The 72,089-nt window shown below is 34.2% G+C and overlaps 1 protein-coding gene and 1 long non-coding RNA gene across 4 annotated transcripts; one reads left to right on the top strand and one right to left on the bottom strand.

Annotated features, from left to right (window-relative positions):
- Positions 1–17,481: 17,481 nt before the first annotated feature.
- On the bottom strand, positions 17,482–49,725 carry LOC149534522 (uncharacterized). Of its 3 annotated transcripts, none has more exons than XM_089805842.1 (5): positions 49,134–49,725; positions 19,086–19,320; positions 18,759–18,957; positions 18,325–18,594; positions 17,482–18,230 (listed from the first exon to the last, which is right to left on the bottom strand). In XM_089805842.1, exons 2-5 carry the CDS (start codon positions 19,273–19,275, stop codon positions 17,582–17,584), a joined length of 1,308 nt encoding a protein of 435 aa, XP_089661968.1. In that variant the 5' UTR covers positions 19,276–19,320; positions 49,134–49,725; the 3' UTR covers positions 17,482–17,581. The 3 variants fall into 3 exon arrangements, with proteins under 3 accessions (XP_089661968.1, XP_089661969.1, XP_089661970.1); XM_089805843.1 differs by having other exon boundaries at positions 49,129–49,410; XM_089805844.1 differs by lacking the exon at positions 49,134–49,725 and having other exon boundaries at positions 18,759–18,952; positions 19,086–19,221.
- LOC149534521 (uncharacterized) lies at positions 49,315–49,770 on the top strand. Its single transcript, XR_016357451.1, has 2 exons — positions 49,315–49,441; positions 49,536–49,770. It is a non-coding gene; the product is annotated as an uncharacterized LOC149534521 (long non-coding RNA).
- Positions 49,771–72,089: the final 22,319 nt, after the last annotated feature.

Raw genomic sequence — 72,089 nt, 5'->3', positions numbered from 1 at the left:
ATGGTATATATATGCAATGTATTGTATCATTCAAATGTAATGGTAATGAATGAAAATGTGAAAGTGTGAAAGAAATACATGTGTGCGAAAGTATGTGTGCTGAGTTGTGAAGGTATTCAGCAAGGTCAAGTTTTGGAGAAGAAAAGTTTTATCTATCACATCAAGGTGAATTAGAGCATAGCAGATCTTATCAGCAATCAGTTGTAATCAGATCCACTATTTCATTCTAACAGGTGAATCAGTTTTTGTAAATCCTTTAACAAGGTAGACTTAACAGTCTTTTGTAAATCTCCTAACAGAGTGCATACTTTATTGTATGTTTGTAAATCCTCTAACAAGGTGGATCTAGCAATCCTTTGTGCTCCTAACAGGGTAGATCACCAGAAGTGGTCATTGTAAGCCTTAACCAGCCAACTTCATACTGCAGTAACGAAGCTTTGTGGGTTTCATCCCCACCCCAGTTTTACTTTCTATTTGGAAGGTTTCTGGGTCACCAAATCTGTGTGTTCAAGTGTTGCAAATGATTTTGTTTCATGCTTACAGTAGGTTACTTGGATGAATGGTGAATATATCAGTATGCAGTTTTATTGTTTGAAATTTGAAAAGTTACTGATTCACCCCTCCCCTCTCAGTAACTTGTCATATCTTGAATATTTCCAACAAACATCATATTTTTGTTAGGAATTTCAAGATGATGTAAATTGATGAAATGTGTTAAACACTATGAAGATTATAAATATAATTTTTATTTTTTTTAAATTGAACAAGAATTGACATGCTTGTAAAAAAATCAAAGTTGATTTTACTATTGCTGAAAAATCCTAAAAATCAGGGGTTTTGCTTCCCGCCACAAAACTATATGCCAAAAATATTTTTTTTGGTTTGAATTTGAAATATATGTTAGAAGACATGTATAGCTAGTGCAGGAAAAAGAAAGATTCATTCTCAAGCTATATTTTGTGATTTGTAGCATTTCAAATTCAAACTTTTCAGAAATTGATAGTTTTCATCTTCCACCATCGTTCCCTTATGAAATCTATACCAAACTCAAAACAAATTATATATTCTTGAAGATGACTCTCACCTCTAGTGTAGCATATAAATTTTATTTTATTTTTGATACAATTTACTATTTTTCTTTTATTTTTATGTTAGAAGACATGCATAGCTAGTGCAGGAAAAAGAAAGATTCATTTTCAAGCTATATTTTGTGATTTATAGCATTTCAAAGTCAAACTTTTCAAAAATTGATAGTTTTCATCTTCCACCATCATTCCCCTATGAAATATATACCAAACTCAAAACAAATTCTATATTCTTGAAGATGACTCTCACCTCTAGTGCAACATATAAATTTTATATTTATTTTTATACAATTTACTATTTTTCTTTTATTTTTGAATCTACCTCTTTTAAAAACTTAACATACCTACTTTCATTATTTAATAAATTAAACATTTTTTTTTCTCCAAATTGCATAAAAATTACATGGTCGGATTCGTGATTGAGAGATCTATGAAACTATCTTTTTGGTTTTATATGTTTGTCAATATTTAATGGGTGAATTGGGCATTAAAGTCCATAATTTCAATTAACCACATATTTGGTTGATGTGGCTACCACATGGGAAGCCAGATCAGGGTACTCGATTGAGTACCTCTTAGCCAAGTTATACCCCTCATTTGAGCACCCCTCAGTCGAGCGCTAGGCCAATTGGCCTAGCTACACACAGTTACCTTGCTGCTAGCAGCTCATATAAAATAAAGATGAAAATTATCATTTTGAAAACAAATTAATTTAGTAATCCGCTTCTACTTAATTGGCACTTTGGGATGAGCTAGTGGAAAATTATTATTTTTATTGAGTATTGAAGCAATTTATTTGAATATTTAAAATGCAATGGGAAGTCAAAGAAAAAGAGAAAGCAAATACAATTGAAAGAGGGGTGAAAAAATGAAAGGACATAAAAAAATGTGCTCGACAAGTTGTTAAAGACAAAGAGGTACCTATTAATGTTGAAGAGAATACAAGTCAAGATCAGAAAGATGTTTGTCGAGTAATTGAAATATTTTTTTTGGCATGGAACATCTGATGGAATTGAATGAAGATTCTCCTTTTAATCAAGTTTCATCTAAAGACATGGTACCTAATAGCACAATCAAAATTCATCTTACAAAATTGTCAGAAGAATATTTTGAGAAAAAACCTTTGATAGGAAAAGGACAATTATTTTTTAGATTATTCAGAAAAAGAGAAATGACATCAGTTCTAGAGTTGTTGGGTGTCAACAATAAGAAAACCTTGGGAGGTCAAGTAAAAGAAATAGTACTTGAAAATCTGTTTGATTCTTTGAATGCTATCAAGAGTAAATGTCAAGGAGTTGATTCAGTTGATGCACGTAGAATATTGATGACTATGATTTCAAGCAAGAGGTTGACATGTAAAAGAAAAGTTCAAGCAATTTTTGGTTTACTAAATGTTTTGAGAAGAACCACTCAAAGGTATATTTGAAGTAGAAACATGTTAGGTGAAAATATTCAAAACAACTATGTCAATATTTGTAGACTCCCTCAAAAAGATAGAATTTACGAATGTTAAGTATAGATAAACAATTACAAAATAATGCTTGTAGATAAGTTCTAATTTTAATTATGCAATATATAAGTACTTGTCTCTAACTGTGACGTGCAACAAAACATTTGATTGTCTTCCTCCTTCAGTAGTAGTCAATGCATTGGATCACTATATAACAAAATAGATGAAGATGATAACAGTAATATTTCACAATACTGATGTTTCTTTGCAAGTACTCAGATGCCTTATATTGATCCTTTTCCCTGCAGTAGTGAGTAAGTATATATAGGCAGTGGAAAGACATGCCTCTTTGGAGGCATGTTAATTAAGATAACTACCAAAACAAATTCATAAGCCACCACTCGATAATAAATCAAGGGCCCGATAATAACCAACACTTGATAGAGGCAAAGCACAAGGGTATGAAACTCGATACAAGCAAGACATTAAAGTCGCTAATAATATGAAGCCTGACCATTATAAATTGGTCAATAATATGCTCTCTCACTGTCAATAATTCTGATGCATGACAGAGGTGTAAGTATACATATATGTATGCCTATGTCAATATGGATATATGTATGTATGCTTATATCTCTATGGTGCATAGCAAACAATGGTAACATAATTCTCATGCTTATATCTATGTGATGCATAGCAAACAGTAGTAACATAATTTTGATGTTTATATCTCTATGGTGCATAGCAAACAGTGGTAACATAAGAGATTCATATTTTGCTTCTTTTGACGCTAAACATTAACACTCCCTCTTTAGCTAGGGAGAAATAAAACATTAATTAAATCAAAATCATCATCTAAGAAACACAATATGAATAGTAAACGATCTCTACTTGCACTTAAGAAATGTCTAGAGATAGCATATAAAATCTCTACTTGCACTTAAGCAATGTCTAGAGATAGCACACATAGTCTCTACTTGCACTTAAGCAATGTCTAGAGATAGCACATATAATCTCTACTTGCACTTAAGCAATGTCTAGAGATAGCTCATATAATCTCTACTTGCACTAAAGCAATGTCTAGAGAAGCTCAAATAATCTCTACTTGCACTTAAGCAATGTCTAGAGATGCTTATACCATGTTTCGTTATTCATGACTTCTAATAACATAGTCATAATAACAGGCCTATCATTTGTAAGATCATCACCTTAAAAAGATTACCTTCTATTTGTTTGTTATCATGGTGTCTGGCAAATTTTGGCCCAAAGAACCATGATAACAGGCCTATCATATGTAAGATCGTCACCATACAATGATTACCTTCTGATTATATATACCAATGAAAGATCGTCACCTTTCATTACATATTTGAATCAATAATTATATAATCACATATAAATTGAAATTAAATACAATATTCAACAATACAATTTGATCATATCAAGTTTACCTGAAATATTCAATATAACATTGACAAGAGGTTCAATAAGAATATCTATTGTTTGCTCATTTGTAAATCAATCTTGATATACCATATCTCTTATTGAAAAATTGAATCAACATTGCATATGTCACTTATATATTTGGAAATGTATCATTCTCCCTCTAATTCCTCACTTTGGGATCTTATCTCTATTTAACAACTTAAAATGCATGATTTTCATCCTTTTCATACTCAACTTCAACTAGGGTTGCTTGTATTTTCTCTTGTTCTGGACAGAAGTTATGAATGTGACCAAATTTGTCACATTTGAAGCATTGTGCTTTGGACCAATCCCTTTTCTTGTATGATTTGTTGATTTCCTTGTTGTCTTGATGAATTCCCTTTCTTTTTCTTTTATTATTGGTACTAACTTGAAGAGCTTGAAATTCTCCCTCTTGATTTGAAATGATTCCTCTCGTTATTAATCTTGATTCTTCTTGAGTACATTCATTTTTAAGAGACTCAAATTTGGGTAACTCAGGTCGGAAGCTTAAACTTCGAATAAAAGTTTCCCATGAAAGAGGAAGACCTCTTATAGCGATCATGCTTAGCTCCTTGTCATCAACTTGATTTTTCATAGGTGCGAGTTGATCCTTTAGTTCAATAATCCTCAAGAAATATGAGGTTATGGATTCTCCATTTTTCATTTTTATGTAAAGTAGATCATGTTTTAAAGTTAATAATCTACTTATATTGTTAATTTCAAATGTATTTTGAATGGAGGAGAACATTTCAAAAGCAATTTTAAGATTAGCTATAGATAGAAGTATATGATCCTTTAGTAAGTCTATGATGATTTTCATTGCTTTATTATTATGCCTTTTCCATGTTACTATCTCGGATTCATTTTTAGGCATGGGTAAATTTGATTCAATGTAATTTTCTAATTCCATCTCTCTTAGTACTATTAATAATCTGATTTTCCAAGATGAGAAGTTTGATGCTTCATCTAGCCTATCTTCTATTCTTAAGTAATTCACCATTTAATACTTTGATTTAAAACTTTCTTCCTTTAACTTTTGAAATCATTTTAGACTGGATATTTTCTAAAAGTTTTCTTATCAGTGTAGCTCTGATACCATGTTAAGTATAGTGGATCTCTGATAGATAAACAATTACAAAATAATACTTGCAGATAAGTTCTAATTTGGATTATGTAGAATATAAGTACTTGTCTCTAATTGTGACTTGCAACAAAATATTTGATTGTCTTCCTCCTTCAGCAGTAGTCAATGCACTGGATCGTTCTATAACAAAATAGATGAAGATGATAATAGTAATATTTCACAATACTAATGTTTCTCTACAAGTACTCAGATGCCTTATATTGATCCTTTTCCCTGCGGTAGTAAGTATATATAGGCAATGGAAAGACATGACTCTAAAGAGTTATGTCTCTACATGGCCTAAGAGCCACATAGGGACATGCCTCTTCAGAGGCATGTTAGTTAAGAGAACTGCCAAAAAAAATTCATAAGCCATCGCCCGATAATGATCAACACTTGATAGAGGCAAAGCACAAGGGTATGAAACCCGATACAAGCAAGACATTAAAGTCACTAATAATATGAAGCCCAACTATTATAAATTGGTCAATAATATGCTCTCTTCACTGTCAATAATTATGATGCATGACAGAGGTGTAAGTATATGTATATGTATGCATATGTCAATATGAATATATGTGCATATGCTTATATCTTTGTGGTGCATAGTAGATAGTGGTAACATAATTCTGATGCTTATATCTTTGTGATGCATAGAAAACAGTAGTAGCATAATTCTGATGTTTATATCTCTGTGGTGCATAGCAAACAGTGGTAACATAAGAGATTCATGTTTTTCTTCTTTTGATGCTAAACATTAATAATGAAGATGTAAGAAGATGTGTCATTGAATATTGGACCAATCACTCTCATGTTCCATCTAATAAAAGAGACATTATACAAATAAGATATGAAGAGACATGTAGAAATATTTCACATCCAAAACATTTTTTTGATACATCACAAAATGATTTGTTCGATGCATTCAAACAAGAATTTTCAGATGTAAAAATAGGTCAAAGAATGTTTGAGATGTTGTGCCCTTCTCTCATACACATTAAAAAGGTTTGTGGAACTTGTTGTCTAAATAATGTTGATTTTTATCTATATTTGCAATCATATAAAAAAATTCATGGCATAAGTTAATAAAGATGTGGTTGTCCCTGGAAGTACAACACAATTTGTGAAGCCCATTCTATATGATAAATTAGATGATGTAGATGATTTCAACTTCTAGTGTATAAAAGTTGAATGCATTCATTGTGGAAATTTACAAAAATTTCCATTTCAAACTGAGAATATTGATGTTATGAAGTTAGTTGTGTGGAATAGATTTGAATACGAGACATACAAAATAAAGACTGGATAGGAATCAAAAAAAATTGTATTGAAGGAGAGTGGATTGCCCTACCTTGATTTTATGACTAGATTGTGTACTATGATTTATCCACATATTCAATATTGTCATGGTGCACAAGGGCAAGCCAAACAATTTCATGAATCTAAACATTCTTTCCCACCTGGTTGTATTCTTCAGTTGTAGATTTTTTTGAGAACTACATCGCAGTTTCAAGCACAATATTTTCATTATGGCCAAGTTGCAATATTTGTACAAGTGACTTACAGACATGCACAATTTGATTTGGATGGGGTAGAAAGTACTTTGGATGAGCACATTATATTTATCAAGGAGGTGCATTTCTATATTAGTGATGATAAGGTACATTATAGGACCTATGTGGCTCATTGTTTTCGAATGGTTTTTGATGATCTTGCACAATGCGAGATAAAAACTTCACAACATTGGATTTGGTATGACAGTTGTGCAGGTAAGTTACATATGTATGAGCTAACTTTTCAAAGTTAATTTTAAAATTGTATGTCATTTAAATTTTGAACTTATCTTGATGTTTATACATGTATATATGTACATATTATATCTTAACAAATGTGTAAATTGCAGGCCAATTTAAATCTACAAAAGTGTTTAACTAGTTAGCATAGTACTAGTCGCAATGTTAAGTTCATTTTGACCTTTTTTTAAGCTGGACATGGAAAAGGAGAGCATGATGGAGCAAGAGCCTGTGTAAAGTGTGCACTCTGACAACATAAACTTCAAGGTAGAAATACATTGGTTTTCATTTTTTTAATGTTTCATGTAGCTCATTTGTATTTTTTTTGGTACGTAACACAATAGAGAATTCAAATAAAGTTGTTGAATGGTGTCGATCTCATTTTGCTAGCCTGGACACAAAATACAACAAACATTATATTTGGGAAGTGAAAGGCAAAAAGTGTTGAATTCATTTAGATAATTTAAAGTAAAATTTCTTTTTTATAATTAAAAAAAATTAACTTTCTATATATATGTACTTCTTCCTCTCTATTGTTGATCTAGATAGTTTAATATCACATTTTTATTTACTTTTCTTGAAAAATATTGATTGATCTAATCCATATAATTGTCAACCCATTGTTGGAATAAGAAATATGCATCAAGTAATAACTAGAACACAACATAAGCCTCTGGTGATTCAAGTAAGAGATAAATCATGTCTTTGTGATGACTGTTTTGAAAATAATCCAACCAGTCAATGCAAGAACATTGCAAATACATATGTTTCAGGTTCAAATTTGAAAGATATAGTTAGATATTCTCATTTTGCATAAGATGATGGAAACCTATATATTCATCATCTTATATATGACGTTGATTACAAAGGTGTCCCTAAATTAGTTTTTACAGGTGTGTGTTATTGTGCACTCACATGTATTATATATTCTTATATACATGCATTTGTACATGTATTGGAATTTTCTATTGAAATATAAAGTGATTTATCATATAGATTAATGAAGTTAAATTAATTTATATATATCTAATCTAGATTCATGTGTGCACATACAGGTGATATTTTTGTTGTGCTTGTCGATCCTAATAATATATAAGGTGTGGACTACTATCTTCTTAGATGCACTAAATAAAAATTCAAGTTGCCAAAACCAACCATAGATGATGACAAACAATCTTATCCAATTGGTTCTTTTGTTATCGAAGGAACATATTATCAACAAGAAAAGATTGACAAAAATGGAGTTCAATTTATTGCATTACAGTCACTTGTTCATAGCGACAAAACTAGAATTTAATACAGTGTTAAGAAAAGGACATGGCAAGGAAAAGTGGAAGTTGCCTATTGAAGAGCATGACATTTTTTTGGAGATTATAAAAGTTTGGGAGGATCTAGACTATATGTATGAAGAACGTTAGCCTATCTAGATTTATTTTTGCAGATCTCTATATTACATTCAAATTTGAAGTTGAATTTGAAAGTGAATTCATGTGGCTCAGATGGTTCAACGACTATATTATTTCTTGATGAGTTATTTGAATTTTGAAACGACTTTACATTGTTTGAACTATATTTAAATAGGTAGAGATATATTGTCTACATGTATGTTTAATGAGTGATTCCACGTGGCTTTGTTGGTTCAATGAGTACATATTTTTTGTATCCTAATTACCCTATTTGTACCTATAAGTGTAACAAAAAGGGTCTGTATGTGGAAAGACCTAATATAAGATGCATTATTACCTAATGAAACCTATTGTGCCCTATTAAGACCCATTAGGACCCATTGTGTAAGCTATAACACACATAATGACCTAGTTGACTCACTAGGTCCCTTTAAGCCAAACATGTATCTTAATTACCTATAAGTGTACCAAAAGGGGGTCCCTATGTGAAAAAAACCTATTATAAGATGCATTATTACCTAATGAAACCTATTATACCCTTTTAAGACCCATTAGGACCTACTGTATAACCTATAACACACATAATGACCTAGTTGACTCACTAGGTCCCCTTAAGCCAAACATGTATCCTAATTACCTATAAATGTAGCGAAAGAAGTTCCTATGTTGAAAAACCTAATATAAGATGCATTATTACCTAATGAAACATATTACCTAAGTGGAACCTCATCCTTTATGGTCATATATGATGTGCCCCAACCATCTAGGATATATGAATGGGGAAACAAGGGAATCTTAACACTTTGTCACTCCATAGGCTCTCACTACATACATAGGCAAGTAATTAGGGAATAGATTTCTCTTAACCATCTGTGTCGAAACCTCTGCATCTACAAGCTATATATGGAAGATCCTAAAACTATGCAAGATAACATGCAGTGATATGTCTCAATGGATGGATCATCATAAGGGTTGTATGATTCAATCTTATGAATCATACTCATAAGCTCAGTTCTGATAGATTGTAATTGCTCCCTATTAGAGAGGCGTTCAACATTTTACAATGTACTCTCAAGCTTATCTAGAGCATTGTGTAATGCCATCATAACACCTTGTCTACGGGTCACCGTACTCCCTAGAGTACGGTCCTAAGATGAAGTCTGTGATGATCTACCACTGCGTGATGATCGACGACTACTAGCCCCTATAGTGGGCTTTGAACTAGTGGATGCCATAATATGTAGGTATATGATGAAATACATATGACAATGGAATATATAAACATTGCAAGTGTGCACATGTGATTAGATATAAAATTAGCATATGTAGTAAAATTAAACGAGTTTGATCTAATACATGCATGTGTGTGTGATATTATGTGCATGTATAAATAAATTTGTAAACTACATGTACATGCTTGAATAATCTTTAAAATTAAAACATAATTTCTAACTTAAAAACATTAGAAGTTATTGAATTTGACATGAAATTAATCTAAATGTACAAATATCCCCTTAAAATACATGAACATTTAGAATGATAATTTTTTATACATAAATGTAAAAGTTATAGTGGGTAAAACTTAAGATGATTATTATAATTACTACTAAAATAGAACAACAATTAGAGTTTAAATTTATATTTTTAGGATCAATATTGGCATTATAGGATAGTGTTTAAGTAATTAATATTTATTTTAACATAATTAATTTAAAAAATAAATTTTAACAATCATATTAATAAATTTAAACTAGAATAAAATTTAAAAAACAAGAACAATAAAAAAATCACCTACCTCTGCTCGGCTAAAGCACTTCCTTTAGACCTCTCCTCCTTTAGCCCCCTCATACAAAATGAGGGGCTATGAGGTACACCAATGGGTTTTATAACCCAAGGGGTACTCGGTCAAGTACCCCTTGGTTGAGGGGTACTTGATTGAGCACCCCTTGCCATGTAGGCCACTATGCAGACTCAATCGAGCTTTTCACAACTATTGTCCACATATGTGACAATCATTCGTGTAGTTACCCTAATGGTGTTGCTTGACACTTGTGTTGTCTATGTAGAAGTGACATGTCAATTAAGGCTTGGAAAGAGATACCTAACCTAAGACTAAACCTAATATGGTACCTAAGTTAATCTCATTTTTTAACAGATGTCATGTGGGGTTTCATCAAGATGAATTTCGATTTCAAACTTCTTAGAGACTTTTGAGGCCTAAAAAGTGACCCTAAGATGTCATTTTAGTGAAAATAACCAACCTAAATAGTAGTACTATGAGTTAGGAGCTTATTTTATCCATTAGAAGGTCTAGAACACTATTATGACCCTCCAAATAAGCCACTTTTGAAAAGTGGCAAAAATGGAGAAGTCATAATCACTTTTCCTTTTACCCCACTCTTAGTTGAACTTAATTTTTTTAGAAGGGGGGAAATAGTGGAAGAAAATGGAGACTTTCATCATGACCATTTTTAGCTAGGGTTTTGATAGTGGGTTGGGAGGCTTTTTTAGAGGTTTTTGGAAGAGTTAGTGAGTGTTCACTCACTCTCTCACTTTAGAGACACTTAGGGTTTTAGAATTGGAAAAAGATAAGGAAAAAGGAAAGGGGATCTTCTCAAACCTCATTTGTCATTCTTTGGAGTAAGGTTTGTGCTCTTGCCATGGAAGAGTTGTATTTTGTTGATGTAGGAATGAATATGTAGTTTTGTTTTGTTCCTCTTGTTATGTAGATTACATTGTTCACGTGTTTGTAAGTATTGGATAAGATGGATTTTTTGTTAGATAAATGAAAGTAGGGGGGAGGGTCAATTAGTTATAACTTGTTATCCTATAGGCCTTATAAACAATTTTCACCAACTTAAACACTTTAACCTTTCAGGCCATTAACTCAATAACCAGATCTAGCATCAAAATATAAACTAATATACAATTCACAATAAATTTTCAACTTAGTATACCTAGTATTAGAGTTATCTTCCATCTTATACCAAATTACAAAAATAAACTTGCAACATCATAAGCATTCACACAATTTGACACAAGTATTTAATGTGGAAACCCTATAAAGGGGAAAATCATTTGGGAATTGACAACCCAAAATTTTCACTCTTTTGAAATGAGATATGTTACAAGCCAACATTGTTAAAGGTTACATGAACATTATTAATGTAACCTTGTCAGAGGATTTTCATGAAAGATCACTGTGATGTCCCCCTCTTAGAATGCTAATTATAATGTTCTCCTCTAAGAGAAAGATTTAATAAACATTTTGGCTACATAAATGATATTAAATAATGTCAACATACATTAGCTAGTGAATCCAGAAGAAATCACGATAATATATTATTTACTAATATAATAGCATATAATAAAAAATAGACTATTAATATTACCAATAGTAATAATAAAAAACAAATAATGATAAAGTTATTACACCATCTATAGTATTAATGATGCAAAGGTAATTTTTAATAAATGAAACTAAAGATATAATGAATACATAGTAATCAAAATATGAAACTATAAAAAAAAAAAGTCTTATATATTCAAATATTATATAATCTATGAATATTTATATGAAATATATATTATAAAATATAAATTAATTATATTATTATAACTTAAATATAATGAACCAATTAATTTTTATCCAAGGGTCATGACCATTTCCTACCATTCCAATAACATATATCAAGTAAAGAGAGAAAACACGAAAAGGGATATAATATATGGGAATATTTATTTGAAAATCGGTGAAGATAAAATCTTTAATATGAGCACCTGATAAGGAACATTACATCTAGACCCGTTCATTTTTTGAAACTTCTAAATAATGCCCTAGTCTAAAGGACTTACAAAATACTCAATAGAATGTTACCATGTAGGATTTCAAAAGACTATTAGGTCCACTCAATTAAGAGATTTTTATGCTACAATAATTAGAGAGTAACAAAGAAATGACCTGGCGGGTTTAGCACTACCTTACTTGTCCAGATCTCTTTGTCACTCAATCTCTATCTTATGATCCCTTACTGGTCATAGCAATGTCCTTGCTTGATCTTCACAATACTATTATTCTCGATTCTCCTTCTGACTATCACTTTCTTCATCAATTCAATCAGCAACAATGAACATTATGTTCATCCTTTAAATAGAAAACTTTTGTCAATCCTCTAAAATCTTCAAGGTTTTGTTGCTTAATCACAATCATAAGATTCTCATTAGGTTCATGTACATTGAATCTAAATGCTCAGAAAATATACTTCCACCTTGAACTTTGTGCTCTATTTTCACTTGTTAAATATCCTTCATCAAATCTTCTTTGAATTTTTCCAGTCGTTGATCTCATAACAAACTTCATCCTTATCTTCGAAACTTCTCAAACAATCTTTATTTTGATCAAATGTCAACCTCAGATTTAATCTTTTCTTAAACTTTTTTTCCTTTTCATGCTCTATTATCATTACATCTTGCTCGGTCAACACTAGACTCTATTAACACTAAAATTGCTTGGTGACAACTACAGTAGCTCGCTTAATACAACAATTCTTTATTCACCGACCAAACTTTCTTGCTTAAATACATGATTTCATAACTTTTCTTATATGTTGAGATCATGTAAACAATCAAACCAACAGTTTATTGTTAGAATCTAACTCATTCAAATCCCTATTGAATACCATGCACTTCTCAAAACTTACATCATCATACTTTCTTCAAATCATTTTCATCAATCAAATGATATGACACTCTACTAAATTAGCATAATGTCTAACCAAGGCTTGACATCAATGACAACATAACAGATGATATGACTCTTTCACATATATCAACAACATTATCAGTTGGGGCTAACATTTTTGCATTATTTCTTTTCTCATTATTTTGAAATGTGTGTTGTTCTTGGGTGTACAAGGCATCACACACCCTTGGGAGAGAAGTAGTGACCTTGGGTGAAGGGGTTAGTTGGGCCTCTCATTGTAGTGCAGACCCTCTTATCTTTGAGAAGAAGGAATGCATGGTGTATGAGCCCATGCTTGCCATCTTGTTATTATTGTATTTTGGAGATGATAAGGGGAGATATTGTGTGGAAAAAAATGTGCATTTGAAGCCTTGAAGAGGCATACAATGATAATACTTTTAATGTAATATATAACTATAATATTTATTAAAGATGATTTCAATAAATATTGCAGTTAGTCAACTTTTAAAGGAAATTTAATTAATATAATGTTCCATAAATGGTTTTGTTTAATTCATTCAACCAAGTTCAAAAAGAACTCTACTATTTAAGTATAGTCTTAATAGTGTGTTATTTGCTAATTATGTAAATTCGTATTAGAAAAATTGAACCAATGCTAAACATGTTTAGTAAGGTTCATGGACTATTAATTGATAAAAGATGTAAACTCAATTAATACTAATTTTGATGATGAAGTAAGAATAGTGAAAGTGAATAAAGTTAATGTGTATGTTGTCCTTAGAGTGAATAGAGGATCTAGCATCTTAATTAGATAATTGTTATTTGAAAACTTGAACGAACCCTACACCATTGTCAAGACATTATCATCAAAAGGTATCAGCTACCTAGGAAACTTCAACAAGAACTTGAAACCTAACAAATAAACTTACACACTCATAATGTTTACCATAAACATCTAGTATGTTCATCAATAATAGTTGCAACTCAGATTAGTTTTGCATGCAGATAATCTAGTTTAAACTCTTTAAAAATATATTGTTGGTGTGTTTTTTCCCTAGATTTTGGGCATGACATCTAAAGCCCAATAGTAGCTTACAAGAGCTAGTTGTTGGAAGGGCTTCTTTTTGGCTATAGGCTGAGGGAAATGTTTTTGTGTTGCTAAGAGACAATGAAAGTAATGGTGGGTATGGTAATAGGAGAGGTGGAGCATGTGCTTCAAAGGAGCATCACTAGTGATACTATCCTTGTCTACTCTTCATGAAGAAACTCCCACTATGTTATATTGTCAACATAGTTAAATTCCAAATGCCAATAATCCAAACAATTGATTACTTGTGAATTGTTTAAAACCTTTCAAGACTAGAGAAAGTGTTAATTCATGTTTTAGATTTTTTGTGATTTAAGACATGGAGAAGCCAATTATTTAGAAAATAGTCAAGCAAATGAAAGAATCTCTACAATTTAAGATACAAATATATTCATAGAGGGATGGAAAAAAACTTTAGCCATATAGGGTGCAACAAAACATGAGAAATTTATGAATCTTTCCTTCCTAGAACTCAAATGAAATAAATTGAAATAATATAAAAAGTGTATTACCTCAAACATAGCCACCAGTTTATGAGATGAAGGAAAATGGACAAAGTTAGCACGACACCAAGGCCTCCTCTTCACAAATATTGCTTCCATCAATTCACAATAGATCAACTCTAGAGATCAAGAACATGAGAAGCCTTGCAGATGCCACCTGCCCAACACTATAGACTTCAGATATTGAATAAAAAGTTAGCAAAAAAAATGTTTTTGTTTTGCTTGCTATTTTCATGTGATCACCACACTTCCACTGATTGAATTTCCTCATTATATTTGAAATTGCATTCCAATCTTTTTTTTTTTGGATTCAACAATATTTCTTGCTGTGAAATTTTGAAAAGTTGCCTTTTTTTAGCATAATTTTTTATGTTAGCAAATGTCCCCTAGTGCTTGAAAACTGTAGATTTTAGAGCATGGCCTCTAAAACCTCTACTTTTGTAATGTACTACCAAAGATATTGTAAGACGTGCTTTCTCATAAGATGTGCATTCTCTAGCTTTGAAATTTGTGATTTTTATGCATGATCTTTGTTGCACCATTTTCAATCCAATCAAATGATAAATAAATCCTTTCTACACATGTTATGTTTAAAAAACTTTCACCTTTCTCAAGTGAAACATACTATTAAATTGAAAACAAACAAAAATTGAGTATGATTGGTTGGTAGGAATTGAGTTTAATCACTAATTAAATAATAAGCCCTCGCAATAGTTACTCCCATGGGAACTAATAAACTATATGAAATCACAAGAAAACAACATATTGTTGATTCTTCTTTAAACTCAACCTATCTATACATTTTCAGTCCAATCAAATGATAAATAAATCCTTTCTACACATGTTATGTTTAAAAAACTTGCACCTATCTTAAGTGAAACATACTATTAAATTGAAAACGAACAAAAATTGAGTATGATTGGTTGGTAGGAATTGAGTTTAATTACTGATTAAATAATAAGCCCTCGCAATAGTTACTCCCATGGGAACTAATAAAGTGTATGACATCACAAGAAAACAACATATTGTTGATTCTTCTTTAAACTCAACCAATCTATTGGAATTTTAAATATTGACTAGATGATTCTTCTAGAGTTTTTGCATTGGCCTCATGAATAGCTCTAACATAATTTACACTCTACTCATTTCATAGTTAAGATGATAGTGATTAGATTTTTTATTTTTGAAATTGCAAAAAAAAAAAAAAAAAAGTAAAAGTCATCTTATTAGAATATGTATTAATCTATTAAATCTAAACAATAGAAACAAAATAAAATATAAGAACAATTAATACAATTTCTCAACTTAAATATAAAATCAACTATTTTACTTGTTATAATATTACTTGCAATTAATTTTGTGGATTGTCTTCCTCATTAATACCTAAGTATAATGAGTACACTATCATATTTTAAAAGTAAAAGAAAGAGAGGGAACTTTTATAGCCTATGATACCATTCATCTATTTTTAGTCTATATATGATTGCAATAATAATATGAAACTATGCAGTATCCCTCACAAATGACACTTAAGTGTGCTACAAACTAAATCAAACAATAATCTAACACAAAAAATTGCTAAATCATAATATCACATACCTTCTTGATTAGATTTTTTATTCAAATAAATAGAGGAAGAGACCCAATAGTCGCCCACGTTCCAATGACCGCCACATCCACTGCTATAGATCCCCCAATTACCGCTCATAAAAAGCCCAAGAAACTGATAGCACATGTATTAATAGTAGATCACGCATGTACTAATAGTTGATCTTTCTAACTTTCTTAGTTGTTGATTGGTCCATTTGTGCAAAAAGTATTATTTTTTGGTGAATGGCTATTGCGAGGTGAACATAACAGGTTCCAAGTGAACATTTTAAAATGGGACTTTTAGACCACCTCGCACTCTACGAGTTCTTCAAAGAACTTTGCAAATGTGGAAAAGTAGAAAGATTAGCTTTAAGCTCTTCACCCGCCTACAGAAGTTCACCTAAAAAATCGGTAAATTTCAACATAATTAGATTGGACGACTACTAGATCTCTTCCCCTAAATCACTTATTCTACTCAACTACCCCAAGCCCAAATATCACATAGGGCAATATAATAGGCATGCCATTAAGCTCCATATAAAATTACTTATTTTAACCAAATTTGAAAAAGAGGAACCCAATTGGATTTTTATGAAATCTTCAGCATCTGTAGATCCTGTAGTATAAGTCTAAAAAATTGGAAAAAAAACTTGGGCTATTGTCAATCTGAAAAAACCTTAAGTTCATTTTATGTACACAATATAATCCTCAAGAAGCAATTTAAGGACTCATTACTGGGCATGCAAAGCTTTAGTCCCAGGTAACAGAATAAGCCTTTGTGGATCTGAAATTCCTCTTACAATTGAGTGTGATCCTTAAGCCACCATGGCCGGATGACATTTGATAAGCTCTGCAGATGCTCTAATAATATTTTCTCGCCACAGATTTGTACTGGCTATTAAGCAGTCCCTATCGTTACCAAGCAAGAATTAGAAGCATTGTCTGGTTATAGGGAATGATACAATTTTACACATTAGGCGTATACCAATAGTGAATCGTAAATTTATGTATTTTCTCTTCACTCCATTGTTCCTAATCGTTTTTCAGTACAGGGGTAACTAATCGAGTAGTACGAAAGGAATGAGTTTCAAATAGACACACATCAGGCAAGAGGACCATTCCGATTCAAAGAGGAATCAGTATCGCAAGAATCAAATAAAAATGCACCGAATCCTAAATTTACGAGGTAAATGTCTCAAGCATATCACATTAGCTATTACAGTTGAGCTGAACTAATCATAAAGTAAGAATATGTGATTAGCAAAGTAAAACGAATTGCTGAAGTTTATAGTTTAAACTTTAGATTAATAAAACACAGACTGTACTGTGCAACAATGCGAAGTCTTCACTAGTAGAGCACCTTATTCTTTTATGCTTACTTCTTCCGACCGTACATTGAAGAAAAGATTTTGAAAATACCCAAGCCACAAAACACAACAATTGTCCAACAAATAATTTCATCCTTTTGGTTGGTGAGGTCTTTGAGTTCCCTCAAAACCCTCTCTGTTTCATCAATTGCTGCTTCTTTTAATCTCAAGGCCTCGGCTAGTTGTCTGGCAATCTTTTCTTTTTCTCTGCAGGCTGCATCTTTTTGATAGAGAGCGTCATCTCTTTGTCTCTCTAGCTGATTGATTTTCTTCAGTTGTTCATATACTGACGCTTCGTTGTACTTAAGAGAACCCTCAATATTTGCTTTTGCAATTGCAAGGTCCAAAATTGTAACATCTTTTTGCTTCTCTGCATCTACCTTCAATCTCAAAGCTTCAGCCAATTGTCTGCTAATATTTGTCTTTTCTTGAAAAGCTTCGTCTCTTTGCTTTTTGAGATCATCGTTTTCTATCAATGTTTTAATTGAGACCGCCCTCAATTGATTTAATGAAGATTCCAACTCCGCTTTTGCAGTTTCCGCTGCCTTCCTGTTTCGCCTTTCTGTTTCAAGCTCCATCAAAATGGCTGCTTCAAGGCTCTCTGGATGACCTTCTGAAGAAAATTCAGTCGGCATACTTGATGTGGTCGTCGATTCCCTAGCGTCGAAATGCATTTAATCATTACTGGTCAAGATTACAAAACGAGATCTCAGCGTGGAAACAAAAATTGACCTAAACACACTGTATTTACCTTGGGATGAACATGTAAGTCTTACACTCCCCCGAAAAGAAAGTGTCACCAATGTTGGGTCCTGCTCCTCTTCGATTAACGTAACCAGGGTAATCTGCTTTATTAAAATCAACATATTCTTTTAAAATCAACCCACATTTTTGCGCTTGTTCCACCAGATTCCACTTGTCATAAGGATCTCCTTCTTTGTGCGTGACATGGATTTCTCCCCTTTTGTTAAGCATGGCCATTCCATTCTGAAAGAACATCTTCAACAAATGACGGTGCTTTCTGCCCAACACACACAGAACACAGCTATAAAATTTGTAAATAGAAATTTAGTTTCTTGTTGCAGGACAGCGTCCAGCAAAACTTCATTTTTATTTATCTAAAACTTATTTGGTAATAGCATAATTCCTTACGGTAGGAAAGATTTCAAAATTGGAAAAACTTACTTGATAAGTTTGTTATCATTTTCCTTCGCAAAGAAGCCTGCATGAGGGAAGTTGTACACAATTCTATCGAACAACATCTCTCCTAATATCTCATGCTTTTTCATTGTTTTTACGTCAACATTATGCAATGTCATTGCTCTGCGCTTCTCCGAACTCTGAAGGTTGTTTTGGCCGGAATTATATGAACTTATGACCTGCTCTGCATTATAAAGAGACATATAAAGACACAATAAGAATACTCGGCAAAAACAAGAGAAGGATTTTGAGAATGTAGCAAAACTTTAAAGGGGAACAGGCAATAGAAAGCTTGGAAGAAAGTTTTTGAACCTCGGCTGTCAAGAGATGTGGCAACGATGTTTTCTGCAGAATCAAATGCTCTGGCCAAAGCTGCAGAAAACGAAATATCTCCTTCCCCCACTAATAAAATGCGATGGAAGTTCGAGTAGTGCATAATTCTTTTCTCCAGAGCAGGCTGTCCGAGTGGATGTTTGGCTCCATCATGTAGAGTGGAATCCATTTATAATTACAACGAAGAACACACAAATGTCCAAGCTACTAGCACCTATCAAAATTGAAGACAATTATCATGGACTGAAAATTCAATGTTGTTGACACAGTAAACTAGTTCTGAAATTGGTAAACAATTAACATCTCAAACCACATTTCCTCTAAAGACATTATGAAAACCACACTCAAGATTTAGATGCATTCGAGAACTCTTAAACGCACTCTTGTGAATGTTACCAGTACCCAAGTTTAAATAAATAGAATATTATATATGACAAAAGAAAAATACCTTTGTTGCTTCTGCATTTTCATTTCTAATGGTACCTCTTTGAAAAAATGTTGACAGGTATTTGTTAGTGAAAACTATGCCAGCAGTAAAGAGATTTACCTTCTAGCCACTCCTGCGATAATTGTTTTGGAACTTTGATTGTTTTACATTACCCAATCAGTGTATGGGAAATTGGGACATTATATTATTATCTAGATGCATAAATTATTCTTGAAGATTTAAACCAGGCCCAAATGATGGTAATTGAATCATATTAACAAACTAGAAAAAATAAACATATACAGCAGAACCAATTTTTACTAATACACACAAGATTTTAATCACGTGAATATTTTGTAAAAGCCAGCGCAGATCGAAAAAACAAACGATGCATTGTCATTGTTGATTTCAGATTGAAAAGAAAATGCCGAAATAAAATCAGAAGAACATTCACACACGAATAAAGACAGAAGACAATAAATTTATAGTGGTTCAGCTTTACAGACTACGTCCAACTTTAATGATAATCTAGGATTCTCGGTTTTAGTAATTTCTCCGAATGTAATATAACAGTCATAAGTATAGCAATGTCTATCAATGTATATAAACAGTTTCAATTTATAGAATATGTGGAAGACCAAGAAATTTTACCGTTACAACTGGAGGACTGATCATATCAGTCAGAATATTCTCCAACCACTGTAACCGTTACAAAAATGATTGAAATTCGTACACCCAACAGTCATAACATTAAAAAAGCACAGAAATGAATTTGGAGTTCATTGCCTTCAAAGGCAAAAAAAGCACAGCAAGCTAAAATACAGAAGGTATACTAACAATAGTTTTCATCCATTACATGCATTAGAGGACAGTGGAAAGTTTCTATATCTATCAAACATGCAAATAAAAAATTGTCTAAAAACTAGAAGCTGCCCCTAGCAGTGAATGGCATGCGCTTAATCCTCAGTTACCAACAATTCGTTCCCTTTAATAGTACTTCATCTCCTCTCTCTTCTATGCATCCAAGAATATATTCAATTTTGTAAATTATCACTCGGAAGTAAATTTGTCGTTGTTGGGATTTATTGAGGACTGGTAATTTGCATTGTAGATTACACTCAATGGGGACAAAAAAATGGTTGATAAACCGTGTTGCTTGAGAAATTTACTTTGAGCTTTTTTTCCGAATATTGTTGGAAAAGGTCAGCATCTTCACCTTAGCTTCAAATAGATAGTATCTATAGTTTTCGTATATTGTAACTGTAAACAAACAGAATAACAAAATATCTCAACTAAATTTTTTGCAAATTTATTTTTAAGTTTCAGGTAAGACTCAAGATACATCATTACTGCAGATTGCCTTCTATCTTCATTAAAAACAGATCTGATCCCTTCTACCCAGATATGTCGTTTATACTTTTCTCATTTGACTGGCCATCCAAACATTTACTAGAATGATTCCTCTTATTGTATACCACAACAACGAGGATGCGTGAATCGCGTGGTTATGTGAAAACTTGGAGAATACTGATGACTGTGTATTCGTGGATTATCTTTTAAAAGAAAATAGGAAAAATCAAAATATCAAGGAGGCGGTCAAATGTTTGGATACGTTTTTGTTGTTCAATGGTACAAAAAGTGTTTTTCTCACCAATCTACTCGTCTTTCCCTGCTGCTTTGGCTGGAAGTGAATCAATCATGGGGAAATCTTCAGATTTTTGGGCATCCACTTCACTTTTCAAGCTTTTCTAGTGGCACTTTGGAATGTGGTCCTCTTCAGAATTTAAAAAATACTAAGTATCGGATCACTTAACCACTATCCTTATCATGAAACATTCAAGTCTATTCTATGAATCTTGCAACTATGTATGCATATTATTCTTCGTTTTGGACTCCTTCTAAGTCTTCTTACTAGAAGCTTGAGGAGCTTCACCAAAACTTCCTCCAAGGACCACAGTAGTTTCCATCAAGTTGCTTGGGAGTAATGTTACTTCTTGTGAGTTTGTCAGGTTATGGTTTCTTTGTACCTACTAGAATGTTTGGCTCTTTGTGTCAAGTGGGTTATTCTTGCTTTTCCTCATTGTAGAAATTTCTCTTAGAGCATTACATCTCTTCAGGTTTTCCAATCATTCAAATCATCTAGAAGGGGTTGTTTTCCGAACACTTATCGATATGAAAGAAGTTGCTCACATTAAGGGCACTTTCATTATCAAAATCATTTGGCATGCTTAGAGAAGCTAATTAAGACTTGGCTTCATTCGGAAGGCTTTGATTTTAGGGATAAGATTATCTTCAACTAGCATAACATCTAGTGGTCTCCTCTTTTGCATTGCTGAGTTCTTTTTGTTTTTTTGACTAAGTTATCATGGATTATGGCCATGTACTTCCATGAGCCTCCTCTCCTAGGACAAGCTAAAGCTCAATTCCATCTCTCATAGCATGACCAAGAAACTTTCGATACTAATATTGGGACCATCCCAGTGGAAATGTTGCATAAAATTGGGATACTTTATTTCCAAACCTTGGTAAAAAGGTTGACAATAGACTTCTAATACTGCTTATTGTAATTATAAGTTATGTCTTAGATATTGCTAGCTTCTACCACATATTCCTAGGTTACATAGTTTAAACTTTAAACATGAGATGGTATCTGTAATCATCTATATCGGTTTGGCAATGCAAATTTCTCAGCATCTAATTGACTTTAAAGTCACCTACTTTTCTGGCTGTATTTTTTCCAAACCTTGTTAATTGGGTTTTAGCTCCGACATATGATATTCAAGATCACCAATGCCCCCTTCTGTCGATAAGAGGAATCTTTCAAACACTTAGTGATTTTATCAAAGAGATCACAAGCTTTAGAATTTGATTCGCAACTTCTTTCACGCCTTCATATTCAATGTGTTCTCCCGACATATGGCTCTTTTGGAGAATTGGCCTTACATTTCCTTCAAGTATACCTAATTTGCATATGGAAGGATAACAACTCTACAATTTTTATTCATTGTACTGGATCAAAATAGTTCCTCTAATCCAAAGACATAATATGCTAAAATATATTGTTACATATTCAAGTGCAGCTTGCAAAGGGCCCAAAATGAAAGGAAGAAAAATGCACAAAACACTTAAAAACACTAACCTTGTGGGGAGATTATGTGAATTTTTCTATTAATATTAAGGATCGTGGTACAAGAAACACATATAGAAAGAGATATAGATATATATAAAGATTACTAAAATTAACACATGATTAATGTAGGAAAAATCCTTTCCAAAGAAAAACCCCACTCCTAAAGCATAACAATTTGAATTGTTTGTAAACAAATTCATTACAATAAAATAACAACATAATTTTTTAAACAATGGTGTATTACAATCCATTCTACACTCCAAATGATTTTTGCAGCTTGAATTCACCTAGAATTTTCTTTCATAAAACATGATATAATAATTGTGATATTGCTATCACGATTCAAGTGTGTAGTTTTTGAGTTAGACTCATTGACCCTGTGTTTCATGAGTAATGGTTCACATAACCCATCTCTCATGAGAACGAATTGAACACTAATTCACACACATTGGACCTAGGCGATGCTCATAGAGGCAAAGCACCGAGACTTCTCGGAAGGTCACCCATCCCAGTACTACTCCAGCTTGAATGCGCTTAACTATGAAGTTTCCTCCATGGTTAAATCCACTCTGCTTGCAATCCCATTTGCAAAACCTTCACCAAATATTGTGAATTACGAACCATTCATCAGAAAGCCCCTAAAGCTTGTCAATTGATAAGTAGAAGATATTTTCCATAGCAAGTCAAATTGGGATATTACTATTAGGATTCAACCAATATCTAGTTTTTGAGTCAACAAAAAATTGTGATATTTCTATCAGGATTCTTGATCTAGCAATATGATAATTTGACTTGCTATGGTAAATATCTCCTACTTATCAAATGATATAATAAACTCTCTCAAACATCCAATTTATGGAGAAGCCAAGTAATTATGCAAGCCCAAAATAGATGGGTCATCCACAACTAACAAGTACATTTTCTAAGCTCTTATAAGCATGCAAATGATAATTATACATCATTTTCTAGTCTATAAGAACATACCTCAAAACTTGAGCTGCCAAAATTTTATGTAAGGTATGATAGGTCTTCAAACACATCTAATAATTATAATAAAATCTCTCATAATTGTCTGGACTTACAGCTGTAAGAGAGACTCTCATAGTTGACTATCAATATTTGGTCTTCTTATGACATAAAATAGCCATACTTGGCCACCCACATTTTGAATACAAAGGTGTATATTAACTATTGCCCATTCTTCCATAAAGTTAGGTTCACACACATCATAATTTGTCATAAGTTATTATAGCTTCTTAAAAGCTGCCTAAAGTGTGACACGTGTCAAAATAACTCTACCACAAAAAAGGACACCTATTTTCTCACATAAGCACAAAAAATCCTTGTCACATCCCAAGCACCTCCCAACATGATGGAAACTAGAGTTTCAAGTTGCACTAGAAGACCACAACAAAATAAAAGATAGGCATAAACAAATACAATGAATAAATAAATAAATGTCGAGAAATACTAAAGTTGAGACACCTTAATCCTCAATATTATTCCACTTGTCCAACACCTTATTATAACCCATATAAACAAGAGTTAAATTGTTAGAAGTTGAGAGCTCTATAGACTTCAGACACCATTTGAACTTCTCTTCGCTCACAAATTTCGTCAATGCATTTGCGACATTCGTCATGTCAACAGAGATTGAACATCAATGTGCCTTGTTTTAGCATGGGAAGTTCTTTCATATGTCAATGACACTCTATGGCAATAAATAGTAATTATTCCCACATAAAACTATATACCTAAACACAATTATCTAAGCTAAATCCCTTCCTTACAAGCATGAGTAGTTGTCATATACTTTGCTTTTGTTGTGGACAAAGAGTCCATGGCTTGTTGCTTACTCATCAACTTAATAGCACCACTAAACATAGTAAAAATATAAGCACTTGTGGATATGTCAATATCACTTGCCCAATCTGAAATAACAAATCTATGAATACTCACAAATTATAAAAGTCTAGTAGAATAACAATGAAAACACAAAGCACCAGAGAAAGCGTTAGAAAGAACATATGCGTTATTTCGTCAATGCATTTGCGACATTCGTCATGTCAACAGAGATTGAACATCAATGTGCCTTGTTTTAGCATGGGAAGTTCTTTCATATGTCAATGACACTCTATGGCAATAAATAGTAATTATTCCCACATAAAACTATATACCTAAACACAATTATCTAAGCTAAATCCCTTCCTTACAAGCATGAGTAGTTGTCATATACTTTGCTTTTGCTGTGGACAAAGAGTCCATGGCTTGTTGCTTACTCATCAACTTAATAGCACCACTAAACATAGTAAAAATATAAGCACTTGTGGATATGTCAATATCACTTGCCCAATCTGAAATAACAAATCTATGAATACTCACAAATTATAAAAGTCTAGTAGAATAACAATGAAAACACAAAGCACCAGAGAAAGCGTTAGAAAGAAGAATTTTGTTATGCCCAAAGTTGTTGTTGTTCTTTGGAAGGTTGTGCAGAAGATGAATATATTTGAAGAGGAAGTAGCTGAAACTTTGAAGACCCTCACCTGACCTGTTTCCTTCTTTTCTATGGTATTGTGTTTTGTGTTGGCTTTTTTCTAGTTGTTGACTAGTTCTTCCTAGTTTTTTATGTTCTCTCCTAGTCATTTATTTTGTGTTTCTACATTGTATGTTTTTTGCTTGTGATCTTATTGAATATCTTTTGTAATCTGTTGTAAAGGAGTCCAAGGCCCCTTCCACACCTAATTTTACCATAATCAAAAACAATAAAAATACAAAGAATAATCAAAAGTTCCTAATAAATATTTGAACACTCTCTAAACTACATCCAAGTGCACCATCTAGATTAGTCATCTATTGACTTCTACTACTTGAGAAATGCCTAGTTTACTACAAAACCACAGTGTACATAAAACCACCAATAGAGCTCACATATAGTACACTACTCATATCCTCCACTCCGTAAGATATTTTGGAGATCCTTCATAAGATAAACCTATTTCTTGTGCAACTATAGATTTACAAGTTTCCATTTTGAATTTGTCTAACGTCAAATTCACATAATTACTCTCGCTTAATCTAAGATTTTTTGTTAGCTCTATTTCTTCTAATCTCCATTCCTAAAGTGAACTTTTTATTTCAAAGTATGTTGACTATTGAACAGACTGGATACCTATGCGTGGGTGGGGATGAATCAGTTATCCTAAAAATATTTTTCTCAAACTTAACTAATTTAGAGCAATTATTAATTCAATCAAGTAAGTAAAACCGATATGAATATGAAAGCACATAAAATACCATAAACCATGAACACAAAAGTTTATGTGGAAACCTAAAATGGGAAAAGCCACTGAGAATGCTATTATCAAATATATAAGTACCAACTAACATGACTTTTATGAAAGGATTATTGTCATTGTGCTCACCATAGGTACACTCGCAACCAGTGGGCTTACTTTGATACAAAAACAAATGATTACAAAAAGTCTAACAATTTGAACTAATAAAACTCCATCTACATATGCATAAATTCAATTTTGGTTAAGAGCACAGTTCAACAATTGTCTGTAGGAGATCTAGTTAGGAACCTTCAGCCAATCTCTAACAAACTTTGCAATATTGAATACTTCTCATTGTTACTTACCTTTCACTTTCTTCTCTAACCCTTGTTGCATTGCTTCGAAATCTTTCACACACCTTTCTCAAATTATACACCAAACCACCATACATCCATGTATCCATAGTTTTCTAGATCCAAAAGGACATTATATATATACCCATAGACCAATACAAATAAGTCATCCAGCTAGCAAAAACATGTCATCTTAGAGAGAAATATCGAAATATTCAATATGGCTCAACACAATAGCACTAGACCTAAAAACATAGGTTACACACAAAGATCTTTTTACCACATTACCATGAGATGCATAAATAGGTCATAGATGAGGTAAGTTCATTACAAAACATTATTATCAAAAGATAAATCTTTGAAGTAAATGAGATATATTTCTAAGCTGATGGGGAATGTTATAGCCAAGACCAAGTCTTGATCATCATCAAATTTGTTACCAACTGGAGGACAACAACAAATAGTATCTATTCATAAAATGAACAAAAGTGACATACCAAAAAGTATAGAAGAGATATCCAGAATGAACACTAAGCACATTAGCTAATAGCTAATAATAAACATTTGATCTTCATTACTCTGTACTAAATGTCTTTCATAGATGTCCCAAAAAGATATATTATCATATCTATGTCAAGGATAGCATTCACACAATTTGTCACTATAACACACTACATAGGATAGAGCAATATTGTACATCATCTGTAGCACAATCATATGAATCTCAAGTTTTGACATCAATGACAACTAAAGCAAATTGTCTTCAAGAACTTCTTAATGATCTCCCTCTTGGCATTGATGACAAAATGAGAAAAACAAAAAAAAACAAATTGAAAAACTTCGAAGAACTTCAAACAACCAACAACTCCCCTTTAATCAAGCAATTTCTCTTCCAAATTCTCTCTTCATTTTCACTCACTACATTTTCTCCCCCTTTTTGCCATCAAAGGAAAAGGACCTAATAAAAACATTCAAGAAACTGAGTAAAAATAACACTTTTCACAAGAAAAAATTTCTTGTAGGTATTTCTTTCACAATTGGAAGAATCCTCTTCTAAGCTTGCAAAATAAAACTCATTTTAGTGTGCATAACATCCTCTAAAGCTAATAAATCAAATGAAGAGGACCGGTCTAGAGATGGGTATTGTTGTCCTATGTTAGAAAGAATCTTAGAAAGATGATCTAACTAGACCTCAACAATCTCTTTTACTTATTAGAAAGTTTTGACCAAATCTTCCCTCTCCCTTTAAGTAGACAATAGATCATCTTGCAACTCACCAACTCTTATTCTTTATTTTTCATCTTTATCTTTAAATAAATCTAAACCTTTCCAATATCATTTAGATTCTATATCTTCAACTTTATATTTGAAATTATCAACATGTCATTGAATACAATACCTATACATATTAAATATCTCTTTAATGCACTCTCTTGTCTCACCAATTTGTTTGAATAACTTCTTTTTTTTGCATTGGCATTCCTCTCAATCATATATGATTCATATCCTTGATTTTATGTCCTTCAACAATTTCGTGTAAAAATTTTATTCAACAAATTCTACCAGATGGTTAAGTAGCAATTCAAATACAATACAAACAACAATACTCATTCTAATAGATAATTAACTGAAGTGCTCTCAGTTTGAGGCCTACAAACTAAAGAACGAGCATACCACATTTCACCAACCTTTTCCAATTCCGTTACCCTTAACCAACAAGACTGAATTTCATCTGAGCCAAAAAGTGTTAGATCTAGACAGAGATACATCTTCCTTCTCCTTCTCCTCTTCAAATATAGTAATGGCTTTTATTCCCTTCATGATATTCTTTCTTCTTGTAGGTTTTGAAGGGTGACCACAAATGAAAATCTATGATTCCTTCTTACTGGAGGAGGAAACCCTCCTTAGCATCATTAAAATGCACAACATCAGACAATATCACACTAGAGAAAATATCCCTCTACAAGGATGATAAATAAACTTTGCATGAATTCTCTTTATCTTCCATTTACTCCAAATACTTGTAAACTTCCTTTCTAACTAGGATGACAAAATTATTCTTAACACTTCCTCTTGTTGGTAATAAAATAAAAGTAAAATAGTAAGCACATAACCAATTATCCAAACTAGAAGGAATAACCCTAAACTAGTGATACTCTGGCGCACTTCATTTTGACACCTTTTGGATCTCCTTTGCGTGGTTTTGGTTTTTTTCTCTCTTCCTCTGATTCATCTCACACTTGTATATCATCTCATACCTTCCAATATGGTCCCTTAAGTATTACTTTACTACCTTTCTAGTCATATATTATGGAAAGCTCAATATTTCACCCTTCCATTTGTATCTTCTCTTGAGCCTTTATGAGGCATGTTTTTGCCTCTCTCTGGGAATAGGTCTACCTAGCCTATTCTAGAACAGGTTGACCTAGGTCAACCTAGTCTAGCTGAGGTTGAACCATGTTGACCTCTTCCCCAATGATTGTCAAGCTCGAGGCTTGAAATGCCTCAAGGTATTAATTGTTAACTCTCCACTTCTCAATTGGCCTATATTTGTTTTCCTGCCCGAAATCTAGTATATAAGGAGGCCAGGGAGCTTCATTTTCACATGATGCATTCATAAGGCTTACACAAGACATCAAGCATACATCTATACTCATCAATCAATCAAGGCATTCTCAAGGTGTTCAACCAAGAAAGCATTAAAGTTAAAGCATTTCCCCTTTGCATCAAGCTTCTTCCTTTCAGGTGACAATAGAGTTTGGCTTCAAAGGAGAAGATATATCGTTCCTATCCCATTCAAATTCTTCTATCATTCATCCATGACCTATCACATACATTCCTATTCATGAGGTTTTGGCTGCTTTGATTTCCTCTTAGTTTCTTTCAGTCAAGACTATTACATCTACATATTTGATCACATATCAAATGCAATTGCATCTATAGAGGTAAGTTTATCTTTCACTTGATATTATTCAAATCTACTACATGTTGGCATTTTCTTTACAAATTATATTTTAATTTAGAGTTGATTCCTCAATCTAGGGCTTGAAAAAGGCAAGCCCTCATCCACCAAACAACAAAAACCTTTGGTTTCTATATGCAGGAGCAAGATAGCGGAATTGCAATCAAAGATCTAAAAGTAACTTCCTAAGATATTTTTGGAGAGTTTGGTTCAACTTCATTACAATGCCCCTAGAACACAGTGACCTTGTGGGAACTATTCTGCATAGTTACCACTAGATCAACCTATTCCCTGCTACTTTTCTAGAAAATCCATTTTTTAGTTTTTTATGGGATTTTAATTACGATTGAGAATCTGCAGTCAAATCTTCAAAAATAGGTTGGGATCTACTATTTTCTGAGAGAAAAGACACTCTTCCAAGTGCATTTCAAGGTGAGCCTTTCATATGTTATTTTCTTTCATATCTTTATTTACGTCTTAATTGGGTTGTTGTATACACTCAACATCTAGATCTACATTAATTTAATCATTTAGTTCAAATTTTTCATAAACGTTGTCATACACAAGCCAAAGAGTATATTTTTTTATATTGTATTCTCCTTTACAAATCAAATTGTGTATTAGCATACCTTTCCTTTAGGCTTTGCTAATCTGATTTGGGTTATAAAGAGGAATCATATTTGGGGATTAGTAGGTTACGTCTTTCCATTCACATATTCTTTGAATGGCCTAGTGGCAAAAAGTGAAGGTCTACATCCTATTAAAGCATCTCCCTTTTTCCCCTAAATATTTTGGTCAAGCAAATGTCTTACCCTCTTTTCTTGGAATTAATATTTCTCTCTTGAATTTATCTCTCCTAGTTGACATTGGTTTCACCAAGACATTTTGGTGAACTCGATGTGTCCCCTTTTTCTTGTGGATTTTGGAGTTAGATATCTTATTATATCGTATCTCCCTTTTAAATTAGGTGTTTACCTTCTTATTGTGAACCCGGTTTATGATCTTCTCATTTTGAGAGTTAGATTGAAGATGGCATTCTTTAGATTTTATGGTGCATCGTGATCTTTATTGTCACTATATCCTTACGTTTCTTTATCATGCCTATGATGTTTATGCAAGTCTCTCTCTCATTTCATATCATTCACATGTCTTTACATGCTTTTGTTGGATATGTTCTTTTAAGGATAACTAACACAAGGTTTCTAGATAAGGCATATTTTAGGACAATCATTAGACTTTCATGTGGCTTTCTCATTTATCTTTTAGATGGTATTAGAGATTTTATTAGCCTACTCTTCCTAATGATCGAGCCTCCTCCACAATTTTGCAACTTCAAGGTATGGTTCAAGACCCCAATATTTCTCAATTCTAAAATGAACCATCTCCTCTGTCACCTATACCTACATCTCAACCTTTTATTCATACAACTTCTCCTATAATTATTCCCTACACTATTTTCTCATAACTCTTCTGACACTACATTCTCTCCTTCTACCCTTCGTCGCATTTATACCATAGGTTAACATTATCACTCAACAAGGTTATAAGGGTTTAGGTTTTGGTATTAATGAACAGGGTATTAGGAACCCTATTATTCCTCCTACACAACAACATAAGAAATATCTTGGTCATGCATCCCTTTCTAATGATTTTTCTTCTCCTCTCCTCCTTCACGACTACCTCTACATCTTCTTCTTCCAATTCCACATTTTTATCCTACTAACACTAGGGAAGCTTTGGCTTAAGGGTTTACTGTCACCTTTTACAAGCTCCTACATTACAATATCATCTGTTGAAAGAGGGAGATTGTTGAAAATAGATTGATACAAGTATGAGAAAATGTGTTTCAGTAATTGTTTTGTCACTGATGTCAAACCTACTTTTTTCTAGTAAGACAACTACTTATATGATTTAAGTACTATCACTTGTTTGATTGATGAAGAGGATTTGATCAAAAAGATGTAATAAAAGCATCTAGAGGAAAGGTTGAGTTATGATATAAAAGAGGAGTACAGGAATCAGCTAAGACAATGATATCATAGTTCATTAATAATCTACTTAAGGTTGCAAAGGTTGGTTACACTAAGCAAGTTCAGAAGAACAAGTTAAACAAAGTTTGTCTGCCAAGCTTGACCGAATGGATAGTAGGTGTCGAGCAAAGTTAGTACCATCCAAGCAGAAAATCAGTTAAAGCCGAGTAAAAGTTCATTTTAGTGTATGCTGAGCAAAACATTGGATGCCAAGTAAAGTTTAGTCGATGTTGAGCACCAGTAAACTTTAGTTCGTGCTGAGTGATTTTTCAGAGGATGCCCAGCAACACAGTATGTGCCAAGCATCAGAAACAAGCTAATACCGAGTGTCAAAATTATTAGAAAGATCATGAATTCGATGGATCTGAGCTAACAAGTTTGTTTTCTTGGATTGTGTGAACCAAGTGGAAGATAAGATTGATGAGCTGGTGGCACAAAATTCATGGTAAACCATTTTTTTGAGGTGAATTCAAAGAGGATTAAAGGAGAAGTTTCTAGAAATGATATGGAATGAGGGGTAGATTCATTGAATCCTACCTAATCAATCCTAACCCTAAATTGGACAATGGAGAATGAATGACAAAAGATCTTAATTCTCTATTTATAGGTGATGGCTGGTCAGAAGCAAGGGTTTTCATGTGCAAGAACTTAAGCAAGACAAGGATTCAATGGTATTACTTCATCAAGCGACCTAAGTGAAGAGTCTGTATTGGCATGTTAAGCAAGAAGGCTTAAGAGTATGAATGCTTGAAGGGTGAACAAGCTATCAGAGCTAAAATGTATGAAAGCCAAGCAGAATGTAAGAGCCGAAACAAAGCTCTGTAATCTGCAAATGAAGTTGTAAGTTGTTATAAGATCAAAGCCTTATTGTTACTCTCTAATAATTGTATCAGTCTAGGGTAAATCATTTGGATTAAGTTTGACCTAGCAGTCATTTGTAAATCCTTTAACCGAGTGGCATTCCAAGTGAATGGTCTAAAGTCCTCTAACAAGGCTCACTCCTAACAGGGTGATTGAAATCCTTTAATAGGGTCACATTTAACAATGTGTATTGTAACCTTTTAACAGGGTTGGTCTTTCACAGGGCATCAATTCAAAAGAGTGAAAAAGAGTAGCATGTTACTGGTGGTTTTTCCCAATTTGAGTTTCCACGTAAATCATTGTGTCAAATGTGTTGTTGAATCTGTTATGTTTCATATTTACATTTTTGCAAATTGAGTCAAATTTTAAGTGAATGCATAATCTTATTGATGCATGCATGATGACAAATGTTTTATGGGTTCCCTAAGCTATGAAAAGTTCTATTTATACATCTAGACCTTGGATAACTAATTCACCCCCCCTCCCCGTCCTTCCACCCTCCCTCTATGTTATTCTAAAAGAATTCCAACACCATCAATTCCAAATGCTATTGTATAGAATGTATTGTCTATATTCAAGCTAAAATTGAAAATGATAAAAAAAATTATACACAAGATATTTGCTCTCTTCTTCATAAAAATATCTAGCATTTCTCATCCCTATTGTTTCCTATCCCTGGTATTTTGAATAATATGTTTAGGAGTGGTACAATAGGCATTTCTCCTTGTTTACCTTCATTGGGGGCAAGGATCATCCTTTTTTGGGATTAGTTTTGGTTACTTGATTCTTAGATATTCTTTCTTGAAAAGAGCATATTTAGTATCAAAATCATCTCTTAGCCTTTTTATCTTTTGTAGGTACTTATTATTTAAATTTTTCTACACTGATTGGTTGTGTTACATTTCTATGTACAACTTTATCTTTGTATTATGCATATTATAAGGATCTATCTTAGAAGGGTGTTCTTATCTTCAATGTAGGTATTGTTAGAGTAATAAGATGTTGTCCTATTAGTTAAATCATGTTAATTTAATTACTAAGTCATTTATTATGTAGTTCACTTAAGCTAAACTTTAGGCATATAATAATTATTTCTTTTATTAATTATTATAGTGCATTCTAGGTTAATTACATTTTAGGGTTTTGATATTCTTTTATAAAGATTGATCTCTCTTTGTAATTCATATTATCAGTACAACTAAAATTTATCTTTTGCACATCAAGAATGTCTCATCTTCTATGGATCTTTGAATTCAAGCCTCCATAGCTTTGCTTCTCTCTGTCTGTGACAAATGTTTGCATGCAAGTGATTCTTTGGAGCTGTGAGTTGAGTTTTCCTTTACTTCAACATAGTATCAAGCTCCAAACTTTCATGCCTCTGTTCTCTTCATTAGACTTTTGGGGTTGTTTTTCAGATCTATAATTTTTGCAAAGAATTTTGTATTGGATCTAAGGGGACTACCATTTCGAGACACTTTGGGACCAAATGGACATCACCGTTGAGCTCAGAGTGTCCAAAAACCCCCAGTTCCATATATAAAAAAAAATCCAGTTTGAACGACGTTGCAATATGTGGCAAAAAAATTGGCCTACGACCTTCGGCACAAAAATCGAGGCTGCGATATTAATATTTCTTTTATAAAATCATGTTTTTATGATAAATCAAAAAGGGAGCTTTCCTTTTTTTTAAAGAAAACATGTGATATAAAATTGGGCATTTTTTTGAATTTTTTTTAAACAAGAAAAAAGAAGAAAAGTTTCATGGCGATTTTTTTCTTGGGACTTGCGGGTTGCTAACAATCTATTAGTCCCCGCACTCCCCTCGAGCTCTGCTCCCACTCCAACCTCGTGTTTTGGCTCCGTTACGTCAATACATGGGTACAACTTTTTTTGGGCAACCCTTGCACACTCCTGTCAATGGGTCCCACCGCAATCACATGGCTGACTCTCCATAGGCCCCTTGTGCCCTGCGCTTGCAAGGTTTTCCCTAAGCATGGAGTCCAACGTTTCTTGGGCGGCATTTTTTAAAAAAATAAATTAATTGGTGAATATGTGCTCTCCAAAGCACCTGCCCCAGTGACCCTCACGTTCGCTCTACTCTTCATGTGCAGACCAACCCACACACAACTCCTAGGGTCTTTATGTACATAGGCCCTTATTTTTTTGAAAAATGTGTGCAACACTGGCCTTCTTTGGCCTCTGCTATGTCCACGTGGGCCCCTTGCCTATCGATATCGACCACTTCCATGGTTTTTTTAGAAAGTCAGCGGTTTTCCAAGCATGGGATCTAGCCACATTGGACCTCCAACTCCACTTTGTGGCATTGTGTAGGTCACCATTGGCCATTTTTCTCGAAAGTGTTGATTAATTTTTCAAAGACTGGGTTGCTTTTCTACCTGTATGCTCATGCTCCTATGACTTCTAGCAGGCCCCCCAAAATTTTTAGGCATCCCTTTATGGTAGTTTTTGACCTGTTGAGAAGTTTTTCTCAGGATCAATGGTTTCCTTCCCTTCTTGGTGTTTTTGAAAAAATAGATGACATTTCTTTTTGGAAATTTTTGGAATGTCTTGGTAGTTTGCTCACCCACAATGGCGGTTTTCTTTATTGATTAGTGGTTTCAAGGTTTATTTCACCCACTAGTGGTTTGCATCTTCATAGGCAGTTAGTTGCTAATGACGTGAATTTGTTTAGCACATGTACCTTTTTTATTGCCACCTAGACATTTTTTCAACATCGGCTCAATTTTTCCGACAAAGGGATTTTTTTCCAACAAAGGGAATTTTTTCTAGCATTTTTTGCCACAACGATCAAATGACCATCAAATTAAAGCACACCATTCACTAACGTCAACACCAGGTCAGTCCCTACATCATCGCCTTTGCTTTCCTTTTGGCTGTGTTTGGACTTACCTTTAGTTTTTTGCTCATATGTCGGGCATATGAACAGAGTTTTCCACAAAAGAGATATCACTAGAAAGCTGATTGTAAAGTCGTCACTATGATACAGGTACTTTTCAGTTTTGATGTTTTTCTAATAGTTTTTTACCATCAAAGTCAAGAGTTCTATTTTGCACTCCAGGAGGCATATCTTGAGCATGCGGTCTCTGGTTTAAGAAAACTTTATATCGTTGAAAATCTTACTATGTGCTCTTTCCATCAATGCTGGTTGCTTTTCCAGATTTTGCTCCAAGTACATCCTATTCAATTTTTTTGTATTTTTGCACTCTGGTGGATATCTTGGTTATTTTAGGTTTGTGGATCTTTTTTGTTGATTTGAATGAATTTTCATGGGGTGTACTATTTATTGTATCAACCTTATGTCTCTTTTGGTCTTTTTAGACATCTATTCTATGCATTTCTATAAATGCACTAAAATAAAGTGTCATATTCCATCTGTATTTTTGCTTCCATTATTTTGCCTTGTTTTCCTACTAATTTGAGCAATTTCATTTGAGGACACTCGTACAAATTATTGTATTATTGGGATCTACCATATCTTGTGCCTTCTTGTATATGCACTACTTTGATTAAGTGTCATATGGGGTTGATATTTTTCCTTTGTTTTCCATGTGTCTTTGTCCATTAAGTGTCCCTTCTGTGACATTAGCCTCATGACGTATCTGAGATTGATCACCTCAATAAACTACCATGTATTTATATGTGTATCTCGACCATGGTTCCTTGACATGCAATTCTATTGCCCCTCTTTTCCAGATGCCTATTACCTCATCCTTTCTTGTATTGGGGGGTGGTCTCCTGTTAGTTCTTATGCTTCCTTTGTTTGATGGAGTGAGCTATGTATTCAATATTTGTTCCTATGTACTAGGCGGATGCAACGGATGGGTACCTAACATTTTAGTGAGATGGATCACTTCGCATATAGATACTTATCTTTTCGTTCCTACTTTGGATGCAGCCTTCCATGTTCGATTGATCAACTCTTTATCCTTTTGTATTATAGACCACCTGTATCTTCGAGTTCAGTTGTTTTTCTTTGTTTGCCTCTTGATTCGAGTAGTGTCTTCTGAGGGCACTCGTGCAGATTATAATCTTCTCTAGCTGGTCAAGTTCTATTTCAATGTAAGTTCTTCAAATTGGCAATTACTTTTTGATGGAGCTTTGCAATTTCACACTTCATTGGTGATCTTCATTATCATCCTCTTGTTTCTATGTTTTGGGGCATCCTTTCCATCTTCTTTTGGAGTAGAGTTTGTGCCATGTGGTTTTCTCTATTTCACCTCTTTACAAAGATTTGGTTGTGATGAGGTACCTCATTAGGCCTTGTTGTCAAGACTCAAATTTAATTTTAGTAGTAGTTTCTACATTTTTGGGTACTCCCTAAGTTTATCTTAAAGGGGGTGTTAGAGTAATAAGATATTGTCTTATTAATTAAAATGTGTTGACTTAATTATTAAGTCACTTATTATCTCTAGTTCACATAAGCTAAACTTTAGACATATAATAATTAATTATTTCATTATTGATTATAATGCAACCTAGGTTAGTTATCTTTTAGGGTTTTCATCCCCTTTTATAAGGATTGATCTCTCTTTTTAATTCATCCATTCAATACAATTACAATTTATCTTTTGCACATCAAGAATGTCTCATCTTCTGTGGATATCTAAATTCAGGCCTAGATAGCTTTGCTTCTCTCTTTCTATGACAAGTGTTTGCATGCAAGTGATTCTTTGGAGCTATCAGTTGAGCTTCCCTCAACTTCAACAGGTATAACATGTAACCTCTTCATCTTTTCATCTATTTCTCTATAGATTGTATTTTTTTATGGTATATTTTTATCTTTGGTTATGAGAAGCTTTTGCTACATGCAAGATCGTGTTTCTTTTGTCTAGCAAATATCTTTTCATACCTTGGATTCTAATGTTTCTCATTTCATAGTCATATACAATTTACATTACATGTCATATCTATCTTTGCATCTTATGATTTGTAGAGGTGGTTATCATATGATGTTTCTTCGTATGGTATAATATTATTCTATAATATTTTTGTTGCTTAAAATTCATCCTTATATCTCATGAGATATTGTGGCATTGTCTTACCATAGGTTTTCTTTCTTGTCTCGTGCTTGGGGGGCAAGGCCTTTTTGTACATTATTTCTCTCTCTTTATCTACGGATTCAACTTTCCTTAGTACATACTTAGCATTTGTTTATTATCTAACATTCTTTTCTTATCAAGAATTGTGTCTTGATCATGACTCTCTCTTCTATACAAGAGTTGCATGTCCTTGATCATCACCCTTTCTTTATTTGCAGAACCATGTTCATAATTAGCATTTACCCTTACTATGTGCTTTGAAGTTTTTCATTCTTATTCTAAGAATCCCTATTCCACTTGTACACAGGGGGTTAAATAAGTACATTCGTGTTCTTCTTCCCCTCTCTTATCTTGTGGTTGTTATCTTTGTTCATAACACTCATCTTGAAGGTAGATGTCTGGCACACAAGATCTCTTCCCATCAAGGCTCTTTTCTCATTGGCGATATATTCTTTCATAATTTATCTATTTACTTAGCTTATAAGACTTAATGTTCTTCATTAATTTTATACTATACATTATCGATAAAGGATATCTCCTTGATTGATAGTAGTAGTTATCCTTGATTCTCTTCCTTACGATGTCTATGGTTACATAATCATCCTAAGGGGGGGCATACATATGCCCTCTTTGTGCTATAATCTTTCCTTTTTATGTGTTTTTTTGCTAAATCCTCAATGACTATCAGTGACATCTCTCCATCCCACAAAAATGTACCCTTTTTGTTTTTTTGCTAAATCTTCAATGGGTATTAGTGATACTTCTCCATCCAGAGTAAACACATACGCACACACTATGTGGTGATACTAGGAAATTGATCCACAGGTGGACACATATACACATACACATGCATGCACAAACCATTGATGGGTTCACAAGATTGACTACCGAGAACACTAACTTGCTAGACCATTTGATCCTAGTTTTTTGTTTTCATTTTTAAGCTTGACTATTAGATACACAAACTCGCTAGATCATTCAATCCTTCCTTTCTATGATTCACAGTGAAGCACCCAAACCTTACTAGGCAAGATAATCTCTCTCCCTCCCTCCCCCCTCCCTCTCTCTCTCTCTATGCTTTCATGTTGGTGGGATAGAATTGTGAAGGATGTAGTCCTTTAAGGTGCTCTTGCCTTTCCTATGTGATCTCTTGTCCTTTGAAATAGCCTTCCAAATATGATATTAGTAGGTGAGAAATTTACTTAGCTAAGGTCTCCTTCAATAGTTAATTTAGGTACTAACCCCTTTTTTGTCTTTTGACTTCATTTCCTCTCTCTCTTTTTTTCATTATCTTAGTTTTTCTTTTTATTTATTTTTGTGTTCTTATGCATAGGACTGGAGTTAGGATCCTAAGTTTAGAGGCTTAAGTCCTAAATCTTAGTGATGTTCTACCTCATTGTGACATTGTCTCTTCTCTCTTCTTTTCTCCCGTTAGCAAGAGTATGACTTGTCTCATACTCCCACTAAAGTGGCAGCTAAGTGTATCGTCTTAAAATGGACACACTGCATTTTGAGACCTTTTAGGCCCTTATTAGCATGATTTTGGTCTCTTTATCTCATCCTTTGATTCATCTTTACACTTTAATATCATCTCTTGCTTTCCAATATAGTCCTTAAGTATTGCTTTACTACCTTTCCAGTCTTATCTTCTAGCAAGCTCACTATTACTCTTCTAACTACATTTTCTCCTAAGCCTTTATGAGGCAAGTTCTTGTCTCTCTCTAGGAATAGGTTGACCTTGTCTAGCAGAGGTCAACCCAAGTTGACCTCTTCAACAGTGATTGCGGGCCTAAGGGCTCGAACTACCTCAAGGTATTAATTGTTAACTCTCCACTTCTCAATCAACTCGTATTGTTTTCTTGCCCAAAAACTAGTATATAAGGAGGCTTGAGGCCTTCATTTCCGCATCATGCATTCACAAGAATTCAATATGACATCAAGAATACATCCCTACTCTTCAAAAAATCAGGGCATTCTCAAGGTGTTCAAGCAAGAAAGCATTAAAGTTCAAGCATTTCTCCTTTGCATCAAGCTTCTTCCTTTAAGGTGGCAATGGAGTTTGGCTTCAAAGGAGGAGATCTATCATTCCTATCATATTCAAGTTATTTTATCATTCATCCATGACATGTCACATGCATTCCTATACATGAGGTTTTGGCTTCTTTGATTTCACTTGGTTTCTTTGAGTCGAGGCTATTACATCTACATATTTGATCACATATCAAATGCAATTGCATCTATGGAGGAAATTGTATCTTTTACTTAATATTTTTTACATGTACTACATGCCAGTATTTCCTTTATAAATTACATTTCAATTTAAGGTTGATTCCTCAATCTAGGGCTTGACCAAGGCAAACCGCCATCCACCAAACAACAAAAACCTTTACTTTGTGTGTGCAAGAGCAAGATAGCGGAATTGCAATCACAAATCTGAAAATAACTTCCTAAGAGATGTCTAGAGATTTTGGTTTGACTTCATTACAATGCCCCTAGAACACAATGACCTCATAGGAATTGTTCTGTACAATTACCACCAGGTCGACTTGTTCCTTGCTACTTTTCCAAAGAATCCATTTTTGGGTTTTTCATTCTGTTTGGGAATCTACTATTGGATCTTTAGAAATAGGTTGGGATCTATTATTTTCGAAGCGAAAAGACACTCTTCAAACTACATTTCAAGGTGAGTCTTTCATATCTTGCTTTCTTTCATATCTTTAGCTTAGATTGATATCTTCATTGGGCTGATTGTATACACTTAGCATCTAGATCTACATTATTCAATCAATTAGTTCAAAGTTTGCATACACGTTATTACACATGGGCCAAAGAGTATATTTATTTTTATTGCATTCTCTTTTACAATTCAATCTGTGTTTTGTCATACCTTTCCTTTAGTCTTTGCTAATGTGATTTGGCTTATAAAGAGGAATAATATTTGGCGATTATCTATTTTGCTTCGCATATCCTTTAAATGGCTTACTGGCAAAAATTTGGAGGTCTACATCCTATTAAAGCATCTCTCTTTTTCCCCTAAACAGTTTCCATAAAAGATAACACAAGAATATTTGTACAATGTTGGCTGGTTGGGGTATTGAGTTTTCTTCTAAGGAGTTCATATGTGAATCATGCCATGGGATGTGTGGGTTCATGTTTGGACACATGGAGGATGTATTGAGAGGCTTATATTTTAGAGGTGTTGATTGAGGCTTTGTAATTGTATTATTATTTTTTATTGTTTGATAATAGACGTTTATTGATGCTTTTAAAGATTGAATTTACCCCTCGACGGCTTTCTCATGGTATATCTTGTGTCATTTGAATATGTTTTCTATTCTCTTGCATGTGGATTCTAAATACTTGTTTGTATAGATTCATCTTTTTCGGCTATGTGGAAATTGTCATTATATGGCTGCAAGTTTCATTACAAAAATAACCAACACTAAATTTGAATATGTTTTCTATTCTCTTGCATGTGGATTCTAAATACTTGTTTGTATAGATTCATCTTTTTCGGTTATGTGGAAATTGTCATTATATGGCTGCAAGTTTCATTACAAAAATAACCAACACTAAAAATATTTTTGGAATTTTTTTAAATTGTAAGTACATAGAGGATAACAATGGCAATACATAGGCAATTTTAATAAATGGGGATACAAACAAAGGCTACTCAAATCGATTAGTTTATGGTGAACCAAAAGTAGGTCAGAACACACAAAAAATGAGACTCGAGAAAAAATTGACACTATAGAATTGAGTCCAATGTATTAACACCTAAAACAAATATTGGTTAAATTAATATATAAACCTTTCCAAGAATTAATTTATATCAATTTTTGAATATTGGTGGACTTCTTAAGATCTAGGATTGATTTATGCCTCGACACAAGCATGTTATTGAGGGTAACCATAGTAAAACTTGTTTGGATTAACATAAAAAATCTTCATAAGCAAAAGTGATGAAAAGAAAAGCCAACAATAATAAGAGTCCTCAAAACTCAATCCGCACTAATTAATGAAGCTTTTATTTCTTTGAAGTACTAAAAATTATGAATCCATACGAAAAAGAGAAGTAACTTGAGTTATGTACATGTTAAGTACCATGTCCAAGAGGAACATCCACGTGGACAATCAAATAATAAAAAGATAAAACAACTTCATGAGATATTGAATAATGTCTACACAAACTATACAATAGAAAAATGGGGAGAGCAATGCAACATATAATTTCTTAAGTGAATTACTTTCCCATTTCATGGATTGCACATTAGGAAGGAAGAAGTATCCCCAATAGGCTCAAGAGGTGACTCAAACACTAATAGAGAATAAGGATTTGTCATTCCTTAAGGGATGCAATGAATGAAACGAGAATAACTAAGTGATTAAATAGACTTAATAGAGAAGTCACTAAAAAGTAGGTCAAAATAGACTAATACAAACTGATATTGAGCTGAAGCTAATAGAAACAAAAATAAGAAGATGTAATGCACCTAGTCTAGAAATTTTAGTAAAATATGACAAGGATAGGTCAAAACTCGACATGTTCTCAACACTTTCAAATATTTTTTCCCACAAAAGTTGCAACTATTTATGTACTACCCAAATCTAATATCTTAGCTCCGTAACCTATTCCCACACAAAAAATTAGGGAAACGAGATTTACCTTGATCAAACCCTTGTTTAGGAATCAATCTTAAAATATCATATAAATTCCATAAAAGGAAATAATGAAGAAAGGCAAATTGCTGATTTCACCTTGCATAAACCCTCATGACTAGATGTAGAAATCACTCAAATCCATTAAGATGCTTGAATGAACTTTGAATCCAAAGAGTTAACCTTGGAATGAGATGCAAAATCAAGGATGCCCTCATAAAGCATAAATCTATTATTGTCACAACAAAATCAAGAATGTAGATATGCTTGATGACCACGTGTAAAGGATGGAGAAGGACAAATGAATCAGTCTTCTTACTTGATTGAGAACTCCTCTTTTTGGGAATCATAAGAGAGAAAATTGCATCAATATGTGAAGATTGTATTTTATTTGATAGATCATAAAGAAAAGAATACTTGGAAATGTTGAATTGGACATTTGCCTTCAATTCTTGAATCCAAATCCTTGACTTCTCTACTTGATTGCTTTATTTCTTGTTGGATAGCTTGTACTTGATTGATTCATACCAAATGAGGGGAGAGGAGGTCCTTTTATATTGTACTCCCTTAATTTTAGATTCAAATCTGATCTAGGACAAGCATAATTGGAAACCTTGGAAGAATGCCCTGATATCGGGCTTTGAACAAAATTTGGGCCCAAAACCCCAAGGATAGATCACCATTAGTGGTGTGTCCCAAGTAAACTAGGTTCAAATTTCATGGAGAGATCAAGGAGAGAGAATAGGTGCAAGAGAAGAAAGGATAGGTTATGAGGATCAAGCATAACGAACATTCAAACCTCAAAATTGTTAAACTAGGGCCTAATAGTTCCTAAAGCATCCAATTATGGGTGCTAGCTTTTTAGGACTATACACAAACATGATGAACCCTAACAATGCTAACTTGATTGTTGTGATGTGGGGCCTAATCAAACTTGTAGGTTATTTTTTCCTCACTTTATTTGACGTGGTTTCCCGAGGCAATGCCCCTTGCAAGGTCTTGAGGCAAAGCCCTAGGTGCGCTCCCTATCGCAATACAGGGTGGGGTCGAGGGGCAACACCCTCGCAGGAGTTTTGGGGGTGCTACCCCCGAAAGCTTGACCGACTTTATAAATATAAAAGGCGCCAACTACTATTTTTCTATTCGATGACTTATTCTAGCCCTAATTTTATAAGCGGAAAAAAGCTTGTATAAAATGGCTTAGGTTTAGGGATTTCATAACATGTGATGAGAATGTAGCTTCTTGCGGTGGTATTGAATTGTAAGGGATTACGAGTTGTAATAAGGTTGTGATCATTGGATAATAAAAATATTTGACTCGGTGTTTGGTAGACATAGCCCAGCGATTGGGTGAACTACGTTAAATCTTTGTGTCTTGTGTTCTCTTCTATGCAATTTATTATTTTCTAATATTGGTTATATTTGCCTGTAATTGTTATTTTTGTCCTATTAATCCTAACACTAACAACGAAGTTGTAGTGTCATAAATTGCATCCCTACAAATTTTCATGCTCGCTTAGGTATCATTTTAATGTGTATAGCCTCACATGCTTGACTATGTGTTGGCCTACTCAAATTGGTTAAAATTTAGCCATCTCCACTACATATAGAACCCCTGGTCCTTGATCTTGCCTTCATTAACATATCAAGAACACCTAAGTTGACCTTGTTCCAATAATCAAAGCCCAAATTCTAATCACCCAACAACTAGTTTGCAAGAAGAGGAAAACTTCTTCTATTTTGGATCCCTTCAAAATTACAAAACCGAATTGTTAGGGAGAGGTATAAAAACAAGTTTACCCTCCCCTATTTGCATCCATCCAACTCAATTATACATTAACCTCAAGCTCTCAAGCATCAAACGCTCAGGACATTTTATCCTATTATATTGTTCAAACTTAACATTGCAACAGGATTTAACAACCTTCATTCAAGCATGTGTTTATCATCAATTTTCTTTTAGGTATTCTGAAGTCATGTTATTACATAAAAACTTATGATCACATTAAAGAAATTTGCATCAACAAGATATTAGATACAAATATTTTAGATCTAACTTTTACTACATGTAATAGCATAATTTCCTTTTTAATTCAAACTATTTCACACACATCAACTCGTGCAAGATTTTAAAAACTAAAATTTATTCAGTAAACTACACTCTTAGGTAAGATTAAAAGAAAATTATGAGCAATAAAATGGTCACGTGACCTCCTTGGAACTAATGTTTCATTATATATCCACTAATGTTTCATATGTTAATGCATGCTTAGGTATCATTTCAATGTGTATAGCCTCACATGTCTATGTGTTGGCCTACTCAAATAGGTTAAAATTCAGCCATCTCCACTAAATATAGAACCCCTGGTCCTTGATCTTACCTTCATTGACATATCAAGGAGGCCTAGGTTGACCTTGTTCCAATAGTCAGAGCCCAAATTTTAATCACCCAACAACTAGTTTGCAAAAAGAGGAAAACTTCTTCTATTTTGGATCTCTTCAAAATTACAAAACCAAATTTCTAGGGAGAGGTATAAAAACAAGCTTACCCTACCCTATTTGCATCCATCCAACTCAATTACACATTAACCTCAAGCTCTCAAGCATTAAGTGCTCAAGATATTTTATCCTATCATATTGTTCAAAACTAGCATTGCGATAAGATTTAGTAACCTTCATACAAGCATGTGTTTATCATCAATTTTCTTTTAGGTCTTATTCAAAGTCATGTTATTACATCAAAACTTATGATCACATTAAATAAATTTGCATCAACAAGATATAAGATACAAATATTTTTTATCTAACTTTTACTACATAATAGCACGATTTCCTTTTTAATTCAAACTGTTTCACACACACCAACTCATGCAAGATTTAAAAAACTAAAATTTATTCAATGAACTATACTCATACATAAGATTAAAACAAAATTTATAAGCAATAAAATGCTCACGTGACCTCCTTCGAGCTAATGTTTCATTATATATCCACTAATGTTCATAGGTAACGATCCACATTCCTATTAATTTTATTAAATAAAAAATATTAAAAGCCCCTTTATAAACAAAAAGATTCAAGATAGTCAAAATACAATAATTAAATAGAAACTTTGTATTTTCAAAAGAAACCATTGTAAGTTCAAAAGTTTCAACGAATTAAAACATTTTAAAATCATCGTAAAATCTCTACTTCCCTGAAGCAAATGTTTGAAATTGCTCTATAACTATGTGGTCATTGCTTTCCACACGTCCCCCAAAATAATGGCATTAGGATCATTATCTAGTATAAAGTTATAATATGATAATAATAATAAGCATGTTAAAATATAGAAATATCTATTTCTGAGGTAGTTAATGCTAGTCATTTGAAAGTCCAATGAAATCTAGTATTATCTAATTGGGACAGCATAGCCATTCATGAATGGAAAGGCATACATATTCCTATTGGCTGGTCTCATAGCTCTTCAAATCAAGGTGTCCAAGACAGAGCTGCAGTGCATTGGTATCCACCTAGCCCAGGTTTTGTAAAATTAAATTTTGATGGTTACTCGCATGGTAATCTCGATATATCTGGAATTGGGCGAGGTATTAGCAGTTAAATCTTCTCCATTCCAGCAAGGTACTAATAATATGGCTGAAGCGCAAGTGTTATTTGCAAGATTAGTTCTTGCTAGAAAAGGCAGATTTCAGTACATACAAGTGGAAGGTGACTCAATGGTTATTATCAATGCATGTATTAAGTGGGAATCACATAATTGGAGATTAGCATATATATTACAACAAATTTAGCTGATATTAGATACCTTTCAAGAAATATGCATGTCAAGTACCCTTCGCAAAGGAACATGACACTGGCGGATTTCATGGCCAATCGGGAGTGTGATGGTCTAGACATTGAAACAAATAAATCAATGGGCTTGTTTCGGCATGATAATAACTTGCAAAAACTCATCGCAATTGACAAACAATATACTCAACATATGTAAAGAGTTTTGTGCCAGCATATGTAATGTTTAGTGTAGTTTAGGTTGTCTTTGGGATTTTGGAGGGTGTCTCAAGATGGCAGTTGCACTTACTTTTTGACTTCACTTTCTCAAACAGTGATATCAAGTTTTCTTTATGGTTCTTTCCCGATTGAGTTTTTGAACCATTCTATTATATACTAATATATATTAGTGGCACGTCCACTTTTGCTTTTTTTTTTTTTTTTAAAGCATGTTACTAACAATTATAAATACAAATATCCTATATAAGGAGGAATATCTTAAAATCTATGAAGCAAAGACAATATCTTTAGAATAAAGTTTAATTGTGATATGAATATCAGGATTTAACTGTGTAATTTTGAGTCAAACTCGATGACCCATATTTCATGAGTAGTGATTCAACATGAATCCATCTCTCATGAGAATAAATGGAACACTTAGCACTCATTGGATCTAGGTGATGCTCACAGGGGTGAAGCACCGGGACTTCCCGGGAGGTCACCCATCCCAGTACTACTCCAGCCTGAGCGCGCTTAACTACGGAGTTTCCTCCTTAGTTAAACCCAAAGCTTGCAACCCCATTTGCAAAACCTTCACCAAGTGTTGTGCCTTATGAACCATTCATTAGAAAGCCCCTTAAGCTCATCAATTGATAAGTAGGAGATAATTTCCACAGCTAGTCAAATTGTGATATGAATATCAGGATTTAACTGTGTGATTTTGAGTCAAACTCGATGACCCATATTTCATGAGTAGTGATTCAACATGAATCCATCTCTCATGAGAATAAATGGAACACTTAGCACTCATTAGATCTAGGTGATGCTCACAGGGGTGAAGCACAGGGGTGAGCATCACCTAGATCCAATGAGTGCTAAGTGTTCCATTTATTCTCATGAGAGATGGATTCATGTTGAATCACTACTCATGAAATATGGGTCATCGAGTTTGACTCAAAATCACACAGTTAAATCCTGATATTCATATCACAATTTGACTAGCTGTGGAAATTATCTCCTACTTATCAATAAAGTTTAAGTTTAAAATATATGGAGTAAAGAGAATAACTTTTCTAATCAAGTTTATTTAATTTTAAAAAGTTGTTTTTATATTGAAAATATGAATTATTATATAGATGAAATGATATATTCATAATGATAATATTAGAGTTCTATAATTATTATAAAAACTTAAGTTTTGAGTGAAATATCATAATGTACAATTATCTAATTGAATAAAATGAATTTGTGGAAAAGGAAATTGAACAATTTATATAATTATATTTGTTGTTCATAATTAAATAATTAATATTTTATTAAAAATTAAATAATTATGAAAATTTCAACTAATATAATTATAATTATGGTTGAATATGAATAGTAATATCTTATAACATTAATCGTTCAATAAAACAAATGATATAAAGATTTCAAAAAGAACATTATATACATAAATAACACATTTATTTTTCATTAAGAAATTAAATAATAATGAACAATATCTTGCTACCTTTTTTAATATAAAAACAATACAATCTTTCTATTTAATCATAAAAATGCGAAAGATCAAAAATAGTAATAATCATGATAAATTGTTAAAAAGTAATATTTTTAATACTACTCATAATTCATTAAATTTATTATTTTTTTAAAAATAATATAATAATCAAAACTTCTATATTATGAAATACTAATTCTATAAATGGTTTGCTTTCAAAAAAATCTTAATTCTATTTGCCATTTAATTTTAGTAATTAATAATAATATAATTTCTAAAATAGCATACTAATAATTTTTTTAATAATATAATTTATAATAAAATAAAAGTAACATGTTTAAGATAAAATAGACGATTAAATGTTTGAAGTGTACAAAGGAAAGTGACAAAAGTCTCTTTTAATAATATAATTTATAATAAAATAAGAGTAACATGTTTAAGATAAAATAGACGATTAAATGTTTGAAGTGTACAAAGGAAAGTGACAAAAGTCTCTTTTTTTTATTAAAAAAAAAAATTGTTAGTTACAATTGAAACAGTTGTATTAAATTACTTTGTCATAAAAATATTAAAGCATAGACTTATGATTTTCATTAAAGAAAATGTATAAATATAATTAAAATTTATTATTAGTAATAGTAAGAACAAGTTATATGTAAGATGATAGAATTATAGTTTTGTAGTAAGAATCATAATATACATGAAATTATAGTGGTTAGGAATAAATTATGTAATATGTTCATAGTTATAATTTTGTAATGCGCATGCTAATAAGTTCATAGTTATAGTTTTGTAATGAGCATCATAACATATATAAAATTTTTGACTAAAAATTCGAAAATACATGACATTCATAATTAGTAGTTAGGATTAAATCATATGTAATATATGTAATGTGTTCATAGTTATAGTTTTGTAATGAACATCATAATATACACAAATTTTTAGGCTAAAAATTTGCTATAATAAAATCATATACAAAATTTTAGGCTGAAAATTTGAAATATTAAGAAAGTCTCCAAAAAAGAACATCCGTATAGCACAATTTTCTTTCAACCAATGAAATTGTGAATAAATAATTTATTCTATTTTAAGTATTTCAAAGATAGAAATTGAAACTTTATTAAACTTAGAATTATTTTAAAATTTAGAAAAATCAAATATTTTGATTGGAACAAAATAATTAATTAATTGTACATAATATAATACAATAATAATAAATAGAATAATTTGTATTAAAATATTCCATTATACCTAATTTTTTATATTATAAAAATAATACAAATTATTCTATTATATTTAAGTATTTCCCTTTTTTGACAGCTTTTTTTACCACAGTACTACTTTGCTGGTTCGACCCTCAGAAAAATGAAAACGAAAATGAGAGCTCTGCATTTTAGAGAGGGAACAAACAGGCATTGATCACATGAGGAAAGCGATGTACGGCTAATTGCATGACGAGAGATTTCTAAAAATTGAAAACTAAAACGTTAGAAACTCCGATAAAACCCCTAAACTTCACCAAAAGCAGATTTGCTGAAAAGAAAATCTCTCGATTTCACCCAAAAGCAGATTTGCACAAAATAAAATACCTCAACTCCATCGAAAAACAGATCTCAACTTCACTGAAAACCAGATTCGCAGAAAATAAAATTCCTCAACTTCACGAAAAGCATATATACAGAAAAAAAAAATTCTTCAACTTCACTAAAAACCAGATTTGCAGAAAATCAACTTCAGCGAAAAGCAGAATATACAAAAAATTAAATCCCTAGACCTTACTGAAAAGAAGATTTGTCGGCAGCGTTCATTCTTCAACTGCTACGACAGCTACAACTCCATTTCACAAGCGGCTGCTGCAGTATAGCACAACTTCAGGGCACGTATTACTTCGCCAAAAGAAATGCTCTCGCTTTGGCTCCCCTGTTCCTTCTGCTGGACGAGAATCCTTAAATTCGGAAATGAATTTGATGTACTGGTGAATCTTCAGGTTTGCTGATGGAGATTTTGTTGTGCTCCTACATCTCGGAACTGAATGTCGGAAAGGAGGCATTTTCTCTTCGCTTGCTTCGTAGCAGGTTTAAGACTCGGTACGGAAAAGATAAAAGCAAAAAATCCTTTATACTTTGCTTTTCTACCGATCTCCCTGCTCTGTTAATTGACGTGAATTATTTGTCTGTCCAGCGTCCAGATTCAAATTCCGCCAGTACAACGCAGGAGTCGGAGAATATGGGAGAATCATTTGCTTTTAATATAAAATACCAAAATAATATTGTAGTTGTACTTGTTCATGGAGGATTCAGACCTGCGAGGTGCCTCCTATCGGATCTCATCTGTTATGTTGTGGGAGCTTTGCTAGACCAAGGACCCATTCAATGTTGAATTTCTTATTTATTATTTTAATGGATGATTAAGATTAATTACTAATTAGAATTTAACATATTTTTATTTTATATTTATTTTATTGTTCTAAAGTCTATGTGTATTTTCAAATCTATCTATCCATATATATTGGTTATGATTGAGCAATACATTTAAAATGTTGTTGAAGAAAAATGTAAAAAGGAGAACATTAATCAATTTTTTAGGCAAATTTTAGATATTTTAAATATTTGGATCTAACTTTTTTTTTTAATTATTATATTATTTAGGATACTTTTATGTGTAAATATTCTAAGATCAAATTGTTGGCAAAAGAATTCTTACTTTTCCACACGTCTTAGTAGTAAATATTTGCAAACACAAAAAAAGTGTCTCTAGTAGCTACTTGTTGTAATTAATTTATAATGTGAAATAATATAATAATTATTAAGTATTCTAATAAATTTATTATATAAAGGTAAGATACAATTAATTAACTAGCAGGGAGTTCATAAGAGATTGTATTTTTTTTTAAAATATTAAATCTAAATCAATTTATCATTGTGTTTCTTAGAAATCAATCACTAAAATTATCCAAACTAATTTGTTATGACTAAATAATATTTTATGCATTACTTAACATTCCAAATTATATTGGCTTCTAGGGAGTGTAGCTCATTGCATGACCCTGATGTTTTAGCTTGGAGAGGTGCTTCTTCTGGCAAGTATTATGTTTCTTCTGGGTACCTTGCGTTGACGAAGCAGCTTTTTGGTGAGGTGGAGGTCTCTTGGTGGAAGAAAGTTTGGAATAGTTTTTCATGGCCTAAGTGTAACTTTTTCCTTTGGATTTTGGTTTATAATCGTTGTCTCACTTGGGATAATCTTTGCAAGCGAGGCTTCCAAGGGCCTTCCATCTGTGTTCTTTGTTGCAATAGTGAAGAGACTATATCTCACCTTTTTTTCCAATGCCCCTTTGCCAAACAGATTTGGCACTTCTGGTGGAGTGTGTGGGGATGCACGTGCTATCATGTTTCCTCTTTGTTTGAATTCTGGGGCCGTTTGGGCCATTCCCCTTCCAAGACTTCTTTTCTTCAAGTTGCTTAGACTATCAGCCCTCCCCTTATTTTATGGCATGTTTGTCTTGAGAGGAATAGGAGGATCTTTCATGATTTGAAGTTTGAGATCAGGCACCTGTGGTGGAAAATTGTTAATTCTCTTCAGGAAACACTCCTAGCTAAATGTGACATCAGTGGGGGTTTGGATCCTACTGATGCTGGTATTTATTCTCGCCTCTTCTTTCCTCTCCAGGGCTGCTCTCCCTCGATCCCCCACACCTGCTCTAGGAATAGAGCTAAGCAACAGCGTGTTAATCGTAAGGGACATTGGTCTCCTCCTAAGGCGGGCACTCTTAAAATCAACACTGATGGTTCTTCTCAGGGAAATCCTAGTCCGGCTGGTATTGGGGGAGTTGGGCGTGATAGTTCTAGTGATATTCAGTTTATGTTTTCTGTATACAAGGGTTATCATACTAATAACCTCATGAAAGCCCTGGCTATCTTGGTTGCAGTGGAACAGTGTTGTCAACGTGGCTGGAAAAGAATCATTTGTGAGACTGACTCGCAGGTGATTGTGAACTTATTGCATAATAAGAACCTTGTGCATGTGGATTGGCATTTGGCTCTGGTTATTCAGCAGATCATTCAGTAATGCAATTCTCTGGATTCTGTATCTTTTATGCATATCCCTCGTGAGTGGAATGGTGTGGCTAATTGTTTGGCTAAATGGGCCTCTGAGCAGGGGCCGGCTTGGAATATTCTTGATCATAGGATGCTTCCCCTTGATTTATCTCAGATGCTAGTTCAACTTGTGGACCAAGATAAAGCTATGTAGTTCTCTTTGTTTCTTGTGTTGTTCAGCTCTCTTTGATATTCATTAAAAATTTTACCCCTCTTTTAGTGAAAAAAAAAATTCCAAATTATATTATCTATTTTTCCATTGTTAAAAAGAAAAAAATAATTAACTAATATATTGAAAATTTCTTTTGCAAATTATTTAATTTAATTCCTAACTAATAATTACTAATGTATCATACTAAAGGCAAGAGCCTATAACATAACAAGAAAATTGTGAGCCTCTTATTTGGGAGGTCTTGAGTTTGAGTCTACTCAAGCTTAATGATTAATAAACAATAATAATAATTCACAACACATAACAAGTGCCACATAGTGGCTTAGTACATGCCTTTACTAGTATTAGCTTTAATTTTGATATAAATTTAGTTGTAATTTTATTATATATTTATTATATGTATCAAATATATTAACGTGTACTTTCATAGTTTTTAATAGTGATATTCAATATTTTTCAAATATATTTTATATATAATTGATTTTGTACAATCATGTAGTTGTGGCAAATTGTTCAAATTAAGAAGCATCAATTTTTGTAACCAACACATTAATTCACATAAGATTCACACATTATAATATATAAGAAATAAGTTGAATAATAATTTTTATACTTTGACAATATATTATTAAATATAATAATTGAAACAATAATTTTTGTGTATTATGCTATATAATTTGATAAGAAATGTATTCAATTTTTTTATAATAATTTTTTTAAAAATTATAATATAATATTAAAATTTAAATAATGATAATTGAAAGAACTATTTAATAAATATTAGTAATGGAAGAATGAAATAAATACAACATAAAAAAATTTAATATATTAAAATATTATAAATCTTTCAAACAAAAGTTGAAGAATTGGAGGGAATAACACTATCTGAGAGTTGTAATAAATAATTAAAGTAAATGATTAAAATATTTTTAAAAAAAATTCAATGTATTTCTTTCTAATCAAACAAACTATCTAGAATAGTTCTAAAAAATAAGAAATATAAATAATTGATTATATTATAATAATATATAGTTTTCTATTCTAAAATCCATATACAATAATTGAAGTGTTCAAAAAGCACTTTGAACAAAATAGATAACAAATGTGCTAAAAATTAGGAATAAGAGAAACAATAAAAATATTCATGGTTAAAGGCTTTGTTTCTCAAACTAGCATTATAACTTTGGCTTAAAGGTTGTGATGAAATGGTTTGGGAGGGGATTCAATTTATAGGCTAAGGGCTTGAAGGTTTGAGGGCTAAGATGCAAGGATGGGGAAAAACTCATGGAGGGCTTAGATTGCATGAGAGGAGAGCACATGGATTGTGCTTCCTTACAGCCAATCAGGGAGTGACACATGTCATAGGATGAGTGGATGGAGGAAAGGGCAAGGATGAGTCAAAAAAGGAGGCTCAAGGCCTTAAAGACCCTCATAAATGGCTTGTAAGAGCAATGAATGGGTTTGTAAGAGTCTTTATGGCCTTGTAAGAGCATTCATGGCTGGAATATTTTGGAGGGAGTTGAGATTGTTGACTTTGCTTGGCTTAGGAAAGTCTTAAGCTTGCTTAGGGAATGTGACAAGGTTGGGGGGGGGGGGGGGGGGGATTGGGGATTAGAGGTGATTTAGGATTAGACTAAGCTTGGTTAGTATGGGTGGATGGGGTGGATTAGGCTAAAATGGAGGTTTAGAGATAGGCTTAGGAAGAGGATAAAGTCCTTCTAGAAGAGTCTAGAATTTCCTAGGATGAGGATAAAAGGTTTTTTAGGAAATAAATAAAGTTTTATTTATTTCATGGGTTTGGGTTGAGGAGATACTCATTAAAACATTTTTAATAAACATGAGGATTAATATTTAACCTTAATTAAATATTTTGAGTTGGGATTAAGGGTAGAAAATGATGGGATTAGCCTTTAATCGAAATTAAAGAAGGATTAGAAGATTTTGGAAGAGGTTAGTGATCTTAAGGAATTTGACCAAATTTTAGGCAAAAAATAAATTAAATATTTATTTTGAATTTTTTGGTCCATTTATTAATTAATTAATTAATAAGGAAATAATGTTTAAATAAGCTTTAAACATTTTTGGGAGGGATTCCTTAATTAAATATTTTTAATTAAGATAAAGGGATTTAATGGCATAAAAATAAATTAATTAATTAAATAATTAATTAATTAATAAATGATGATGTCATCAGGGACTTTTTCAGAAAATAAAAATACTTTATTTTCTAAAGGATTTTAGGTGTCTACATTTTACCCCTCTTTGATGTGATGCCGCAACTAGCATGGCATCAAAAATAAGAAAATAAGATGCCCAAGGCTAGAGCAGAAGAGGAGAGAATGGACTGCGAGATGCCCCCTCAAGAAGGCGGCAGGGAGAGAAAGTGAGGCTCGACAGCTTCTTGAAAAAATCAAGAATCTGGGATGAGCAAGGAGACTCAGATTGGCAAAGAGAAGGGGCTGAATTAGCTCAAACTCTCACTATGGGAGAATGATAAAGGAGAATCAAATGCACAAGAGGAAGCAAGCTTAAGACTTCAAGGGAGATGGAGAATGAAGGAGTGGAGCGCCATAAAAAGGAATCCAGGATAAGGGAAGGGATGATGGGATGATAAAGTTGATGCAACAGGATTTCAAAGAGTCAGATTGGCGGAAGATGGGTTTCAGAGATCCCTAGGACTAGGATTGTGGATCTCGAAAGATGAGGCTTGGTGGATTGATTGGATTGGTGAATCCCTAAGACTAGGATTGTGGATCCCTAAAGTTAAGAGTGATGATTGATTTAAAGAGATACTGATACATAAGCTGGGGTAGGAGAGACATATGCTGGATATGGATGGGGAATAATGGAGATGAAGAGAAACCATTGAAGCTTTTTGAGTAGGGAGATACTTCAAAGAGAAGTACCACCATGTAGTTGAGCACTAGATTTGCTATAGGACTGTTGGTTAATTGCCAAGGTTACCAAGAACATCAAGGCCTTTTCACCAACCGTCCAGAGGACTGAGGAACTAACTCAAAACAAACACGCAAGGATTGCCCCAGCATCACACATGAGTCCCGGAGGAAGCAGCGTGGAACCAACACTGGGTAACCCACAAGTAGAAAAGAAAAAAAAACAAAAGACTTGATCAAGACCTTACGCTCAGATTGCCCCATTCACAGTAGACCATGATATGGAAGATCATGGCAACCTTGAGGAGGGAACAAAAGGATTGCTTGGAAAAGATATTGCAAGACCCAAAAGGGAAGATTCCATATCAAAAGAAAGAGAAAATCCAAAAGAGAACCATTTGCCAACGAGATGAGTAGGATGAGGTACTAAAGGACCAAGATCAAACATCAGAAAAGCTATATCCTAGAAGGATCTATCGGAGAGCACCTAAACTGATGGATCTCGATGAGTGATGCATCTGGCAAGCTGAACTAAGAAGGATAACACTTTGGTGACAAGAGATATAGCTAAAGGATGCATTGGAATAGCTAACCAAGATTTGTGTGATGTGTGCAAGAAGCTAATCAAGGAGGAACTGACACGAAAGCTGGATAAATACAATGGGACTAAGCTAAAGAGGATGTACAAGCTGACAAACCAAGATATGTTACAAATGTACAAGGTTGTTCATGTTTTATTTTTGTGAGATGGAAATGTTTGTGAAGGGTGGGATGTCTATAATACTTGATAGGCGGATAGGTAGATGGTTTGCGAAAAGCTTAAGGAAAATGGGATTCTTTGTGTGCATGTGATAGGATACAAGCTAGGATACAAGATTTTGCATATAATACAAGCTGGAATATGGTACAAGCTTTGGACAAGATTTGGATATACAAGCTATGATACAAGGGATGATACAAGATTTACAAGTTCAAGTACAAGATTTACAAGTTGTACATGAGGTATTTACAAGCTTCATTAGATTTTGGATATTTGGTCGGAACACCAAGGGAACAAGCAGGTGTTTTATTGGATTGTGAATGGATGGATGAGGAACAGGATAGTGATAGATAATGGATTAGTGTTAGTACACAAGGCACCTGAATTACCATATTTTCACCAAGGTACCTATCCAAGGCGCTTGAATTGCCAAGTTTTCACCATTGGACGCTTATTTCTCTTTACTATTTTTTTGTATTTTTCAAAAGCTGGGTATACCAAGGATCTTCAAGCATAGAACTTCTTGAGATGAATGATGTTAGTAGGATCATTCAAGAGTTCTCCTTCTGGTGTAGATAGCTGATAGGCTCCAGAGCCAAAGGAGGCAGTGACAACATAAGGACCAAGCCAGGTAGATTCAAACTTGCCTTTCTTTTCTCGATCAACTTGGACTTTCATATTTTCTTTGAGGACCATGTCGCCCGGCTGAAAGTTTTGTGGAAGCACCTTCTTATTGAAATTTCTTTTGAGATGAGTTTGATAGATTGTGAGATGATCATAGGCTTGTTGTCGCTTCTTGTCTAAGAGATCCAACTGGGTGAGTCTAGCTACTCTGTATTCTTCATCATATATTTTCCCTTGCAAAGATATGCGCAAGGAGGAAAGTTCAACCTCTATGGGTAGTACCACTTCAGCACCATAGACTAGGGAGTATGGAGTTGTGCATGTGGATGTATGGAAGGAGGTTTGATAGGCCCATAGGGCTGGATTTATTTGTAGGTGTCAATTGCGGTCGAAATCACTGACAACTTTCTTTAGAATTTTGAGGAGGGTTTTGTTAGTTGTCTCTGCCTGGCCGTTACCTTGTGGGAAATATGGGCTAGAAAAGTGGTGATGGATGCAGAGGGAAGTGCATAATTCTTCCATGTTGAGATTTTCAAAGTTACCTCTGTGGTTAGTGAAGATGGTGGATGGGATGCCGAAGCGGCAAACAATGTGGTACAAGATGAAATTGGAGACCTGAACTCTTGTAGCTGAGACTAGGGGGACTGCTTCCACCCATTTAGTGAAATAGTTTGTAGCTGTTATTATCCATTTATGTCCATCAGATGAGAGAGGTGTGATAGTTCCAACTAGATCAAGGCCCCAACAAGCGAAAGGCCAAGGTGGTGCAATAGGCTGTAGATCTTGTGCTGGAGTGTGCAAAAGATTTGTGTGCTGCTGACATGGGAGACACTTTCTGACAAAGTCACAGGAGTCTTCTTCAATGGTAGGCCAATAGTAGCCCGCTCTAAGGATTTGTTGCACTAGGATAATACCACTCGTGTGGGCACCACAAAGTCTGGAGTGTACTTCTTTTAACGCCATCACGGCCTCATTTTCATCTAAACATCGAGAGAGAGTATTGTGATAACCCTGACGATATAGGGTATTGGCTATGATAACATAGCGGGATGATTTTCGAATGAGGTTCTGGCGTTGGGTATGTGTGAGGTGAGGGGATATGATACCATCGTTAAGGTAAGCGTAAATCTCATGGTACCAAGGGGATTGGGGACCAACCAAGATACTAACATGGTTTGAATCCTCATTCACATAGGCAGGTGTGAGGAGCTACTCAACTAACAACTCATACTATGTAGCTACTTGGGGAATTTCCAAGAGTGAGCCGATAGTAGCCATAGCGTCTGCTGCCTTGTTTTGAATTCGAGGCACTTGTGTAAACTGAAGCTTTATAAAATGATGGGTTAGCTGATCAACTAGCTCTTTGTAGGGTAATAGCTTTTCATCTTTGGTTTGATATTCATTTAGGGCTTACTTGAAGATGAGCTGAGAATCGCCAAAGATTTGTAACTTAGTAATATTCCATTCTGCAGCTATCTTTAATCCTTCTATGAGAGCTCCATATTCAGCTATATTGTTGGTGCTAGGGAATTATAGCTTGAAGGCTTTTGGAATGTAATCTCCTTGAGGTGTGACCAACAATATTCCTGCCCCTGATCCATGAGATGTGTGTGAGCCATCAAAATAAAGTTTCCATGGGGGCTATTCTTCAATTAGACAGATATGCTCATCTGGAAATTCTGTGATCAAAGGATATGCATCTACTAGAGGCGCATCAGCTAGATGAGCTGCTATAGCTTGCCCTTTGATTGCCTTTCTGTTCACATATTGGATGTCAAATTCGCTAAGGAGCATAACCCATTTGACCAGATGGCCTATAAGTGTTGTTCTAGAGAGCATATATTTGAGAGGGTCTATCTTGGAGACTAGTTGGATGGTATGACTTAGCATGTAGTAGCGAAGCTTTTGAGTTGAGAAAACAATTGCCAAACAAGCTTTTTCCATAGGAGTACAATTGAGTTCATAACCAACTAGGTTTCTACTGATGTAGTAGATGGCTCTTTCTCTGCTGTAGTCATCAAGCTGTGCTAGAAGTGCTCCTAGAGCAGTAGGCATTGCTGATATGTACAAGATCAAGGGATGACCAGGAATTGGTGGAACCAAGATAGGGGGATTTGTGAGATACTGCTTGAGCTGATCGAAGTTGCGCTGACATAAAGGATCCCACTTGAAGTTCTCATCCTTCTTCAGTAAATGTGCAAATGGTGTACACTTATCTGCAAGCTAGGAGATGAAGCACCAGACGGATTGAAGCTTTCCCTGAAGAGAGTGAAGCTGCCACAATGTCTGGGGAGGAGGCATGTCTAAGATAGCCTTGACCTTCTTGGGGTTGATCTCTATACCTCGCTTAGAAACTATAAAGCCTAGAAGCTTGCCAGATGTGACCCCAAAGAAACATTTCTTGGGATTCAGCATGAGATGATATTTGGTTAACTTATCAAAGACTTTGTCCAAGTTAGTAAGATGATCCATGAAGATGTGAGATTTAACCAAGATATCATCCACATAATCCTCCAAAATGTTATGGATAAGATCATGGAAAATGGCTGTCATAGCTCTTTGATAGGTAGCCCCAGCATTCTTTAGACCAAAAGGCATCATGTTGTAGCAAAAGGTTCCCTAGGGGTAGTGAATGTTGTCTTATGCTAATCCTCTTCTGCAATCTTGATTTGGTTATACCCAAAAAATCCATCCATGAGGGACAAAATTTCATGTCCAACTGTAAGATCCACAATCATATGTATGTTGGGCAAGGGAAAATCATCTTTTGGACAAGCTTTGTTAAGATCTCTGAAATCAGTGCAGATTCTGATGTCACTGGAAGGCTTAGTGACAGGGACCATGTTGGAGATCCACTTTGAGTATTCGATAGGTTAGATAACCTTAGCAGCTAACATTCTTTCTAATTCAGCTTTGACCAGTAATGCTACCTTGGGGTGCATTTTTCTAAGCTTTTGTCTGACAGGCTTGATCTTTGGATCGACTACAAGATGATGAACTACAAGCTTTGGATCAAGTCTTGGCATGTCCTGATATGACCATGCAAATCGGCCAATGTTCTCTCTTAAGACCTCAAAGAGGAGGTTAGCTTGGTCTTGTGATAAGGATGTAGCAATGTGAACAAGTCTGGGGATCTCTGAAGAACCAATGTTGACTTCTCTAGTATCTTCAATTAGAATAGAAGACACCTCTAGTCAGTTATCTTGAAGAGGCAATGCTAAATCCTCATGTTCTGCTTGTGACTCTGGATTTTCTTGCTGAGGGGTTCTCTTCGCTACCTTAGCTAGTCTCAAATTCACCTTAGTTCCAATTTTGGGTGTATCAGAACTAGGTTGGGGATTTTCTCCAAAATACCCCTTGGGATCTAGCTTATAGATAGAGGCAGAATCTGGCTTTTTTTTCTTATGAGGTGTTTCAACTCCCATGAATCTTAGAAGCACTTCCTTTGATGTGAACTCATCAATGTGTATGATGGTTGGTTGGTCCCAATCTATGAGTTGTGGATGGGTGAGTGGTAGGTCAATGAAATGGATGGATAGTTCTTGGAGTACAGAGTCTCCGAGGAAGATTTGGTCTAGGATATCGTTGTAGGCTCTCTTTTCAACTTCCTCAGGAATGTCTTCGATTTTGACAAGGTCACGGTGAATGTTTGAAAAAGCGTGACCATTTGTATTGGTGCCCCCAATTATGGGTATGCTAAAGCTAAGACTTGACTTCGATTCCCACTTGTGTGCTTCGATGGGGCATTGCATGCCTCTTTCTTCTGGTCCTAGACCACCACCTTGATAGTTCCATTTGTCAGTGATGAGCTTATGTTCTTGGAGATACTTCTGGCTGAAGTGATCAAGGCGTGCTTGATTTCTTGGAGGTGCATCCTTATGTAACCAATTGTTGATATTTAGAGTGAGCTCCTCATGAAGAGGAATTTTCGAGTATACAAAGGTTGTTGGGCCAAATTGTTTGTAATGAGGAGGTGGAATCTCCTTAGCTTTGTGATATGTTGGTTGCCCATGAGCATGTGGATCAAGTGGGAGTGCCCTGATAGCAAATGCATCTGAATACTATACTCTCCACGACCTTTGTTATTGATCTTCATAGTAGATAGGGTGGAGGCGAGGATGGTTTCTGGGTCATTACAAGTGTGGGATGAGCTGGCAATGGCTGTGCCAATATCAATTCTAGGGCAATGGTTTGCATATGAAGCTTCAACCGCATTGCATTAAGCAAAGGGTTTTGGATCGACATGGATGGTTACATCAGTGCCCTGATGTAGAAATTTGACGCACTGATGGTAAGTGGATGGAATGGCTTTTATGGCATGAATCCATGGGTGACCGAGGAGGATGTTAAATGGTAGGTTTAGATCAATAACATGGTGAAGTGTTTCTTGGATGACTGGCCCAACCTTGATTGGCAGCAAAATAGTTCCTTCTATGGTTCTTTCCAAGTTGTCATAAGCTTTGATGGTGATAACCTCACTGATGATATCTGCCTTAGTATACCCAGCTTGTTTTATGAATTTTAGGGTGCAAATATTCAAGGCTAATCCATTATCTATTATTACTCTCTTTATGGAAAAATTGGATACCATAATGGCTATGTGAAGCGGAAGGGTGTGATCTAGCTCGACCACCAGTATGTCAGTGGGTTTGAATGATAGGGCACATGAGGAGGATAGGTGTCCAACGAGATTACGAAAATCAGTAGCGTTGATATCTGAAGGGATATGGGATTCTATGAGAGCACTGTCAAGGATGTTCTTGTATACAGGACTGGTGCGGAGAAGGTCTAAAATGGAGATTTGGGCTAGCATTTTTCCAAGGTGTTCCAAGATATTGTACTGGCTTTTTGATGGAGCTGATGGTGCTGGTGAAACTAGTGGGCCTGCGATGTTAAATTGCGCTCTTTGAGTGGTGACTGCACACTCATTGTTTGGGCCTTGGATATTGATAACATTGACAGAAGGCTCTTTCTCGGATATACAACCTATGAGGCTACCATAATCTATAAAGGATGAAGTGTGGTCATTGTTTTTCCCATGCTGTTGGTTTGGCTAGCGGTTGTTGGTGTTGCTGTTTTTGGTTTGGATAGGTGCTTTTCCAAGATTTTGGTTGTTGTGAGGAGGAAAAGCATTTTGATAAATTTGTAAGCCTGCATTGGGAGAGGTTTGGGCACCAACGATGATTTCTTTCCGATCAATGAGGTCCTGCACATAATCTTTTAGTTTCATGCATCTGAGGGTAGTGTGACCTTTTACCCTATGAAATTTGCAGTACTCATTATCTTTGTACCATGCAGCTTTGGATTGGTCTGGGTCAATTTGTTGGGTAGGAGGAAATTTGATGAGGTTTTCCTTAGTCAATTTCTCAAAAATGACATCCAAAGGTTCACCAAGGGGTGTATAATTTCTAGGTGCAGGTTGGAATCTGGGCTTTTTCCCTGCAACTACATTGATGGCATTAGCTTGATTGCCAGACCCTTGAAAGTTGGGTCTTGTATTATGGTTTTGATAGCTTTGGTTATTCTGCTGTTGGTAGTTGATAGCTTGTTGATTGTTTGGTTGATATGGTGGGTTGGATTGGTTTTGAGAAGGACCAACAATATTCACATGTTTGGTGTCAGTGACGCCATCTGTTGCAGCATGCTTGTTTTTGTTCCAATACCTAGACTTGTCATTGGAATGTGATTGATTTTGGTTGGCCTCCTTGTAAATCTTGACCACACCATCTTTAATGAGTCCTTGCTCAAGGATCATTCCTTTCTCTTTGATATCTTTGTAGGTCTACAAACAGTTCATGGTCATGTGGTGAGCCAAGCTGGGATGGGCATTATCAATAAACATTTTCACCAAATGGTGCTCTGGCAAGGTGCAAAATATGCGGGTGGTAAGGGTTTTCCATCTTTGCAGATATTTGAGAAGGCTTTCTCCACCTTTTTGCTTAGTGTGGACAAGATCAACTACTGATAGTTCTGTTTCAACAAGATGGGCATATTGGGCTACAAATGCCTCAGATAATTCAACAAAATTTTTAATTGTGCCATAAGGGATTCTATAAAACAACTCAAGAGCTGGTCTGGCCAAGCTTTTGGGAAAGAGACGCAAGAGAAAGACATCACCGTATACCACTTCTTGGCAGTGCATGTAAAATTCTTTGATATGTGTGACAGGGTCTCCTTTTCCTCTGAATTTGTCAAACTTGCGTATCTTAAAGTGTTTGGGAAATGGTGTCATGGTAATGGCTCTATCAAATGGGTAAGGACACACATTCTCAAACTTGAAGGTTTTTGGATCATTTCCCTCCTAGATGTTCTTCAAAGCTATCTTCATGGCTTCCCATTCTGAATTAATGGGTGATGGTTGGGGTGCCCCCAATGTAGGAGTGCCCTGAGGTAGGTATGTGCTAGATGGGGCAATGGAATGTGGATGGCTTTGAGGTATGGGCTGGTAGGGATTGTACATGGCTTGGGAAACTGAATGGTGGATGATGGGTTGCTGAGGTGGAGGTGGCACATATTGTTGCATGTGTTGTGAGGCTTGTTGTTGATATTGGATTTGAGGTTGGGATTGAGGAACATAAGCTGGTTGTGGGATAAATGGATTGCTATGTGGAGGTAAGGTATAAGATGGTTGTGAAGCTTAGGGAAAGGATTGGGGAGCTTTTGAAACTTGACTTTGGATTTGAGGAGTTTGAGCAATATATGTGGGTTGTGCCCCCATTTGGGAAGGTATCTGCATGGCAAAAGAGGCCAAGTAATTGGTGGTTGGTGGTGGTGGATTTCCTCCTAGAAGTGGCATAGAAAAATAGTTGGTAATAGGAGGTAATGGATTAGTTGTTGGTGGAGGTGGTGAGAATTGAAAGCTTGGAAATGGAATTGATGGGGTTTGATAGCTTGGTGGCTAGATTTGAAAGCTTGGCAGAGTGGTGGCAGGAGCTTGGGTCACTTGAGAGCTTGGCAAAACATTGGTAGTAGCTTGTGGGGTTTGATAGCTTTGTGGAGTGAGGGTAGTAGCTTGTGGATTTGTGGTTGATGGCACTGAGCTCCAAGGACAATAGTGAAGGGAGTGAATGATGAGGTGTTTTGGGCGAAGGGGGTTTGGGATGGAGTGGTATGGACCAATGGTGGAGTGGTGGTGGCTGGATTGGCTTATGGAAGGGAGATTTCAACTTGAGTGGAGGCTGGTATGTTTGGGTCTGTTGGATCATAAGGATTGGTTTGAGGCTCTTCTTTTGGCTCATATTGAGGATAATTTGAATCATAAGAGCCTATTGGGAGTGGTAGTTGCCCAAACAATGGGTGAGATGGTTCTGATAAGGGAGGAGGTCTTCCAAAGTCGAAGACTCCGATGTTGTCCCTTCGAAAGTTAGCCATGATTGTTTCTTTGTTCTTGTCTATAATGGCATTCACTAATACTGCATTTCCTGGTTGGTTCATGAAAGCTTCAATGTTAGTAGGTGATGGTATAGTGTTCTCTAGGCTGAAGAATGGTTGACTGCTCAAGGGGAGTGAAGCTATTTGATCCAAATGATAGGGCTCCATTGTTTCCTTCTTCTTCTTGCCTAAGCGAGTGACGGGTGGCATGAAAATGCAAAATGTTTCCTAGGGATGAGATGCAACAATGCTAATGGATGCAAAAGGGGAAGGCTTTTCTATGCAAATGATTTCATAGGTTGAGGCAAAGCTATATGACAAAACTTAAGGAGGATTGGATTGGGGATTCTAAATTCAAAGATATGTTTCCAAATCATGAAAGGTTTGCTTCCCTATGTACAAGCTTGGTGGTGATTGTGTCAACTTAAGGATAGACTAATGATCCTTTAGGAAGAACACGAGATTGACCACTTGTGGATCCCAACCTTTAGCTCAAGGTGATGAGGGATAACAAGTGACAAAGCTAGATTACCCTAGAAAAAGCTCTGTCAAAGGGATAACCTTGGTGAGATTGGTGGATTTGGAAGATGTTAGGAATGGCAAACTCTTGGCAAAGTGACAACAATTTTGAAGGCTTGGATGTGAATTTTTTTTGGATTGCTGGCTAGATGGTTTGGTTCTAAATGAGATGGATGAGCTAAAATGCTTAAGGGGAGAACTAAAGATGGTTGGCTTTCCTACAAGGATGACTCTAAAGTGAAGCTTATGCAAGACGATGTAGAGAAACAAGGGGGTCTAATGATAGAAATCATGCCTAGTTGGTAAGGCATAAGCAGGGTTAACTCCTAGATGTTGGTTAAGTTGGATAGTGCGATCTAACCAGGTATCTTGAAGGGCTTTGTCGGCAGCTTTGTCCTCTGCTTTGTGGAGTTTGACAATTTGAGGGCTTGGTGTTATTTCCTTTCTCTTGGCTGAAAGTTCTTGGTATGCCTGAGATGGCTTGAGTTTGGCTTTATGAAACTTCTATTTGGGTTTGGGTTGTTCTGACATGAATTCTTGAATCTACTTGGCTTTGAGAGATCTCGGTTGTTTTGCTTCAACTCGTTCGAATTTTGGAACAGGTAGTGACTACGGTAAGTATGCCCTAAGCTAGGATTGACCAAGTTTGGCAAACATTCATTCAACAAGTTAAAAAATCAAGCAATAGATAGGAACAACCAGATAGAAGTTTTTGATTCTCAAAATGTGATACTTGCGCCGAGGAGTGTGTATGTTTTACAAATTTTTTGATCAGTCACTTCAAACACATTAACACCCTAGATGGTTGTCTGCAAGGCTGACAGTTGGTTTAGCTAGGGAGTCCTTGATATACTCAAGGTACATGAGGCCCATTTCCATAGATGAAACTAAAAAGATGTCACACAGCCAAAAGGAGCGGTAACCCACTTCTCCTCTTTCACTTCTCAAGGGTATAAGGTTCCTTGAGGCTTAGCCCCAGTGAGAAAATCTTGATTTCAAGAGAGGTGTCTTTGGATTCACCTCCTGATTTTAAACTCCGTCGGAACGCTGGAGTTGAGGTCGTCCCAAGGGGTGATGAAATCCCCAAGCAGGCCTCCTAAAACTTAATCAAGATTTTGGATCCTAATCTTATGCATTTAAGATGGCCTCAAAAGACGACAAGGGGAGAGAAGACTTGGATGATCTTGGGCTAAAAAACATGTTTGTTCTTTTACCAAGTGACTCTTATGTGTGTTGATCTAGACTTTGCAAGCACTCATGTTTAAGATGCAAATGTTCAATTCCAACTTTGAAATGCGCCAACAAAGCAAAATCGATCGAAGAATGCGAACAAGAAGAAGAGTTAGGGTCAAAAAGAAAGTAAACCCACACACCCGGAGGCCCTCCACGTCAAGTATTGATTAATTTCTTTTAAGACATTCAAGAGTTGGTGTGATTTTGTTTTAAGCCCAAAACAAAGATGTGTGAAACTTGATTATCAAGCGTGCGCCCGGAGGCCCTCCACATTAAGATTTGTTCAATTTTTTATGCCTAAATGAAGTGTCAGCAAGACTAATGCTCATTCAAGAGATTTTTTAACTTAGAAAAACCACTAAAAACCCAAGTGAGTGGAGTTTGATTTGTGTGAAGCACTTAACACCCTCTTAGGTAGACCCATCCCCATAGATGGCGTTGAAATTGCAACCAATGGTTAAATTGATGGGTGATTAAAGAGGGTGAGTCCAACTACAAACTCACTCAAAGCGTCTTTAATTAGTTTTTATAACTTTAAAATTTTCTAAAATGTGGATTCTTTTTATGCCCAAAATTAAAGTGTGAGATATTGCAATGGTTAATTGATCCTTTGCATTCAAGATTGAGTTTGTTTGTTTTAAGCATGCATTCCAAGAAATATTGATTTTAATCCATGGCATTCAAGATTATGCTTGAGCAACATTCATTCAGAGGAAAAATGTTTAAACATTCAAGTTTATTTTTCAAGAGCATTAAACCATGTAAGGAGAACCTGCAAGAAACATGGTTAGTGGTTTCATAGATGCTCCAACCTGCAAAGCTACAAAAGTCAATTTGATTAGTCACCCAAAAATCTCAAAATTTGAAGCTTAACTATGGGGAAAATAAAATCAACTTTTTTTGTTCTTTTTCCTAGGCGTAAAAATGCTTAGAAAAACCTCTACTCTATGGAACTACCAAAAGTTAAAATTTGATTTATACTCTTTTTTTTAAAATTTTATAAATAAAATAAAAAGTGCAGGAACAAAGATGCTAAAACAAAAATGCAACAATAACAGGCGGAGACGACAGTTCATCAGGCGGAGACGCCAAACTCTGGAGATGCTGAATTGCAGAGATGCCAATTTTTGGAGATGCTAAACTGCGGAGACGCCAATCTGCGAAGATGACAAAGAAAGAGGCGGAGATGACAGTTTAGTTTGGCGGCATAGAAAACAAGAAACTAGGCGAAGACATTGAACTGCGGAGACAACAATTCAGTTTAGCAGCAGCGGAGATGACAGAAGATTAGAGGCGACGACAGAGATAACAGAGTATCTGGCGGAGGCACTGAACTGCAGAGATGACAGATAAGATTGCAGAGATGATAGTTTGGTGGCATCACAACCAACAGTAGACCAGGCAAAGACGCCAAACTTCAGAGATGATGGTTGAGGTTGCAGAGATGACAGTTCACCAAGTGCAGACAACAATTCACTAGGCACAAATGCCAATCTGCGGAGACGTTGAATTGCGAAGACAACACTGTGCGAATAGAACTGAAATGCGCGAGTTTTTTCAAAAAAAATAAAATATTTATTTTATTATTTTTGGATTTTAGAGGGTATGTCTTCTTCCCAAGTGCACCCTTCAACCTACAAAATAAGGAAAACACCCTACAACTCACTCAAACAACAAAAAACATTAGATGGAACAAAACATGAATTGAAATGACCCATAGCGGGGGTCCCACCAGGCGTGCCAAAATGTATATACTAATATGTTAGCAAGAAACACTAATCTATTAAGAGAACAAAGCATTAACTAACAAGATCAATATAACATATATGAGAGACTAAAGAGGAACCCGTAATTAGGAATGTGAGCGAAATGAATGGACTCTCCCAATAGGAATTAGCTCTTTGCTTTGTAGATGAGTCTAAGTAAAAGATTGGTATGTATGCTCAAAGGGCTTAAGTTTGCTTCAAGGGTGGGAATGGGTAATGGCAAATTGGTAGCTTTGTGAGCTCTCAATTTGGCATTATAAGGGTATGGTTAAAGACTTTGTTTCTCAAACTAGCATTATAACTTTGGCTTAAATGTTGTGATGAAATTGTTTGGAGGGGGATTCAATTTATAAGCTAAGGGATTGAGGGTTTGAGGGCTAAGATGCAAGGATGGGGAAAAGCTCATGGAGGGCTTAGATTGCATGAGAGGAGAGCACATGGATTGTGCTTCCTTACAGCCAATCAGAGAGTGACACATGTCACAGGGTGAGTGGATGGAAGAAAGGGCAAGGATGAGTCAACAAAGGAGGCTCAAGGCCTTAAAGACCCTCAGAAATGGCTTGTAAGAGAAATGAATGGGTTTGTAAGAGTCTTTATGGCCTTTTAAGAGCATTCATGGCTGGGTGGTTGGGATATTTTGGAGGGAGTTGAGATTTTTGACTTTGCTTGGCTTAGGAAAGTCTTAAGCTTGCTTAGGGAATGTGACAAGGTTGGGGGGGGGGGATTAGAGGTGATTTAGGATTAGACTAAGCTTGGTTAATATTGGTGGATGGGGTGGATTAGGCTAAAATGGAGGTTTAGAGATAGGCTTAGGAAGAGGATAAAGTCCTTCTAGAAGAGTCTAGAATTTCCTAGGATGAGGATAAAAGGTTTTTTTAAGAAATAAATAAAGTTTTACTTATTTCATGGGTTTGGGTTGAGGAGATATTCATTAAAACATTTTTAATAAACATGAGGATTAATATTTAACCTTAATTAAATATTTTGAGTTGGGATTAAGGGTAGAAAGTGATGAGATTAGCCTTTAATCGAAATTAAAGAAGGATTAGAAGATTTTGGAAGAGGTTAGTGATCTTAAGAAATTTGGCCAAGTTTTGGGCAAAAAATAAATTAAATATTTATTTTGGGTTTTTTGGTCAATTAATTAATTAATTAATTAATTAATAATGTTTAAATAAGATTTAAACATTTTTGGGAGGGATTCCTTAATTAAATATTTTAAATTAAGATAAAGGGATTTAATGGCATAAAAATAAATAAATAAATTAAATAATTAATTAATTAATAAATGATGATGTCATCAGGAACTTTTTTAGAAAATAAAAATACTTTATTTTCTAAAGAATTTTAGGTGTCTACAAGGATGACACCCACACTACCTCACTACTGCAGCAATAAAGTTGGCCAGTTAAGGCTTACAAATGATCACTTCTAATGATCTTACTTGATTAAGAGAAATAAGGATTGTTAGGTACACCTTATGAAAGGATTAATACAATGCAGTTAAGTATGCACTATTTTAGGAGTTTCTACAAAGGACTATTAGGCCCACTTGGTTAAAGGATTTGGGACTAATGCACCTACTAGGATGAATCAATGGATTGATTTCTAATGTTGAACTGTGATTGCTGATGAAGATCCATTGAAGTAAATTTATCACCTGACTATGATAGATAAGTATCTTCCTTTCCTTGGAATGCTTGTAACCTTCAAACAATTGGCTCTCTTGTATTCTAATGCTGGAATGATAATACAATGAATGATATCTTTTAGATAAACAAAATGCCTTAAACTTATATCTATCCAAATAATTCCATCACAGGTTGGCTAAAACACAACTAATTTAGAAAAATATTACCAAGTTACTACAACTTACTTCAAACATAGTTAACATTGTGTGCATAGTTCCTTTGTGATCTTGGTTAACATTGGATACTAGTAACTTGGTTACTATTGTCTTTTCATTATGACTAAGTGTTTTGATACTAATTGACAATATATCTTGCAATGAGATTAACAATATCCCCCTTTGGAATTAGTGACCAAAATAATTATCATACATAAGATCTAAAAAACTTGTTCAATCAAACTCCCCCTTTGAGTATGCTTTGTTCTGTAGCTCAGTTTGCATTGAAGTCTCTACAACTTGGTTTGCACTGAAAATTTTGTTTTTGATTTTTCAAAATTGTTTTTGTTTTTATGCTTTTTACATATCTTTCATGTTGTACATATTCTCTCTTTACATGTGTATAAGTATGTACATATACTTTCTCTATATACTTTCCCCTTTTTACATCATCTTTTCCCCTGTACATCTTCTTCTCCCCATTTTTTTTGTTACAAAAGCCAAAAATTTACAAGGTTATACTAAAATGAGAAAGAAAATCTTTGTATACCTTCAAAATTATAGACAATGTCTTGTCCCAGTTATCTTGTAGCACCTTCAAGATGTGTAGATCAATTTGAAGCTCTACTGATAACTCATACATATGATTTACAATTGACAAATTTGTGTCTTTTACCAATGGCTTACTTAGGTGATGTTGAAGATACTCAAACAACACTGTCACCTTGCCTAACTTTAGCACTCAACTAATACTGGATGCTCATTTCATGTTGATCACTTGGTAAACACTTCTGACTTAGGTCCCACTATTCTTCCAACTTGATTATCACTTTGGAACAAAACTATTTTGCTAACTCTGTTCTCATTGGAGCTCGGTTGACACTACAACTTGATGTGAACTTTCAACTCAGTTGACATAGAAACTTGTTTGACATTGCTTACTTCCAGCACAATTAATATTGTTTACATTGTTCCTTTGTGAGCTCGATTAGCACTGCGTACTAGTAACTCAGTTACTATTGTCTTAACATTATGACTAAGTGTTTTGACACTAACTAACAATATATCTTGTAATGAGATTAACACACTTCATACCAAAACATGAAAGAAAACAAAATCAATCATCAAATAGCCATAAAAAAATTGAAAATTGCAAAAAAGTCTAAATTTTATTATTTGGATCTGATGTAATACAATGCTTAAAGCTTTCTTGTAGAGTTCTTGATAAGTTGATTTTGATTTTGTATCTTAATAAATAGTCCAAAAAAAATGTTTTGATTTAGAATGGTAATGGGTTGAAGCCTCATTGAAGAGACAAGGAAATGTAAGTTACATCCTTTAAGTTGCAATTGTTTGGAATGAGTGCAATGTCATCTAAAGATTCAAGCCTACAAATATGTTTTGGGAATTATTGGAAGAATTGGTTGATGATAGTATCCAAACATTGTTTGTGAAAAGTGTTTTTGTATTGATGGTTCATATTCCTACATAGGATATTGAATAACATGTTAAGATGACAAGTTGTTTAAGGGCCAAAGACATCCTTAGTATTTGAACATGTTATGATTGACTAGTATAACTTGTAATAAATGAGTCATATCAAAAATAAATTGTGATCAGAACTAATAGGAAAATTTATGGATAGATGTGTATAACTAAATGTATACGTGATCATAGTAGTGATGAGATCCCAAGGGATATAAAGATCGATGTTACTAACAAGGTGATGAGTATTGCAATAACATGATTAGGTTTTGATTAAAATAACCAATATGATGTAGAGCATCATTGAAAATAACCAAATCACCTAGGATAATATAGATCCTAGCCATTTTTATTCATCATAACCTCTTGCATGAGGTATCAAACAAAAAATGCAACTCCAAATTTCATCACATTAACATGTTTTTCATATGTTAGAGGCATTATTAACCAGACAATCTTCTTTCAAAAACTCAACATAACCATCACCAATCTATCACTAGAATCCTTAGGCAATATGAATCCAAATCAATATCCATTCATCATAGTATTCAACCATACACATCATAACACTTTAGTACAATGCTTTCAAGGAAATACATTAAACAAATATCAACTAGTCTTCAAGGCCTATCACCATACCTTCACCAATGCTCAAATAAACTAGGATAATCAATATCCCTTTATAAATTAGGAACACAAAATCATATTATTTTCATACCTTCCAATGTTCATCATGTTCTTACTACTAGGCCAAGATCCATGGTTTGTAGTATCCAAACTTCTCATGCACAAATCATGAGTTATAATGATCATTCAATCAATCCTATTTTCAATAAGAAAGTGCATTATTAGATTCTTAATCCTAATTCAAAATATCAAACACAGTAATAATGATACATTCTCCATCTCTTATCATAACTCTTGACTAATAAACAACCTTCTTTGATAGCTAAACTTTCAAATGTGTTGTCCACATGACCTATTTTCTAGATCAGAACTCTGATGTTGATAAATTTCACACATGAAAATATTATGGAAATCTCTCTAGTGAGAATGTGCACAACTAGATTTACAAAACATATTAAAAACTCATCAGAATCTAATGGTTAAGTGAAAATTGTAAATACAATGCATGTCCAATATGTCTAGGGCATCAATTATCTCATGAGATACAAAACCAAATGATGAAAAATCAAATATAGATTAAACCCCTCTTAAGATATGCTAAAAAACTCCAAGAACCAAAACTCTGCATTGGTTTAAATATAAGATATGATTAAATCTTTTACCAAAGACTCCATTAATGAGGGTTTTACAATAAACTTTAGAGATTCATATGGTTCTCTCAGTTTACTTCATGGAACATTCTCAAATCTATTCCATAAATTTGTTAACTCATTATTGTACACATTCCAATTAGTTATAGAGTGCATCAAATCCATTACCAAGTTAAATATGCATCAAAATAGAGAAAAATGTAATTGATTGCATAAATAAGATAAGAATTTTGAATAAACCAACACATGTAACCTTTTGATCCTTCAACCTAGATGCATGTTGATCTAAACAAAATAATGAAAACAATAGAAGAAAAACTAGAAGGTCGTGGTCCTTAACAATGTACAAAAATATCAAAGAGATAGGGTTTATAAGAAGTTTAACATCAAAATAATGAGAACCCTCAAGGCTTCAAGTATACTAGATTTACATCAAATATGGGGAAAAACATGAAGACATACTGTAATTTTGTCCATTTACCATATAAAAATTACATGCATGGATATGTTCTATGCATCTTGAAGAAATCCTTATTACCTTTTCCTTGTTGGTTGAACCCTTCTCTTACTAACAATGACGTCTACGTTGAGAATGTTGTTTGTGAACCTTTCAAAATTAGCATCTCCAAACAAAATTTGAGAATGTGTAGGCAATTTTTAGTTTTGAAAATGATTCTCCAGTGTATATATTTTA

This window comes from Cupressus sempervirens, chromosome 10 (assembly GCF_028749045.1).
Source record: "Cupressus sempervirens isolate cs-2001-9-10 chromosome 10, ASM2874904v1, whole genome shotgun sequence".
Taxonomy (NCBI): domain Eukaryota; kingdom Viridiplantae; phylum Streptophyta; class Pinopsida; order Cupressales; family Cupressaceae; genus Cupressus; species Cupressus sempervirens.
The sequence above is the reverse complement of the archived record's forward strand: the minus strand, read 5'-3'. Positions and strand labels throughout refer to the sequence as shown.

What these genes read in the sequence shown, in the direction of transcription:
- LOC149534522 (XM_089805842.1), bottom strand. Translation starts at nt 19,275, where the DNA reads ATGGATTCCACTCTACATGATGGAGCCAAACATCCACTCGGACAGCCT. An exon ending in CACATCTCTTGACAGCCGAG is followed by an intron (nt 18,958 to 19,085) that starts GTTCAAAAACTT and finishes TTTATAATGCAG; the next exon opens with AGCAGGTCATAAGTTCATAT. An exon ending in ACTTACATGTTCATCCCAAG is followed by an intron (nt 18,231 to 18,324) that starts GTAAATACAGTG and finishes TTTCGACGCTAG; the next exon opens with GGAATCGACGACCACATCAA.